Raw genomic sequence first — 72089 nt, 5'->3', positions numbered from 1 at the left:
TAGAATAAGTGAATTAGAAGACAAGTTAGAAAAAAACAGTCACTCAAAGCAGCAAAAAGAAAAATACTTAAAAGGCATGAGGACAGTTTAAGGGTACTTTGGGACAACATGAAATACAACAACAGCATTATGGGGTACTAGGGGGAAAGAAAAGTGAGCAAAGAATAGAGAACCCGTTTGAACAAATAATGACAGAAAACTTCCCTAAGATGGTGAAGGAAAAAGCCACACAAGTTTAGGAAGTATAGAAGGTACCAATCAAGATGAACCCAAACAGACCCACTCTAAGACACATCATAATTAAAATGGCAAATGTTAAAGACAAAGAGATAATATTAAGAGCAGCAAGAGAGAGACAGTAACCTACAGGGGAGCTCCCATAAGGATGTCAGCTGATTTCTCAATAGAAACACTACTGACCAGAAGGGAACAGCATAAAGTATTTAAAGTAATGAAAAGCAAGGATCTAAAACCGAGACTATTCTATCATTCAAAATTAAAGGTGAAATAAAGAGCTTCCCAGACAAAAAAGTGTTCCACAGTTTATTGCCACCAAACTTGCAATGCAAGAAATTTTAAAGGGACTGCTGTAAGAAGAAGAGGAAATATATATAGAGAGGAACATAAACATAAAGAGTAAAAATGGCAATGAATAAGTACCTATCAATAATAACCTTAAATGTAAATGATTAAATGCTCCAATCAAAAGATATAGGGTAGCAGAATGGATAAACAAATATGACCCATATATATATACTGTCTACAAGAGACCCACCTCAAAACAGAAGACTCACACAGGATGAAAGTGAAGGGATGCAAACATATTTTCCATGCAAATGAAAATTAAAAAAACAAACAAACCAGGGTAGCAATACTTATATTTGACAAAATAGACTTTAAAGAAAAGGTTATAATGAGAGACAACATAGGCCACTACATAATACTAAAAGGATGAATACAACAAGAGGATATAACCTTGTTATACATACATGCACCTAATATAGGAGCATCTCAACATATACAAAAGCTCTTGGAGGATGTTAAGGAGGAGATCAACAGCATTACTATCATAGTAGGAGATTTTAACACCCCACTGACCTCACTGGATAAATCTTCCAGACCAAAAAAACTCAAGGAAACAGCAACCTTAAATGACATATTATATCAGATAGATTTAATTGACATATACAGAATAGTTTACCACAAGGCTGCAGAAAATACATTCTGCTCAAGTGCACATGGGACATTCCTAAAGATAGACCACATATTGCAATACAAAATAAGTCTCTACTAGTTCAAGAAGACTGAAACCATATCAAGCATCTTCTCAGATCACAGTGGCATGAAACTGGAAATCAATTACAGTAAAAACACTAAAAAAATTCAACATATGAAACTTAAATAGCATGTTATTAAGCAATGAATGTATTATGACTAAAATCAAGGAATAAATTTTTTAAAACTTCCAGGAAACAAATGAAAATGAACACACAACAATACAAAATCTGTGGGACACAGCAAAAGCAGCACTAAAAGGGAAGTTCATAGCATTACAGGCCTACCTCAAGAAATAAGACAAAAGTCTAATAAATTATCTAACCCCACAACTAAAATAATTAGAAAGAGCAACAAGAAAATACCAAAGTAGAAGGAAAAACATAATGAAATCAGAGCAGAAATAAATGACACAGAGACTAAAAAGACAATACAAAAGATCAATGAAACCAAGACCTGATTCTCTGAAAAGATAAGCAAGATTGGTGAACCTTTAGCCAGACTCATCAATAAACAAAGAGAGAAGAATAAAATAAATACAATTAGAAATGAAATAGGTGGCCCAGCCAGTGAGACTTAGTGGTTGAGTGTTGACCCATGCACCAAGAGGTTGCTGATTTGATTCCTCATCATGGCACATGTCCCAATTGTGGGCTTGATCCTCAGTGGGGGGCATGCAGGAGGTGGCCAATTGGTGTTCTCTCTCATTGATGTTTCTATTTCTCTCTCTCTAAAAATTAATGAAGGAAAAAAAAAACACGAAAGCGGTGAATTAATAACTGATACCGTATAAATACCAAGTATTGTAAAACTACACTATGAACAACTATATGATAACAAATTTGACAACCTTGGAGAATTGGACAAATTATTACAAACATTCAATCTTTCAAAACTCAATCAGAAAGAATCAGAAAACCAGATTCCAAAATGGTGGCAGAGTGAATAGAAGTTACACAGACCATCTGCCAGGACCAGACTGGAATTACAACTAAAATAAAGACAAATTGTTGGGAAAAATCAACCGAAAAGCAGCTAGAGAGGACCTGTATAACCACAGTCAGAAAGAGGACACTAAATTGAGCCTGGTAGAAACTGTGGAGGCATGAGAGAGAGGGCTGGGTGCCCATGGACAGCAACTGTTTCAGCTGTGAGTAGCTCCCTCTGGGTTAAAATCCCAAGCCAGCTCCACAGCGCAGAGGGCCACCACAGGGCACCAAATTAGCTACAGCCACTTACCTTGGGCTCTGGCAGAGGGAGGGCAGACTGGACTGGAACTGTGTGGAGACTCTGGAGCTTGGAGAGCTGGGATGGCAATGGGAGTTTTGTGCTGAATCACTTCCTCACAGGACAGTAGCCATATTACTCAAAGAGCTCCTTTCCAGAGCCTCGAGAAGAAGCAACAGCCTTTCCCTCAGGAATTTAACACCACATGGCTGGCCAGAGAAATGCAAATTGAAGCTCATTAACAGCCAGCAAGCATCTGCCCCACCTGCTGGAAATCCTCTTACACTGAACACCTGAAGGATTTTTCTCCTTCAGTCAAGAGCTACAACCCAAGGCTTATCAAGTAACTGAGACTAATAGCCTCCAGGCAAAAAGCTAGAGGATAACTGCACCTTTCCTGGGCTTGCAAATCTGCCTAGGAAAGTAAGACTTGACAGTGGTGTCTAATGAGGGTCCTCCCAGTAGAGGAAGCCACAACCAGTGGGATACCAGCAACCACAAGAAAAATTTGGCAGGCTCCAAAACCCACTGAGACAGACAAAATGGTGAAACAAAGAAACAGATCCCAAATAAAAGAACAAGATAACTTGACAGAAGATGAAATACATGAAAGAGAATTGAGAAAGATATCAGAGGCAGAGTTCAGAGTAATAATCATGAGGAAGCTCAACAGCACGAGTAAAGATATAGAAGCATTAAAAACCAAACAATTGGAAATGAAGAATGACATAGCAGAAATAAAGAAAACATTGGAAGGAATAACCAGCAGAATAGAGGAGGCTGAGGATTGGATCAGTGAATTAGAAGACAGGGTAGAAAAAAATCTCGCAATCAGAGAACCAAAAAGAAAAAAACAAACAAAAACAACTTATAAAACAGGAAGACAGCTTAAGAGAACTGTGGGGTAATATGAAACGTAACAACATCTGCATCATAGGAGTTCCAGAAGAAGAAGAAAATGAGGAAGGGTTAGAAAATATATAGAACACTCATACAACCCAATAAAAGGAAGACAAAGAACCCAATTAAAAAATGAGCAGAGGACCTAAATAGACACCTCTCAAACAGGATATGCAAATGATCAAGAGACAAATGAAAAGATGCTCAATGTCACTAATCATCAGAGAGATGCAAATTAAAACAACTATGGCATATCACCTCGCACCTGTCAGAATGGCTGCTATTAACTAATCATAGAACAGCAAGTGCTGGTGAGGGTGTGGAGAAAAGGAGACTCTAGTACACTGCTGGTGGGAATGCAGACTGGTGCAGCCACTATGGAAAACAATATGGTGTCACCTCAAAAAATTAAAAATTGAACTTTCATTTGACCCAGTGATCCCACTTCTAGGAATATATCCTAAGAAGCCTGAAACACCAATCAGGAAGAATATATGTACCCCCATGTTCATACCAGCACTATTTACAATTGCTAAGATCTGGAAAAGTGTCCCAAGTGTCCATTATTAGAGGAGTGGATAAAAAAGCTGTGGTACATATACACAATGGAACACTATTCAGCTTTAAGAAAGAGAAATCTTATATCCTTTGTAACAACATGGAGGGACCTGGAGAGTGTTATGATAAGCAAAATTAGCCAATCAGAGAAAGACAAATACCACATGATCTCACTTATTTGTGAAATATAATGAACAAAAAAAGCTGATGAACAAAACAGACCCAGAGACATAGAAAGAAGTATGGTTCAGACTGTCAAACCTCAGAGGAGGGAAGCCAGGGGGAGGTATGAGATAAACCAAAGAACTTGTATGCATGCATGAAAAACCAATGGACATAGACAACAATGCTTGGGGGTAGGGCAGGATAGGGAGGAGGTTGCCTGCAAGGAAAAAGGAGAAACATCTGTAACAAAAAAATAAATTAATTAATAAAAAAAAGAATCAGAAAACCTGAATAGACCAATGACAACAAATAAAATTGAAGCAGTAATAAAAAATCTCCCAGCATGCAAAAGTCCTGGACCAGATGGCTTCACAAGGGAATTATACAAAACATTCAAATGTGATCTAACACCTATCTTCCTCAAACTATTCCAAAAATTTCAAGAAGGAAGACTTCCAAACTCTTTTTATGAGACCAGCATCATTCTAATTCCAAAACCAGATAAAGACACTACAAAGAAAGAAAGTTACAGGCCAATATCTCTGATGAACATAGTTGCTAAAATCCTCAACAAAATGTTAGCAAACAGGATCCAGGAATATGTTAAAAAATTGTAGACTGACCAAGTGGAATTTATTCCAAGGATGCAATGCTGGTAAAATATTTGCAAGTCAGTAAATGTAATACATCACAATAACAAAATGGAGGATAAAAATCACATGATCATATCAATAAATGCAGAAAAAACATTTGACAAAAAGCATCACTCGTTTTTGATTAAAAACTTTCAGCAAAGTGGGAATAGAGGGATCATACTTCAAAATAATAAAGGCCATATACAATAAACCTTAAGCCAACATCATATTTAATTGGCAAAACCGAAAAGTGTTTTCCTTAAGAACAGAAACAGGACAGAAATATTCACTTTCACCACTCTTATTCAACATACTCCTGGAATTTCTAGCCACAGTGATCAGACAAGAACAATAAATAAATAAAAGGCATCAAATTGGAAAGGAGGAAGTAGAACAGTCATTATTTCTAGATGACACTGAAAATCCTGCAGCATTCACTAAAAAAAAAAACTGCTGCATTTAATCAATAAATTTGGTAATGTAGGAGGATATAAAATTAACATCAAGAAATTGATGGCATTCTTTTACACCAATGATGAACTCACAGAAAGAGAAACTAAGAAAACAATCCCATTTACCATTGTGGGAAAAATATTAAGATACCTAGGAATAAACTTAACCAAAGAAATAAAGGACCTATTCGCAGAAAACTACAGGTCATTGAAAAAAGAAATAGAGCAAGATATAAGAAAGTGGAAGCACATACCCTGTTCATGAATTGGGAGAATTAACATCATTAAAATGTCCATATTACCCAAAGCAATATATAGATTCAACGCAATCCCCATCAAAATACCAACGGCATACTTCACAGAATTAGAACAATTACTTCAAAAGTTCATATGGAACCAAAAAAGGCCTTGAATAGCCACAGCAATCTTGAAAAGGAAGAACAAAGTTGGAAGGATCACAATACCAGATTTCAGGTTATACTACAAAGCCACTATAATCAAAACAGGCTGGCACTGGCACAAGAACAGGTATATAGACCAGTGGAACAGAACAGAGAACCCAGAAATGGACCCAAGGCAATATGCTCAATTAATATTTGACAAAGGTGGCAAGAGCATACAGTGGAGTAAGGACAGCCTCTTTAATAAATGGTGCTGGGAAAATTGGACAGCTACTTGCAAAAAAATGAAACTAGACCATCAACTTACACCCTACACCAGAATAAACTCAAAATGGATAAAAGACTTTAATGTAACTCATGAATCCATAAAAATCCTAGAAGAGACTGTGGGCAACAAAATTTCAGACATCATACGCAGCAGAATTTTTACTGACACATCACCTAAGGCAATAGAAACAAAGGAGAAAATGAACACATGGGACTACATCAAACTCAAAAGCTTCTGCACAGCGAAAGATACAATCATCAAAACGGAAAGGCTACCCACTGTATGGGAGAACATAATTGCCAATGATATATCAGATAAGGGTGAATTTCCAATGCATATAGAGTGCTCATACAACTCCACAAAAGGAAGACAAAGAATCCAATTAAAATTGGGCAGAGGAACTAAATAGACACCTCTCCAAACAGGACATACAAATGGCCAAGAGACATATGAAGAAATGCTCAACATCACTAATCATCAGAGAGATGCAAATTAAAACAACCATGAGGTATCACCTCACACCTGTCAGAATGGCCGCCATCAACAAATCATCAAACAACAAGTGTTGGCGAGGGTGTGGAGAAAAGGGGACTCTAGTGCACTGCTGGTGGGAATGCAGACTTGGGCAGCCACTATGGAAAACAATATGGTGTTACCTCAAAAAATTAAAAATTGATCTTCCATTTGACCCAGTGATCCCACTTCTAGGAATATACCCTAAGAAGCCTAAAACACCAATCAGAAAGAATATATGTACCCCCATGTTTGTAGCAGCACTATTTGCAATCATTAAGATCTGGAAATAGCCCAAGTGTCCATCAGTAGACGAATGGATCAAAAAGCTGTGGTACATATACACAATGGAGTACTACGCAGCGGTAAGAAAGAAAGATCTCTTATCCTTTGAGACTACATGGAGGGACCTTGAAAGTATCATCCTAAGTGAAACAAGCCAAACAGAGAAAGACAAGTTTCATATGATCTCACTTATTTGTGGAATATAATGAACATAACAGTTTGAGGAATGGGGTAGTCCCAGAGACACAGAAGCAGGGTAGAGACTGATGATCCCCTAAAGAGGGGGGAGATGGGGGAGGGATGAACCACAGAGCTTATATGCATGTATGCATGAACAGTGGACATCGACAACAAACTGGGGAAAGGGCAGGGAGGGAGAGGGAGGGGGGAATCAGTGGGAGAAAAAGGAGAAACATCTGTAACAAAAATTAATCAATAAAAAAATTGATGGCATTTTTATACACCAATAATGATCTCTCTGAAAGAGAAACTAATAAATCCCCTTTACCATTGTAACAACAACAATAAAAAATAAGATATCTGGGCATAACCTTAAGGAAATAAAGAGCTGCATCCGGAAAACTCAGTATATGTACCACAGCTTTTTTATCCACTCCTCGTGAAAAAAGAGATAAGGAAGATACAAACAGTTAAAAGAATATTCTGTGTCCAGGATTGGAATAATTAACATCATTAAAATTTAATACTTTCTAAAGCAACCTATAGATTTAATGCAATCCCTATTAAAATGCCAACACCATATTTCACAGATCTAGTATAAATAGTCTAAAAATGTATATGGAATAAAAATTATCCCAAATAGCTGCACCAGTCTTGAGAAAAGAACAAAATTAGAAGGTTCACAATACCAGATATCAGTTTATACTACAAAGCTACTGTAATCAAAACAACCTGGTACTGGCACAAGCACAGGCAGATAGTTCAACGGAATAGAACAGAGAACCCAGAAATGGACCCAAAACATTATGCTCAATTAATATTTCACAAAGGTGGCAAGAGCATACAATGGAGTAAAGACAGCCTCTTTAATTTATGGTGTTGGGAAAATTGGACAGCTACAGGCAAAAAATGAAACTAGACCATCAACTTACACCATACACAATAATAAACTCAAAATGGATAAAAGACTTAAATGTGACTCATATATCTATAACAATCCTAGAAGAAAATGTAGGCAACAAAATTACAGACATTATATGCAGCAGAATTTTCACTGATACATCACCTAAGGCAACAGAAACAACAGAGAAAATGAATACATAGGACTACATCAAACTCAAAAGCTTCTTTACAGCAAAAGAAACAACCACCAAAATGGAAAGGCAATCCACTGCATGGGAGAGCATCATTGCCAATGATATATCAGATAAGGGGTTAATTTCCAATATATATATAGAGTGGTCATACAACTCAACAAAAGGAAGACAAAGAACCCAATTAAAAAATGGGCAGAGGAATCTAAATAAACACTTCTCCAAACAGACATACGAATGGCCAAGAGATATATGAAGAAATGCTCAACATCACTAATCATCAGAGAGGTGCAAATTAAAACAACCATGAGGTATCACCTCACACCTGTCAGAATGGCCGCCATCAACAAATCATCAAACAACAAGTGTTGACGAGGGTGTGGAGAAAAGGGGATTCTAGTACACTGCTGGTGGGAATGCAGACTGGTGCAGCCACTATGGAAAACAATATGGTGTTACCTCAAAAAATTAAAAATTGAACTTCCATTTGACCCAGTGATCCCACTTCTAGGAATATACCCTAAGAAGCCTGAAACACCAATCAGAAAGAATATATGTACCCTCTATGTTCGTAGCAGCACTATTTATAACAGCTAAGATCTGGAAACAGCCCAAATGTCCATGGTAGATGAATGGATAAAGAAGAAGTGGTACATATACACAATGGAGTACTATGCAGCTGTAAGAAAGAAAGATCTCTTATTCTCTGAGACCACATGGAGGGACTTGGAAAGTATTATCCTAAGTGAAACAAGCCAAACAGAGAAACACAATTATCACATGATGTCACTTATTTGTAAAATATAATAAACATAACGGTCTGAGGAATGGGGTAGTCCCAGAGACGTGGAAGTGGGGTACAGACTGACAATCCCCAGAAGAGGAGGTGGTGGGGGAGAGATAAACCACAGTACTTATATGCATGTATGCATGAACAATGGACATGGAGAACAAACTGGGGACAGGGCGGGGGGAGGGGGGTGAGAGGAATCAGTGGGGGAAAAAGGAGAAACATCTGTAAGAAAAATAAATTAATTAATTAAAAAAAAGAATAATGAAAAAATTAAAAAAGAAACACAAAAAATTTAAAAAAGAAGATAAATGTAAGTTGTGAAACCGTAAAAATCCTAGAGGAAAACATAGGTAGCAAAATCTTAGACATCTCAGGTAGCGGAATTTTCACGAATACATAGCCTAAGGCAAGAGAAACAAAGGAAAAAATAAACAAATCTGACTACATCACACTAAAAAGTTTTGCACAGCAAAGGCAACCAGCATCAAAGCAAAAAGGCAACCCACTGCATGGGAGAACATCGTTGCCAATCATATATTCCATAAAGATTTAATTTTCCAAATAGATAAAGTACTCAAACAACTAAACAAAAGGAAGACAAAAAATCCAGTTAAAAAATGATCAGATATTCCTGCCCGTGTGGCTCAGTGGATTGAGCGTTGTCCCATGGACTAAGAAGTCCTGGCTCGATTCCCCATCTGGGCACATGCCTCAGCTGCAGGCTCAATCCCCAGTTGGAAATGTGTATGAGGCAGCCGATTGATGTTTCTCTCTACTTTGATGTTTCTCTCTGTCTTTCCCTTCCTCTCTCTCTAAAAAATTAATATAAAAATATTTAAATAAAATGGTTGGAAGATCTGAATAGGCCTCCCTTCTCCAAAGAGGACATACAAATGGTCAAGAGACATATGAAAAAAGTGCACAACTTCACTAATCTTCCCAGAGATGCAAGTTAAAATGACAATGAGGTACCACTTCAAACCTGCCAGAATTAATACCATCAATAAATCAACAAACAAGTGCTAGTGAGAATGTGGAGAAAAGGAACCCTAGTGCACTGCTGGTGGGAATGCAGACTGGTGCAGCCACTGTGGGAAAAAGTGTGGAGTTTCCTCTAATATTTAAAATGAAACTGCCACTTGAACCAGTGATTCCACTTCTAGGAATATATCTTGTGGTCTATTTATATATTAATATATATTTATAATATATCTTAATATATCCCAAAACACCAACCAGAAAGAATATATACACCCCTATGTTCATAGCAGTGTTATTTACTATAGCTAAGATCTGGAAACAGCCCAAATGCCCATCAGCTGATAAGCAGATAATAATGATGTGGTACATTTACACAACACAATATTATGCAGCTATTAAAAAGAAGGATCTACTACCATTTGAAACAGCATGGGAAGATCTGGATATTACTATGCTAAGCAAAATAAGCCAGTCCAGAAAAGACAAATATCACATGATCTCACTTATATGTGGAATCTAATGAACAAAATAAACTGATGAATAAAATTGAACCAGTGGCAGGGAAACATGAAAGAGACTAACAAATTTCAGAGGGAAGGGGGCAGTGGGGGCAGGAAGATATTAACCAAAAATCTTATATGCATATATGCATAATTCATAGACAAAAACAATAGGGTGGTGACAGACTGGAGCCACGTAGAGAGGGGCAATGGGGGAAAAATGAGGTGACATCTGAAATACTGTCAACAATAAAGATAATAAAACATAACAATGCATTATATAGCATGAATCTAAATATAAAATATTAGGAGGATATAAATATGAAGGTTACTACTAAGAAATTTTCTTCAATAATTAAGTATCCTGATGTGGTAATTACATCAATATCTATACATGTGATAGAAGATGATGGAAATGGAGAGACACAATCACAAAAACTTACACACAATTATGAGCAGAGTTACGACTGAGTGAATGAGAGTTCCTGTTTTTACACATCTTCATTAGCATTTGGTGTTGTCAGTGTTCTTCATTATTGCCATTTTAATAAGTGTGCAATAATATCTTGTTTTAATTTGCATTTTCCTGATGACATATGATGTGGAGCATCTTTTCATAAGCTTATTTACCACCTGAATATCTATTTGGTGAAATGTCTGTTAAGGTATTCAGCCCATTATTAAAATCAGTTCGTTTTCTTATTCTTAAGTTTTAAAAGTTATTTCTATATTTTGAATAATAGTCATTTCTCGGATATGTCTTTGCAAATATTTCTGTCTGTGGCTTGTCTTTTCTTTTTTTTTTTTTAAATATTTTTTATTGATTTTTTTTTTTTTAGAGAGAGGAAGGGAGAGAGAGATAAATACTAATGTGAGAAACATCAATCAGCTGCCTCCTGCATGCCCCCTACTGAAGATGGAGCCCGCAACCTGGGCATGTGCCCTGACCGGGAATCAAACCCGGACCTCTCAGTCCATGGAACAATGCTCAATCCACTGAGCTGCACCAGCTGATCTGTGGCTTGTCTTTTCATTCTGTTGTCAGTGTCATTTGCAGGTAACAAGAGTTTGGCTTATCAATTCTTGCTTTCATGGCCTGTGCCTTTGTTGTATCTAAAAGTCATTGCCAAACCCAAAGTTATCTAAATTTTCTCCTATGTTATCTTATAGTTTTGCAATTTACATATTGTACTGTAATACATTTTGGGTTTATTTTTGTGGAAAGTGTAAGGTGTGTGTACATTTATTTTTTGCATGTGGATGTTCAGTTTTCCAGCACCATTTGTTGAAAAGACTTTCTTTGCTCCATTTTATTGCCTTTGCTCCCTTGGCAAATACCAGTTGACTATATTTGAGTGGGTATATTTGTGAAATCTTTATTTTTCCGATAGATCATTTTGGCTATTCTTTCACCTATACCACACTGCCTTGATTGCTTTAGCTTCATGGTAAGTTTGGAAGTAAGGTACTATCAGTCCTTCAACTTCGTTCTTCTCCTTCAATATTGTGTTAGTTATTCTGTGTTTTTGCCTTCCTATATATACTTTAGAATCAGCTTAATATCCGCAACATATCTTTCTGAGATTTTGATTAAGATTGCATTGAATCTACAGATCAAACCGGAAAGAATTGACATCATGACAATAGAGAATTATCCTACCCATGCACATGAAGCATCTGTCCATTTATTGAGTTCTTTAATTTCTCTCATCAGAGTTTTGTGGCTTTCCTTATATAGATCTTCTATATATTGTGTTAGATTTATACACCTAAGCATTTCCTTTTGGGGTTTGCTAATGTAAGTGATATTGTGCTTTTAATTTTAAATTCTACTTGTTTATAGCCAGCATCTGGTTTTGTTTTTCATTTCATTTTTTTCTGCTGTTTTAGTTGGTTAGCTAATATTGCTGTACTTTCATGTTCACTAAGATTTTCTATTTTCTCTCTTACTTTTTTATTCTCAATCTTTTATCATTATTTTTTAATTAATAAATTTACTTTTGTTACAGATATTTCTCCTTTTTCCCCACAGACACCCTCCTCCCAATGCCTCCCCCCAAGCATTATTGTCTATGTTCACTGGTTATGAATACATGAATATAAGTTCTTTGGTTTATCTCATCCATCCCACTGGCCCCCTTCCTCTGAGGTTTGTCAGCATGAACCATACTCCTTTCTATGTCTCTGGGTCTCTTTTTTTCTGTTCATTATATTCCACAAATAAGTGAGATCATGTGGTATTTGTTTTCTTTATTGCGATCTTGAGTCCATTGAAATAATACAAATATTGTATTTTTAGTTCTACAAGTTTTATTTGGCCCTTTGATTTCTTTCTTGAGGCTTTGAATTTTTTTATTCTTTCAAGAAAGTTCATAGTTGCTCATTGAACCCTTTTTTATGATGGCTGCTTTAAAACCCTTGAGAGATAATGCCAACATCTGTGACATCTCTTAGACATCAGTTGTCTTTTGGCATTTAAGTTGAGAATTTCCTGGTTCTTGTTATGAATATTTTGTTGTATTGGGGCAATCTATGTGTTATATTATGAGACCCTGGATATTTTAAATATATTCTATTCATCAGGCTTCTGATATCACAGCAATGAGAGAAGTAGAGTTGCTCTTTCATTACTGATGGGTATGGAGTAGAAATTCTGGTCTTCTACTCAGCCTTCTTTGACACCTTAGTTAAGTGGTGTTTCCTTATTGTTGATCAGAGGTGGACTTTTCAGCTCTTCACTAGGCCTCTGATGACACCACCCCAGCTGGGAGTAGTGGCACCATTTCACTGATCCCCATGCAGCCTCCACTGGGAAGATGCCTTGTTACTCAAGGATGGTAGTGAATGTTCTGGTTTCTCATTCATCCTCTACTGATGGTAGTAGGGAAATGAAAGGAGTGCCTTGTTATCATTGGGTAAGGGTGGAATTCCAGCACCCCTTAACTAGGCCTCTACTTAAACCATGGAGTAATGATTATTATCACAAGGCAGTGATAAAAGTCCCCACCACCATTTGGTATTCTTTGATACCACCCTGGCCTAATTACAGCAGGTTGTAAAGGCATAAGTCTTGGATCCCCACACTGCCTTTACTGATAAGAATGGTATGGGACTACAGTGATTTCCATAATCAAGAAAGTTATTATGTAGAAGGTTTCTGTCTTGCTAGGCTGCCTCTTTCTTTATCATTTGGCTGGAGGTAACAGGTTCTTTTGGAGGGGCTTTGTTGGTCTGTGCTCATTGGTGTTTCTGTTTTTCTGGCTTTTCTCTCACCCAAGCTGAGATATATGCAGTAAGAAGAAAACCCAAAGAACTCACTGCTGTATTGTTCATCAGGTTATGTAATCCTTAGATGGTCTACATTCTTCTCTCCACAACTCAGGGCCTTCTCATTTTATATATGTATACTTCAGGGACAGAGAATGTGAGGGACAGAGAAATGCATCTATTCCTCTTTGATCTGGGACCTTAAGCCTTTATTTTTTCTAAGGATGTGGCTTGATTTCACAGCCTGCAGACTCTACCCAGGAAGCATATTTGAAGTATATAATTTTATACCTAAATCTGTAATTGGGATGACTAGTAGAAGATCATTTAATACAGATTAGGAAGAACACCAGTTTCAATCTCAAATGGCAAAGAGTTAAGTTTAAAAGAAGGAAAACCAGTAGTCCTATGGAGGCTCCTCTCTTGTCTTCTGCCTACAGATGGAGAAGGAAGAAACAGGCAGTTAGGGTTTTCAAAAGAGCCTTTTAGTAGAGTAAATAGATTACTCATGACTATAAGGAAAGTGATTAGTAGGATAATTTTTCTATATGGAAGAGGTTCTCAGTCCTGGCTACTCATTAGTATTACTTGGAGAGATTTTAAAAATCCTATGTCCAGCTGTACTCTAGAACAATTAAGTCAAATCTCTAAGGATGAGGTTTATGCATCAGTGTTTTTATAACACCTCAGGTGATTCAAGTATAAAGCCAAGGTTCAGAATTACTGCTATAGGAATTTTTTTTACTGAAGTAGGAAAGTTTAACTAATGTGAATAAGAAACACATATCTTATAAGACAATGTGGAAGTAGAATTAAAAAATAGATTAATCAGTGATTGTCAACAACTATGGCTTCACAGAAAAAAAGTTTTAATCAAGCCCACGTCTTTTAAATTTTTTTTAAAATTGATTTTAGAGAGAGAAGAAGGGAGAGGGAGAGAGAGAGAGAGAGAGAGAGAGAGAGAGAGAGAGAGAGAGAGAAACATCGATGAGAGACAACATCAATTGGCCACCTCCTGCATGTCCCCCCAGCTGGGAATTTGGCCCACAATGTGGGCATGTTGTCCTGACTGGGAATTGAACCAGTGACCTCTTGGTGCATAGGTTCATGCTCAACCACTGAGCCACACTGGCCAGGCAAGCTCAGGTCTCTCAATCTTTATCTATATCCATTGTTCAGTATAATGTAATATTATTTAATGTTGTTACTGATTTACTACTTTAACTAATAGATCTGGTTTTACAGACACCTTAAATGAGCAGAAAAGTACACTGTGACCTATGTTTCCTTTTTGTTCCTACTTATGAGCTTACTTTCTCAGATGCAGCTGAAAATAATTCCTATTGGCATATTTAGTAAAAATTTAGTTAAACTGACAGGGGATTAAAAACAGTTGATTCCGAAAGGGTGGAAAACTAGTAAAGTTCATAAGTTAAACAATTAATCAAGCCTTTGGTATTCACTCAATTGTGTTCTAGTCACCATTTCAGGTTATCTTAGTTGTCCTTTCTCTTCTTTGAGATTTCCTGCTATCAAAAGTGAGTCCACAATAAAGCCATATCTTGTATGGTTATTGCACATCAGTGTTGGAAGGCTCTTAGAGATCACTGAGTTCGATTTCCTTTGTGCACCAGGGGGAAAATGAGGTCAAGAAAAAGGTTTTACTCCAGCTAATGAATGATGGAGGTAAAATAAGAACTCAGATATTTAATGTGCTCTTTCAGTGATACCATTGTGGCCAAGGAGGTAGCTATCAATGTGGTTTTTCTGATTATATGGGAATGATTATAATATCATGAGATAATAGTAATTTTATACTACTATGTGATACTTAGAAACTGCTAGGGAGACTCTCAGATGTAGCCTTCCAAGTTGGTAACAAGAAGAATTTAGTGGGTCTGTCTTAGGGAGGCAACTGTGACATAGAGGGAAGAGCTTGTGCCTCGGAGTCAGACAAACCTGGGATAGAATTGTAGCACATTATTTACTGTTTTATAACCATGGGACAATCATTAAATCTATCCAAGCTTCATTTCCTTCTCTGGGAAAATGAAGGATTTAGTGAGCACTACCATGTAGGAACATCATATACCACCTAGATAGCACATCGTACCAAGGATAGAATGAGACAAAATATGAAAGTAAGATAGCACATAAAAGATAAGCACTAAATATTAATTGTGTTTTCCTCTTCTCTTTCACTGAACTATAACTTAGGTAAGAGATGTTAAAGAAGGGAATTTGCTGGTACTAGAACCCCCCCACACACAAAAGGCTTTAGGGATGATAGTCCTGTGACTGGGCAGCTGACCTCACTGGGGATCCATTTTGTCTAGGAAGGCAGTATCTGAACCACCAACACACAGGCACGCATAGGGTTTCTAAGGCCTTAAAAGGCTAACTACTTGGTGCACAGAACCTTGCCAGTCGGGTGAACATAAACTGAAAGAGCTTCATACCAGCCCAGAAATATGCAATAATTCTTAGTCCAAAAGAATCCCCTGTCTGAAAGTTTGATGACTTTTTACTTTAATTCATCTGTTCACAGAGCTCTGGTTTCTCCATGTGTTTCTTGGTACTGAGTTTATTGCCCTTTGACTGACATGAGGACTTCAAAACAGACAAGAACTACCCATGTGCTAACCCTTCCTGTGACTTTATCACCATCCATAAATTAGAGGGTTAAATCTCTCCCACTGTACCAAATTCAAAAAATTTTGAGGAAGAATGGAAAGCCTGGTTGGGCAAAAATTTTGTTTCGTTTTTCTGACAGAGGCATAATAGATTCACCACAAGCCCCAGCCTCTTACTGCTAGATAATTCCCAGTTACTTCTCCCCCATTCTGTGGTGGCCCTTCTTCAATGAACTCCTCCACAGCCTGTGATTGTATCTCCCAATATCTCTTTTTCTTACTTACCCTTGAAGATGTAGTGACTTTCTTTATTCTTCCTTCTTTGGTCTGAGTGACACCTTCTAAGTCTTCTTTCTCTAAGTTCCTTCTAGATACATCCTTTCTCTCTTTCTCTGAAGTTATATAGAGATCTCAAAATGAAGAAAACTGGATAGGAAACAAATTACATCTTTCTTTCATCCTGAATTAAGTAAACTGAGTGGTGTGGGGAGGGGAGAGAAGACTGAGATTGTTTCTGGCAAAGCAGGTGTTCAGAAAGTAATCAAATTGGTAAACCAGCACCAGTCTACCAGAGATCAGTAATCATAGTTTTTTATTTGTTTTAAACAGCTTTATTGGGGTATATTTTACATATTACAAAATGTATCCATTTAAAGTGTACATTTAAATTTTTATTTACTTTACAGAGTGCTGGAGCCATTGTTGTAACTCAATTTTTTAAACATTTTATTTTTACTTTATTTTTGTTACAGATGTTTCTCCTTTTTTACCCCATTGACACCATCCTCTCCAACCCCCTGTCCCATCCCTGGCTTTGTTGTCCATGCCCATTGGTTATGCATACATGCATATAAGTTCTGTGGTTTATCTCTTCCCACCCCCACCACCCCCTATTCTGAGGGTTGTCAGTCTGTACCCTACTTCCGTGTTTCTGGGTCTACCCTATTCATTTTCATCCCCAAATAAGATTCCTCATGCTTATTTACATTCAATCTATTTTCTCTCCTTCAGCCCCAGGCAATCACTAATCTATGTTCTGTATCTATTAGCTTGTCATTATGGACATTTTATATAAATGGAATCACATAACATGTGGGCTTATGTATCTGACTTTTTACTTAGCATTCTTTGAGGTTCATCTTTGACATACTTTGTGTGAGTTCAATCCTTTTTATTACTGAATAGTATTTCATTTTATGTATATAGAGCAATTTATTTATCTATTTATCAATTGATAGACATTTGTGTTTACACTTTATGTTTCTATTAATATTTGTATAAAAGTGTTGTATGGGCACATGTTTTTAATTATCTTGGGTATACACTTAGGAGTGGAATTACTAGATCATATAGTAACTCTAACTTTAACTTTAGAGGAACTGCAAGACTGTTTTTTAAAATTGGGTGAACTATTTTACAGTCCCACCAGCAAAGTAGGAGTGTTCCCATTACTCCACATCCTTGCAAACTGGTGTTGTTGTCAGTATCACATATTAGGAAACTTGATTTTACTAGCTTTTAAATGAGGCTATAGTAAAACACAACATTCAAAGTTAAATAGTATCTCTTTAGGTGGTTCCTTGAATCCAATGATATTGTAAACAGAAACACAGACTCTGAAATGGCAAGAGAGAACTCTTAATAATTATGTAGATGGTATAGATAAAATATGCTTATATTTTTAAGACTATTATGATCCAAATAAAAACACAGATGTGCACAAATTCCTAGAGATTTTAGAGACCTCAGTAGACATGTGTGCATTCCTCTTAGGGTCAGGAAACTATTTAAGAGGTAGTAGTTTAGAACACAAAAATTTCCACTATATCTATAGCCCAGATGAGAAAATAAATTTTATGAATAATTAAAAATATAGAAAGAGAGCTTGGATATAGCCCAGATCTCTTGGGTGACAAGTCACTGGATCCCACTACTTGTGTTTCATCCACTGACAAGAAACACGTTACCTTGTTGTACTCATTGAGCAAAGACACACCAGCCGAATGATGGGCCTTGGTTCTTTGAAAGTAGAGGATTAAACACAGTATTTTGATGTATTTATGTTTATTGGCTAATATAAAATATTTCCAGAGTATCAGAAACAACACACAAGTCTATTAGTAGCCACACATGCATATGGCTCAAGATTTAACAAAATTTTATGAATATTCAATTTACAAGGAAAAACGTAATTAAGATTTATGTATATTCAATGTAAAATACCAAAGACCTTGTTAGTGAGGCAGGCAGGAATTAAGAGGCACAAGAGATTATCTTCCCAGTATAGTAGTGTGGTATGTTGCAGAAAGAGTGCTGCAGTATTGACACTCTTACCTAGCCTGGGTCTGAGAACCTCAGAGGAGAAAGTTGCTCTCCCAGACTTATCCCTGTCAAAATTCAAATCAGAGTGTACAGAGGGAAAAAAATAGTGAACCAAAAAAAACCAAACTCATTCCCAAGAAACACTTCTACTCTCTTACAAACAAAAACAACTTTATTTTGCTGGTTCAAATATAGAGAACTTAACTATTATCTAGAATCAGGGGTATGTTGAAAACATTTCTATTAAGTATCTTTTGTGTTTCCACTGACCAATAACTCCCAAGTAGAAAAGACACATAAAAGCAAGATGCTGAAACAAAGATGCTCACACTTTGAAAGCAATGGAAAGGAAATCTTTTAAAGCATTCTCAAAGAGCAAACACTTGACTGTGACATTTGCCATGGACAAATAGCAATTTTATTTTATTTTTCTTTATTGATTTTAGAGAGGGAGGAAGGGAGAAGGAGAGAGAGAAAGAAACATTAATGAGAGAGAACATCAATCGGCCACCTCCTGCATGCCCCCCACTGGGGATTGGGCCTACAACCTGGGCATGTGCCCTGACTGGGAATCAAACCAGTGACCTCTTGGTGCATAGGTCAACACTCAACCACTGAGCCATACCACCCGGGCCCAAACAGCAATTTTAAAGAAGAAATACATACTTTACTTTACCTCTACTCAAAAAACTTTAAAAAGCAAAAAAACCCTTTATTTCCATATTCCAATTGCCAACTCCAATTTTTGAACTTCAAAAAGAAAGTTAGAAACATAGTGATTCTGTGCATAGCTTGGGATGGCCACACAATATTCATAACATAAAGACCTTGCTCGTAGCTGACATAACTGTGAACTGAGGTAGCCCCAACATACAAGACTGGTGTCTTCATTGCTGCAGCAAAAGTCAGTACTAGGAAGCTATTTAGGTCTGGGTATTCCAGCCAATAAATTTGCTGTCTTGGGTGGGATTCATACTGAACTCTGTAGTGATTATGCTTATGAACACTCTTTTGGGGGATTTTGCTACATGACTGCTGGTTTTTCTGCAATGGTGCCCCCAGTGCCACTAGGATAACTATACCACCCTTAATGTAGTTGTTAAGGGAAGCCTTGAGTAGTGGAGAAGGCCCTGGGCTAGGAATCAGGAGACCTGGGCCAGACTGCCCTCTGGCCTGATAAGCCATGTATCTAATGTGAGCTAGTTTCCTCTACTTTAAAAGGGATATAATAACCCCTTATTCAGGGGTTTATGAGGATGAAATGAGACTATGGGTTTAAAAGGGCTTTTAAATTATAAAGTCTAGAGCAGGTGGTGAAAAGGGAGGGCTGGCTGTGTCATTTTATCATTATATTATTGTTATTATTACTGTGTCACAATCACTATTTTTCCCATAGAGCAGCAGTGTTAGACTTGGACTTTAACTATTGCAAGGAACATTGTGACCTTTGAACATCTAAGGCCTGCTTAAGCTGAAGCATCTTCTGTTTGGATACCAGTTCTTACCCTACCAAAAAGTGTAGACATGACTAATTAAAGCCAGTGAGATCAGAATAAAGTGTCCCAGAAAGAAACAGAGAACTTAAAGGTCAAGGCCCAAACCCTTGGCTGACACATATTTGTTAATACATGTGTGAGGCCAGGCTGCTTGATGCACACTTATAATTTTAGTTGCTTTTAATCCCTAGTCAAGTGCAATGAGGCATTTTGATTTTCTCTCAGTGTTCTTTTAGCACCCTGATGAATGGGGTTGCCCAAAGGGTACTTAGTCAGCATTTATAGAGAGACTGTTCCCAAATAAGCATTTACTATGACCATGTAAACAGAGGTTTTGCTTAGAGAGCATTCCTTTTCCAGGGCTAGGACCTTGTGATGGTTCATGTACTTAATTAACCAACAGGTACTTGTGGGGCTGGAAGTAGCTATAGAAGCTTCAGAAAATCAACCAAATAATAAAAAGAATACAGCCTCCATGGAGCTTGTTCTTCCCTGATATTGGGATGCTAAAGCCAAAACACTTCAGAAAGAATCAAATGGAAAGGGGTGGTGAGAGAGCTGGGATTCAATTAACATGTCAAATAGAAAGAGGAAGTAGAGTTCCTTTCTTCACCCCACTCACTGCCCCTAAATGGATGAGGGAATATCTTTGGGGGACTGCTGAAAGGTAGTTTTCAGAAACTAGGGCCCAGTGGGAAGGTCACCTTGGCTCAGATTTGTTCTGTAAGGTTCCAAGAGAGCAAATCCCAGTCCTGCTCCCTGATGGGGGTAGAGAGTTACAGCACCTCAAATAAAAAGTAGAGGCCCAGGAGATGAACAAGGAAATTGCTTGTCCTGCCCTCTGCTGCAATGTGGGACCATTGTTATTTTAAACACGCATAAGAGCTTTCAGCTAAGCCGGGGACAGGGTGGGGGTGGGGTGGGGAGGGGGGTGCCAATGGGGTAAAAAAGGTAAAATATCTGTAACAAAAAAATAAATAAAAAATTAATAAAAAAAATTATAGTTTTGCATAAAGCCAAATATTTTCTCTTTCTATACGAACTGAATCCAATTTATAAACAATTGACATAAAATTTTCTTTATTAAAATATCCTATTATCTCTACAGAAATGATATAAGAATGCATTCCTACAATCTAAATTTTTGTTTAAATCTTAGTATTGAAATAATACCAAATAAAACAATGCAGAAATATTAAAAAAAAGAACTTTCAGCTGACCCAGGGAGTATAGTGAGTCTAGAGGGATCTAGAAGAAGGCAGAGGAAACGTTATAGGTTATAGGAGGTAAGAGCTTCAGAGAGAGAAGAGCAAGCACGCAAACAAAAACAAAAAACAAGCAAAGTCCTTTCCATTCTGGATGAAGATGACATAATGTGCTATGTTTCAGTGGAAGACTTCTTCATCAACATTTGACTATGGGGCTAGCTGCTTTTCTTGGTAGTGGGGATGAACTATCTTAATCAATCTCCTAAGTCTTTTTGCTATGTTTTTCTATGCTCCTCAGTGATCTTTTAAGGGCTATTTAGGCAGTAGAGAAAAATAACCAGTGCCCTTCAATACTGCTGCTTGTCCCTCTGCCATACCAAGAGCAGTTTCTGTTCTACATTCCCTTTCTTGGTCTCTACTATCAGCTTTGGGATCCACACTTGTCTATGGGGGTGGGTATGTGGGGCAAGCTGCCTTTCCCAAATAAGAACTGCTTTGGGTAAGTTACTACTCCTGTCTGGACTTCAGTTTCCTGTTATTTAAAACAGGCAAAATATATGAATATACTTTCCTAGACTGTAAAAGACTTAAGTATTATAACTATCAGATTTGCTCAAATAACAGCTGGAAGAGGTCTTTAGAGATGGGATAATTGCCCCCTGCCTACCTCCAAATAAAGTTAAAGTCTCAAGTCTTCATCAAACTAAGATTAGAGACTCTTAAATTGAACCAAGGAATATAGACGGGTAGGGGTCAAACGGGATGAGTGCTCCTACTGGTTCCAGCATTTATCTTTTCTCTTCACACCCCAGGGGCAAAAGGAGAAAGACAAGTAGAAAGAATCTTGTCTAACCTCGAAGCCCTTCTTTTTGATCCTTTGAGAGTCAGTGCTGAAAGGAAAGTCTCTTAGCTTCCCACTGGGGTCAGACCTCACAGAGAATGTACACCCAGGTTGACTACAAGGTGGGGTGGGAGAGCTGGTGGGAAAGGGAGAGGATAGGCTTGGTATGATGGGAAAGGACATTACCTCATTCACATCCAGGCATAATAACCTTATTTGTCTCCATCATTTTTCTTTCCAAAGAGAGTTGTTTTCTGGAACAGATATGCCAGAAAACCAAAAGTGCTCCTACTCCAAAATACTGTCTTTCAGAAAATGAAGATTTCAAGATTTTGGAGAGCCCCCTAGACTTGCTATTTACCCCTACATCACTAAGTAACGTAAGGCCAGTCATTTTTCATCTCTCACCTGTCAACTGTGGATTGTAACCCTTGCCTTGCCCACCTTAGGGTCTGTGTAAAGGTCCAATGAGATGATGGCACCTTGCAAACTGCAAAGTGCAACATCCATATATGTAGTAAATTGCAGTCTTCCCCTCCAGGGTAACAGTCTCCTATATCTAGATTTTTTTTTCTTTTTTACAAATTAAGTCACATCCAGCATTCTGGCCTATATAGGTTGCTCTCAAACAAAGGAGACAGTTGCTCCATTTAATTAAGCATGTTTTCCTTTCAAATATGACCTACTGTAGGAGTGAACATCAGCTCAATATTCCATTATAAGCATAAGGTAGACTTAAAAAAATCTATAATGCCTACATCTGAGCCCTGAGGTTCTCTGTGAAATCAGTCATGGAAAAAAATTTCCATTATTTCATTCTAAGAAGCATGTAAAACTGGGTGAAGGATTATAAATTGATTGTTTTTCTCTAAACCCAGAAAGCACAAATGGTCTTTGAGCTGCCCTAGGGTCAGGCCTCATTAAGAACCTTAGGCTCTCAGTGTCCCCACCTAGATCTTGAGAATTTCACTGTAACCCCAAAAACCAAAGTTCTCAGCTCTGAGTTTGGCCCTGGGAATTCAGATACTCAACCTTAGGCTTTAAAAGACCAGTAACCAGGAAGGGGCAAAAGAGGCAAGAGTTGAAGAGAAATAAAAATAAAAGGAACTACCATTGTAAAGACAAAAAAGACCAGTAAAGAAGGGTAGAGACCTGTATGTGGGAGGAAGGCCTTGGCAAATGGGCTAGCTCCAGAGCTGTCACTGTCACAGAAGTCTAGGAGATGAATGGGATATCAAGGTGTCAGGTCTCTCCCAAGGTGTGTGTGTGTGTATGTGTGTGTGTATGTGTGTGTGTGCATGCACGCGCGCACACATGTGCATTAGGGAGAGGAGTAGTGCAGAGAAACCAAAGGGGGAAGAGTTTGATTTTGTCCCTAAAGTGCTAGGTATAGATGTATCAATAGAGTACTGAAAGGCCAGTCCTTGAGGTCCACCTGATTGAAGGTGCACACAGTAAAACTTTGCCCCATCCCCTCCCATTTCCTACAATCAAGCTGAGCTAAGAACATATTTAGTAGTCCCATGGCTGTGAAATCCAGCTCTCCAGGCTAGCTAGAATAGCTAAGCAAGAAATGCTGCAGATCAGTCTTGGGAAAATGGTGAAGAATCAATTCTCTGGTGGCAGGTGATAGTATGTACCCCATCCGTAGAGTACTGGTTGTTGAGGACACCACATCCCAGGCCCCTGCTGCTGCTGTGGTATAGAAACAAGGCAGGAGAGTCCAGGGAGAATGACTGGGCAAGGCTGCCAGGAGCCCAAGAGACCTAGGGAGGGAGCAGAGCTAGTTAGAAAACTGTGGGTGCAATCTTGCTAGCTCCCTCCTCTCCTCACCCCTCAAAAATAAAAATAACTAACATGGTTTAGGCCAATGGTTTAGGATACAATAGAAGAAATGCATCACCTAGCTAAGAAGATGATAGTTCTACCCTATTCTACTGGTGAGACCATTCCTCATGAAACTCAGTTCAGTTCTAAGCTTCACATACTTTAGAGGAACCAAAAGTGGTATTTTCCAGAGAGGAGATGCTATCTTTAGATTTCTTCAGGGCTATCACAAGGCAGAGAAAGTGGATGAGGTCTGTATGGCCCCAGGAACAGATACTGCAAGTATGTGAGCAAGGATGACACAGGAATTTGGGGGAATATTATAAAAGAGACTCAAGCATGGATTGGAGGACTTGGAAGGTAGGTTGAACTTGACTGTTTTGATAGCAATCTTGGCATTCATCCACATGTTATTCACATTTTCTTAGATAGGATGTAGGGAGGAGCATGTCATTGAAGGACTTGGACAATATCTTAGCTAGAGAAATTTGGAAATGGGTGGTGAAAGGTAGCTGGTTAGTTGAAAAGTAAGAATCTACTCACCTTCCAGCCTCATGCTACTTAAGCCTTTGAGAAAGCAACATTGTCCATCAAATAGTTGCATTGATAGAGTTGGAAGAGCTCTGGATTAGAGCCACAAAACCTGTGTTTGAGCTTAGTTCTGCCGTGGATTTGCTCTGTGACTGACTTTGAGAAAATCACTTCGCTTCTGTCTCAGTTCCTGCTTCCATAAAATAAGCCTAATAAACCTTGACCTGCTTACCATAAAGGGATATTATAAATATGAATGTAGTTGTTATGAAGGAATGTGTAGATTGTGATGGGCAGTGGGGAAAGGAAAGAAAATTAACATAGTTTAAACATCTCTAATGCATCAGATTCTTTAAAAGGCACTCGCACATGCATTTTTCATTCAACACACTGAACATATGAGGTGAGTAGTGCTTCCTACATTTTACAGATTAAGGGCTTGAGGCTCAGAGAGGTAAAGGGATTTAAACAAGGTTCACATAGCTATTAATGAATGGAAATATATTTGAAATATAGGGCTCCCAGATGTCAAGGCTTGTATATTTTTCTGTGTCATGGTGCTTGTTTACATGAGAGGAGATCACTGAATAACTATTAGATAGTGGGACCCTGAGAGTCCTTGCAAAGGCCAGAATAGAGAGACTGGTGTCCCATCAACCTAGCCAGTTCCTTGAAGGCCCAGAAATGTGATATGTGACTGGCTCAAGAGATTAGTATTATCACTGTTGCTCTAACATCACTAGTGATCCTAGCTTGCTGTTCCTCTACTGCTAGCCCTACTGAACAGTATTCAAGAGGAGAATTCCTTTTGGGGTGGTGTCCGATTTCTGGTCTTTCTTCGTAGTCTTTCCAGCTCACCTCAGTAGAGTTAAGGGCTGGGAACTTCAAAGGGCACATTGAGTTCCAGCCTCTCTCCAGAGCTTTCAGCTGTGTTCCCCCCCAAGGTCTCAGCTCCAGTATAGGGGGCAGAGCTGGAAAACTTTTGCAGGTCCAGCTCTGTGCATTCGATGGGAGTGTGGACCCACTGGGAGTGGCTCTCTGAGGCGCAGGAGGCCATGGTAAAAGACTCCTGGGTGGGGAAGCCACGAGTTGAGCTGCTGTCGTCATCCAGGATGGGGTTAAGTGGCTGGGTCTCAAAGATGTTTTCACTCAGTGGGGACTCAGGACTGGTCTCCTGGCCAGGTGGCATGGGGAAGAGAGATTCCTCCTCCGCTGCCTCGTCAGCCTCAAACTGCAGCGAACCTCCTGCAACTCGAAGTAGAAAGCCACCGGGTCACCCAAAGGAAGGGGCTCCTTTCAGCAGGGCACCTGGTCCTGGGTACAAGATAAAAAAGGGTCTGGGAGCTAGCGCTCTCCTTCCTCTTCCTGGGTACCAAAGCACCTAGCACCAGGCTGGGGTGACACAGTTGAGAAACACATTAGGGTTGGGATATCATATTGAGGCTACCTGGTGGTGAAGCAGGGGAGATTATTATGCTAAGTGAAATAAGCCAGTCTGAGAAAGACAAATATCACATAATCTCACTCATTTGTGGAATCTAGTGAACAAAATAAATTGACAAACAAAATAAGTACAGAGGCATGGAGGCATGGAACAGACTGGCATATCTCAGAGGAGAGTGGGATCAGGAAGAGATAAACCAAATAATTTATATACATATATGCATAGCCCATGGACACAGACAATAGTGTGGTAAAGGTATGGGGAGGAGAGAGGGTCTGGGCAGAGAGGAAGGGCCAAAGCAGGAGGAAAATGGGGGACATAACAATAAAAAGTACATATTTAATAAAAAGAAGAGTCAATTTCTCCAGAGAAAGAGCAAACCTTTGTGGGAAGCAGGATTTTGACACCCAACCCCATGATCTTCACCCTCTGGTGTTATGCCTGTGTGTGTTATATGGCAAAGGTACTTTGCAGATAGTATTAAGAACATGGGACTTAAAATAGGGAGAGTGCCCTAGATTACCCAAATGACCCCAAAGTAATTACATGTGTCCTTAAAAGTAAAAGAGGGAGCAGAAGAATCAGAGAATATCATAAGGATGAATCATCAAAGAACTCAATTCATCATTGCTAGTTTTGACAATGGAATGGGGCATAAGCCAGAGAATGCGGGTGGCCTCTAGAAACTGGGAATGACCCTCAGTTGACAGGAAAAAAAATCAATGGGATCTCAGCCCTATACATGCAAGGAACTGAATTTTTCTATTTTCCTGAGTGGTCAAGAAAATGGAGTCTACTCTGGAACTTCCAGAAAGGAACACAGTCCTCCCTACACCTTGAATTCAGCTTTGTGAGACTCTAAGCAGAGGTTCAGCTGAGTCTGCAAAATGTCTGATTTATGTAAACAGAGAGTTAATGGTTGTCATTTTTAAGCCATTGAATTTGTGGTAATTTGTTATGTCAGTGATAGAAAAGTAATACATCCTTCATGCCTAAGTCTGATTCGACATCAGATTACAAACTGAGAGCCTATGTGTGTTTTCTTGACCTCCACATCGTGGTTGTGGTTTTATTTTTTATTAGAACTCATTGTAAGAGCTTAAAACTATTTCATAAACAAATCCAGATTTTTGGCTTCTCTTGAAAATCCAGGAGATCTTCAAACATTGAATATTCCCATATGGTAACAAATAACTGGAGATGAGTAGTAAATTTCCCTGCAGAAAGGAGATAAATTCTTCAGTTTGCCACAGTCCCTACAACTCCCTATTGCACCTTATGCTGGATCTAATTCACATGCTAATCTCACCTATACAACCACAGTATACATGTAAATCAGTGACTCCTGATAAACATCTTCCCCACTGGAAAACTATCTAACTATCTAACCCCCTTTCCCCTATGGAGACCATGAGGGAGCTGCCTGCCCTCATTTCTCCACAGAAGGGTACTACATTATTATGTTGAGTACGGAGAAAAAGCATAGAAAAGTTACCCATTTCTTCTTTCTGTGTCAAGAAAAGGGAGACAAGCAGCTCTTGACCTTGTGGCCCAAATATTTCATTGTCCATGTTTCATTCTCATGCCCAGGACTGGACAACAGCTCCTATCTGAGAAACTAACCTCCAAAGTCAAATACAGGATGGTTTACCCTGAACCATAATTTCCAAAGAGTAGTGGAGGTAGAAATAGGGTTTAATAAGGGTTATAAAGGGACAATAGCATTCCTCTTATGTCCCTGAACCCCATGACATGTTAGATTAATCTCCAGTTAAGCCAGGGGTACAGCCAAACACATCTGTTAAGCTTTTTAAAGATCATCTAGCAGATGCTAGAGCCAAACTTATCAATGTAGGTCTATATAAGAGGGATCTTCTCATACAAATATAGAGAGGAAAAGTTGTATTGCTTTGAGCCCTGTACCTAGTGGGTGAAGGAGGAGACTTAAGCACACCAGTATCCTGTAAACTTTATCCTCCCTCCACATTTTTGTTTTGTTTTGTTTTGTTTTACTAAATCAACACCATTCAGTAGCTTGTGTTCCTATTTTGGTATTTCTCCAAAGCTTTCAGTTCCTTTGATGACACTTCAGCTGTACTGAGCCTCAGTACCCTTGGCTGGAGTTTTAACACTCTGCCTCATCTTGGCTAGCAACCATTCCACCTTCCCATCTTTGCCCTTAGTGATCTGGACACTCTGTCCTCCATTCTTGGCTGATGGTTGAAGTTGTGCTGAAAACAGATCACAATGTTACTCCTGATTTAAATATGACCTTCCATCTGAAGTTTCACATGGCTATTTCCTATGGGCTGCCAGATCTTTCTAGATATCATTATTGTCTGGGGAAAAACGTCTAGATTTGCCAACTCCTCTGGACACCAGACTCTCAGTTACCCACATTTGGGTTATAACAATACCAATAACAGTTACCCAATACTTCACCCAATTTTATTACAGTCATATTTCAAATCCAGATAGCCCTCCTTCATTCCTGGTATGTTTCCAAATCTATACCTATTAAAAATAAAAAAAAAATTGAAAAAGAACTTAAAAAAACAACTAATCTAACTCTACCTGTCATTTTAAGATTAGGGAGAAAGTGGTCCAAAGAAGTTAGGTGATTTGTCTAACGTTATATGGTGGTTTAGAACCTAGGTCTGCAGATATTTAAAAAAATATATTTTTATTGATTTTTTTAGAGAGAGTGGAAGGGATAAGGAGAGATAGAAACATCAATGTGAGAGAGAAACATTGATTGGCTGCCCCTGCATGCCCACTACTAGAGATTGAGCTTGCAACCCAGGCAGGTGCCTTGACTGGTAATCGAACTAGTGACCTCTTGGTGCATGGGATGACATTCAGTCCGCTGAGCCACACTAGCTGGGCTAGATTTTATTTTAAGGGTTTTCCTATAATGTTTTTCCTTTATGAACCCTGTATCTTAGTGAAGCAGGTCTCATGAATGGTCAAGGTTTGCCTCAGTCAACTCTGAAGTCCTGTGCTTTCTATTGCCAGCCCCAGATAGTCTACCCCTGGGGTATTCTGGCACTGTATGGAAGGACTATTAGTTCTCAGGCCCATAAAATTCCTCTTTTCTGCTAATTATAGCCTTGTTCCTGATTTATGTAATACATGAAGCAGCTACACTTACCACGTTGGCAATGTCTATTGAAGAACTGCTTGCAGTAGAGGAAGAAGAGCCCCAGGAATGCCAGGGTAAACACCACGAGCAGACTGCTCACCAGTACAACAAGTGTGGCCTCCTGAGGGGGCACTGTGGGGACATCTGCCTTCACTAAGCTCAACTGGAAGGCACCTATGAGACAAGAAATTTGGGGAGGTCAATCAGTGTGGGCAGTTAACAGTCCCCCTGACACTGGGCCTGGACTTCCTCTCAGGCCAACACTCTCTCCCTAGGGTTTTTCCTAATTAAAGCTGCTAAGATGGTTTTACTCCTTTGTAGATCAGGCAAAAGTGTAAAGAAGAAAGCCAAGAAAGTGGCATATACTGCTAATATGGTATAAATTTATACAGATATTTGAAGATGCATATATCCTATGGTCTTTCTATGTTACCTCTAGTTACATAACCCAAAAAAATGGAAACAAATTAAAGTGTACATCAGTAGGGTACAGGATAAATAAATCATGATATAATCCTATGATGCAATATTATTATATAGCACTTAAAATAAAAGAGCTGTAGGATTAATATAAATAATCCAGAGCAGAAAGCAAATTCGAGAGTATGTAGCTTGATGTCATTTATATAAAACATTATAAAATATAAATAATAGCACATATTTCCTATAAATATATATGTATGTTACCAAAGAATACAAGTATTAAAACATGCATAGAGAGATGAGTGAGTCATAGTGCTCACAAATTATTCACATGATTCCCTGCACTTCCCATTCACTCTTGTACTAAGGCCATCAGAGTACTTCTGGCCAATGGACTTTAAGTAGAAGTAGTATGTGTCATTTGCAGACTAAAATAGTTGAAAGCGAGTATGCTTTCTCCATCTCTTTCCATGCCCCATTAACCTAGAAGCCTCATGACCTAGATAGTATAACCACAAGATGGAGGAAGGACTTTGCATAGTGAAAAACAAACTTTTATTGTATTAAGTCACTGAAATTGGGGGGTTTGTTACTTAGCATAGCCTACCAGCAAGATACATACAATTTCATGATAATGGTTGCCTCTGGGGAGGTAGGAAGAGAATGGAACTCAGAGAGGATGAAAAAGGAAAGTCTTGTAAACCTGTGTAGTCTTTGCTCTTAAAAATTCCTGAAGCAAATTGCAGAATGTTAAGATTTATAGATGTTGTGTTATTGAGCATTTTTAAATATTTATGCATTTTAAATATTTCTACATATTTGAAATATTTTATGATTAAAAAAGTTACCAACACTTTAAAAAGAATACATAAGTAGATATATAGGTGGTAGATAGATGAAAATGATAGACAAATGGACAGATAAATGGATAGTGATATAGGCATATAATAGATCCTAGCACTTCATTCAGCCTTTACTAGTCCTAAGCACTAGGAACTACTATAAACCTCATATCATAATCATCATCATCATCATCATCATCATCATTGTAGTTGTCATCATCCACAAGTATACACATGTTATAATTCATAAACTGCTTTCTAAACCTATTATTTCATTAGACCTAGATAGCCATCCTATAAGGTATGAAAAACAATGATTGTCATGACTTATTTGCAGAGGGTTACACAGATAACACATTGTGAAACCAGTATTCAAATCTAACTGGTTATTTTGCTAATCTACCCTACAAGAAGGGGTGTGAGGGGGTAGTAGAAGTTTTTACTGCCACCCAATGGTTTGGGAAAGAAAAAAGAGAAGAGAACTGGATACAAACATTGAACCTCAGAGGTTGGGGTCTGCTTCGTGCATGGGATGCACTCTTGGTCCTGTAGGCCTCCAATACGTGTCTTTTGGTAGAACCTGTGGTCAAAGCAATAAGGATTTGCAAGGTGATCAAACAATCAGTGCCCTTGGATTTGTCCTTCCTGAGACCATAGGTAGCTTTCAGGAGCCTTGCCCTCCTGGAAGCCAGTACCCACCAACACCCCTCATGAGTTTTCTATCTCTATGTCTGATTCTGACTCAGCGTCCCAGATACTTCACTTCTTCCCCCAGTCACCACACTCTATAGCCAAAAGGGGAACTAGTATCACAAGAGAGGGAAGCACTGCTTTGACACCAACTGCTTTCTAATTTGTTTTATGTCTACAGTGATATTTGCCTTGAATCTTGGCCCTGAGCTAAGCATGCCAGCATGATAATAAAGCTGTTAAATATTAATCTGTGGTTGACCATGTGCTAGGCACTGTATAAGGGACTCATGACAAGACAATGCTTCTCCTTAGTGGGAGCTTAAACTCATCATGATATGAACAGTAAGAATACTTGAACTAGGTTCTGAGAAACGAGGTTAAGAGAGACCTCCAAGGGCTAGAGAAGTCCTAGAATAGCTTCGTCTCATACAGCAAACTCACCTGGGAAGACAGTCTCCACAGACAGCATTAGAGGTAGCTGTGCAGTTGGCCTTCTGGACACGATTGATAACAGCACAGGTAATGCAAATCTGACATCTATGATGGCCCCAGCTGCTTTTGTATCTGCGGGGAGGGCAGGCTGTGCAGTATGCATCTCCACCCTCTCCATAACCACAATCCTGCAGAGAAATGGGAGTCACTAACATTGCTGTACAGGATCTTGGATAGAGGATCAGCTATGGGACAACTGGGCATTGTATAGAGTTTACAAACTGCAAGTTGCAACCCATTACCAAGTCATGAAATCAATTTACTAGGCTGCAACCAGCACTGAAAATTTAAATAAGGCTAAATAAAATAATGATATCAAATGCCACAGTGCATAGCTTACACTAAAGCTAGGTACTTATATCAGTCAGCATAGGCTAAATTATACTATGGCAAAAAACATACTCCAAATCTCAGTGTCTTAAAACAAGTTTCTTTCTCACTCACACCATTTGCCTACCTCTGGTTTCCTAGGGCCTATGCTTTACATTGTCCTCATTGGGTTACCCAGGATGACAGAGGCTTCATCTTTGTGCTGCCATGATTGGAGCATCAGGGAAAAGAGAACATTGAGAACTGTGCACTGGCTCTTCCCATTTCACTTTGCTCACATATCCTCGACCACCCATATCATGTGATCTTTAGTAACTATGAAAGTAAAAGAAAGTGCAATTCTGCAATGTTCTAAAAAGTGGGAGGGCTGGAGAGATTTGACAAATAGTTGCATTCACTATCAACCTCAGTATTGCTTTGTAAAATTTTACAGATAAAACATGTAAGTATGTGTTGGGTTGTGATAAAATTTTATTTCTTACTCTTGGCAATGGTAAAAAAATGTATGAATGCTAATGGTATAGAGGAGAGATGAGTATTCCAGCTGGTTCTTGGCTGAGGTCTGGTATTGAGTCAGTGTGACTCTGGCCAGACCCTCTCAATTTTGGGGAGTCATAGGAGATTGAAATAGATGGTCTATAAATATTCTTCTAGCTATGACATTTTAACCTAGGAACAAGGCTCCAGCCTCATACATCATAGCTCTTTTTCAAAGACACAATTCTAGTTATCAATGGATATAACCATTTGGTAGTTGTGGCAGAAACTGGCTTGTTCACCAAAATCACTCTCCTTTCCTCCAGGGAATATCAGAGCCAACCTTCTTTAATCCCACTGCAGTTAGGTGAGGCCATGTACCTAATTTCTAGCCAATAGATTAAAATGATGTTTGCCTCTCCCAGGCCTGCTCCCCGAATACTGGTTTATACTTAAAATATACTTAATTTTATTTATACTTTGATTGTATGATGTATAGAGATACCCAGGGAGATGTTGAAATTGATATATTAAAAATGACAGAGGATGTCAGGACAGTGGAAGAGGCAGAAGATCCAAGCTTTCCTTCCCTCACAGAAACATAGCAAAGTAAGAAGAATCTGTCAGTATCAATGTTGTCATAAATCTTGGAAACAGTCAAAGGTTTACACAATGAAGCAAATGCTGAAACAAGAAGAAGACAACTTGTAAATGATAGGAGAAAGTTCTGTGCCTTTTTTACTTGCCTTACCACAGCCCTCTCCCCAGAGCAATACCAGTCCTAAAGTAGAAGCAGTCTTTAAGTGTCATCAGCCCATGTTCCTAGTGTGAGATCCTTACCCTAGTTTCCAAGTGAGATCTGCAAAACTTATTCACAAACCATTGTGTATGTTTGCTCTAATGTGTCTGGGGACTCCATGAAGGACTGACACATGGTCATCACCTCTATTTCACTAAATTCAGAATGCAGACTGAAAAGGGGCTGGATATTTGTTTTTATAAAAATGTCACAAAGCAAACTAGGAAACCACAGATACTTAGGGCAACAAATAATGGGTGAGCACACACAATAGACTACCTAATCTTGGGAGCTAAAACTGGGGGAAATTCTTTAGGAAATTAAGACATTAAGAAACTACCCATATATATGGGATGATTTATAAAGGCACATGCATGCCTAGGGAAGACATGCTTAGAAAAGACCAGAGAAGACCCAAAGCTCACACATTGGCCTGATCCATAGGGAAAGTGCAAGTTTGGCTGTGTTGAAGGTGTGCTTCAGCAAAGAGCCAATCTGCAAAGACTGGGAGAAGTGTGTATGTGTGTGTGTCTAAGTTGTTGATGTTGTTTGATTTTTTAACTCTTGGCACTCAAAGAAATGTATGTCAAAATATTAGCTGAACATAATCTAAAGGAATGAAGACTTCAGTGACTACATATGGCAGTCTTTGCAAAAATAATTTGGAAAAACACCTCAATAAATATACTACTATAGTCTTTAAGAAATAAAGTTTTTAAAAAGACTATTATGCTAAGTAAAAGAAGCCAGTCACAGAAAGACAAATACCATATGATTTCACTGATATGTGGAATCTAATGACCAAAATAAACAAAGAAACAAAACAGAAACAGACTCGTAGATACAGAGAACAGACTGACAGCTGTCAGAGGGGAGGAAAGTTGCAGGGCTGGGTTAAAAAGATGAAGGGATTAAGCAAAAACAAACAAACAAACAAACAAACAAACAAAAAACCCAAAGAAACAAACAACCCCCCAAAACAAAAACAAAAAACCCTGCATAGACCCAGACAATGGAAAGAGCAATGGGGACAGGTAGAAGAGAGTGAAGGGTGGATAATTGGTAATGGAAGATGACTTGACTTTGGGTGATGAACACACAGCACAATATGCAGATGATGTGTTATAGAACTGTACACCTGAAACCTATGAAATTTTGTTAACCAATGTCACCCCAATAAATTCAATAAAAATGTAAAAATACAAAAAAATAAATAAAATACATGATATAGTAAAAAAGGAATATTAATTACCCCTTAAAAAAAGAAAACTATACAAATACACTAGAAATGAATCAAGATGGTGTTCTAAGAAAATGTTCATGTATACTGCAGGAAGTCAAGAAAAGACAAATGGAGGAACATGAAACAGAAAACAATAATAAATACTAATAAAACAGCAGGAATAACTCTAACATATCAATGATTGCCTCAAATCTAAATGGTCTATATGTAGCAATTTAAAGCAGATATTTTCCTATGGGACAAAGTTAAATTAAAGAAAAAAAACGTGTGATGCTTTGAGTTGTGGCAACCAAGAGTCCAAAAGCATGAGGACAAAACAGTAAGGTGCCCAAGGTGAAGGATAAAAAGAGTCTGGGTCCTTCACAAAGTTGTTGATGTATCAAACCAACCACAAAGCTCTCTGCCTCCAGATTTCATTACATAAATAAATGTGCTATGGCTCAAGCTGTTCAGTTTTATGTTACTTTTAAATTAGTACATCTTAATTGAGTCAGTGATGAACTAATTAGCCCACAGGAAAGCTGGGACTCAAATCCATGTGTATCTGGTTCATGTTTATTTTTACTGAACCATTCTGACTTTGAGCAAATCACTTATTCTGTCTTTGAATCTTGGTTTCCTCATAGAAAACCTATGAGGCTGATAATACCTTCTTGGTGGGATTGAGAGCCAAATGAGATAATGCAAATGAAAGCTCTGTATATGGTACAGACTGCTAAATAAGTATAAGCTGTTTATATATAAAGCTTTTGCAGGAGCACAATAGTGCAATTAATTCATTTTCTCTGAGTTTTCTAGTGGTCCAGGAAAAAAAAAAATAGTACCAGAAAGGTGCTTAGACAAATGTACATTTAATCATGGGCCACATTCTGAGTTTGATAACAGCAGTTTGACAGATAGAAAGACATATTTTTCTCCCTTGGAGAAGTTCAGAGAGCTTTATAGGTAATGGCCATGTACATAACAGAAACATTAGTAAGAGATTGTTCTTATGGGAGTGAGATAATTTTTATCAAAAGATCAGTGTGATATTTTAAATGGATTTTGTAGGAAATTCAAGATGGCTGAAGAATAGGTGGAAGTTACATTCAACTTCTCCCAAGACCAAACTAGAATTACAACTAAAATATAAAAAAGTTTACCTAAGCCTAGCCAGAGTGGTTCAGTTGGTTGAGCATCATCATATACACTGAAAGGTTGCCGGTTCAATTCCCAGTCAAGGCATATACCTGGGTTGCAGGTTTGATCCCCAGTTCAGGCATGTATGAAAGACAACCAATCAATGTTCCTCTCTCACAATGATGCCTTGATCTCTCTCTACATTAAAAAGAAAAAGGAAAAGAGAAATCCACCTGAGCAACCAACTGAAGACTAGCTGGACTAAAGTCTCATAACCAAAGATTTACAGAAGAAGCCACATCAAGACATGTAGGAATGGTGGGTTAATGAAAAGGGTTGACCCCACACCCACAGGGAACAGTTGAGATTCCAGAGAGATATCTCAGCTTCAAAGGTTCCCTTGGTCTTAGCCCCACACCAGGCTCCCCAGCCTAGACACCAGAGTAAGGAAGAGGAGCCCACATAAGATCTGACTGTGAAAATCAGCAATGATTCTGTCAGCCCGGGAGATAGGAGTCTGTAGAAACCCAGGAGTCCTCTTTAAGTGCCACAGCACAAAATCTCATTCACACGCACTCACCTTGGGCTTCAGTAGAAAGAGGGCAGCTTGGAGTAGAATAGATTTCTGTGAGAAAAGACTGAGTGGTGTGGCTCTGGGGAGAGAGCTGAAGGGACAGACACTAGGGTCCAGCCTGGGGGAATGCAATAGTCCCAGACTCCCTGTCAGCCGACCTTACAGTCAGCTGCCTGACTCCAAGATGTAGAGGTCTGGGAGGACTCAGTGGATGACAGAGACTGAGTTGTGTGGTACTTGGGTGGATGCCACTTGCTTCCCCTTCCTGCAAGCCTTACTGGAACAGTGCCCCCATGGGAGATTCACTAGCCCTACTCTCCTGACTCCAGCATCCCTGTCCTGCCAAGCTTGGGTTGTCAAGGAGGTCCAGGCAGAATCCAAGACAGACTGAATTGTGTGGCTCTAAAATGAGGGCTATTTTCCCCTCATGGTTCCGACCTTTGTAGATCCACCCCTTCACACAAATAATTGGTCTGTTTAGGCCTGATGAACATTGCTAGCCTCACCCTGAAAACTCCCTGAGATCCTAGCCCACCACAAAGGTCCACAGTCATCTGGTGGAAGGTAGCAGGCCTTGGTGTACCCTGAAATTTTTGTGGTGTGGCTTCAAACCCATCACTGGCACTGAGTTTGAATATGTATGAATCTGGTCAACATCAATCACCCTACCCTGCTGACTCATTGAGAACTTACCTCACACAACTTGTGTACTTAACAGTCAGTTGGCAGGCAGAGCCAAGTGGAGATGGAACTCGGGGTGCTTTGGGCCTTTTGCAGACCTACCACTAGGTTTGGTGATGATTAAATCCATCTTTGGTGTGCACCTTGGCCTCTCCCACATACACACAGGATTAATAGAGGCAGCCACAAACTGTGGATCACTTTGTAGCACCAAACATGTAGCCCTGGGCCAATCACAAACAGCATCTGACATTGACCTGCACGAGAATCCCTCCCAAGAGGCTCCATAAACAACACACCCAGTGATAGGCTTCAGATCACACCAGAGCAGGATCTGTTAGCTCCACAAGTGGCACATCCAAAGGGAGATCTCTGCAGGCATCAGACCCTGCTTGTGCAAATTCCACTTCATGTGGTCAGCACCTGCACAGCAGCTCATACACTGTGGTCAAGGATGATTCCCACAGTCTGGCAGCCTAAGGGTTGATCCCACTCACAGAGGGGCCAACAACAATCAAGACTCAATTACAAGAGTAGGGCTCACAGTACCTACACAAGAGGCATTTCTGGATCACCTTGCTCAGGTGATAAGGGACCCTGTACTGCTGAATCCCAGACAATACCTACTGCATCAAGTCACCAAACAAAGACTGAAAGACACAGCATATCTACCTAATACAAAGAAATAAATAGAAAAAGGCAGCCAAAGAAGGAAAAAAAATGCTCTGAATAAACAAAGAGGAGAAATCCCCAGAAAAAGAATTAAATGAAATGGAAGCAAGCAATCTACCAGATACAGAGTTCAAAGCAGTGGTTATAAGGATGCTCAAGGAATTTAGGGGAAGAATGGATACATTCAGTGAGAACTTAAACAAAGAGATATTAAACATAAAAGAAGACATGGAAACAAAGTAAAGAACCAAACATAAATGAATACAGCGTTTGAGATGAAGAATACACTAGAAGGAATCAACAATAGGTTAGATGAAGCAGAGGATCAAACCAGTAATTTGAAAGACAAGTTAGCAGAAAACACCCAATTAGAGCAGCAAAAATAAAATAATAATAATAATAATTTTAAAAAATAAGGATAGTTTAAGTGACTTCTGGGACAATATGAAGCATAACAACATCCATATTATAGGGGTACCTGAAGGAGAAGAGAGAGAGAGAGAAAGAGGTCAAGAACCTATTTGAAGAAATAATGACTAAAAACTTTCCTAACCTGGTGAAGGAAAACAACACAGAAATCCAGGAAAGACAGATAGTCCCAAACCAGAGAAACCCAAAGAGGCCCACACCCAGACACATCATAATGAAAATGGCAAAGGTTAAAGATAAAGACAGAATCTTTTTTTTTTTTTTAAATCCTCACCCGTGGACATTTTTGCTCTTGTCTTCAGATAGAGCAGCAGGGAGAGAAGGAGAAAGAGAGAGAGAGAAACATCGATGTGAGAGAGACACATTGACTGGTTGCCACCCATAAAACCCCAACTGGGGCTGGGGACAAACTGCAGCCGGTTACATGCCCTTAGCGGGAACTGAACCCGGGACTCTCTGGTCTGTGGGTCGATGCTCTAACTGCTGAGCCAAACTGGCCAGGGCAAGATAAAGAGAGAATCTTAAAGGCAGTGAAAGACAGTTAGTTACCCACAGTGGGGTTCCCATACGACTGTCAGCTGATTTCTCAACAGAGGCATACTTGCCAGAAAGGGTTGGCACAAAGTTTTGAAAGTGATGAAAAGCAAGGATCTACAACCAAAACTACTCTACCCAACAAGGCTATCATTTAAAAGTGAAAATGAGATGAAGAGCTTCCCAGACAAGTAAAAGCTATAGGAGTTCATACCAACAAATCAGTATTACAAAAAACATTAAAAGGTCTGCTTTCAGAAGAAGAAAGAAAAAAAAAGAAAGAAAAACGTAGTTATAAAAATGGCAATAAATACATACCTATCAATAATTACTTTCAATGTGAATGGCTTAAATGTTCCAATTAAAAGACATAAGTTAGCTGAATTGATAAGAAAACAAGGCCCATATATATGCTGTCTATAAGATTCCTTCCTCAGAATAAAAGACAGACATGAACTGAAAGTAAAGGGATAAAAAAATAAAAAAATATTTCATACAAGTGGAAATTAAAAAAAAGACACGTGGGGTAGCAGTACTAATATAAGACAAAATAGTCTTAAACCAAAAACTATCATAAGAGACAAAAAAAGACACTGCATAATGATAAAGGGATCAATCCAACAAGAGAATATATCATTTGTAAACATTTATGCATCCAACAAAGAAGAAACTAGGCATATAAAGCAAAGCTTCATGGACATAAAGAGAGAGATTGACAGTAATACAGTCATAGTAGAAAATTGCAACACATCATTGACATCAATGGATAGATCTTCCAGACAGAAAATCAGTAAGAAAACAACAGCTTTAAATGACACAATAGATCATATGGATTTAACTGATATTTTTAGAGCATTTTCCTGCAAAGTAACAGAATAGACCTTCCTTTCAAGTGCACATGGAATATTTTCTAGGGTAGACTATATGTTAGAACACAAAACAAATCTCAATACATTTAAGGAGACTGAAATCATATCAAGCACCTTCTCTTATCTCAATGATATTAAACTAAAAGTCAATTAGAAAATAAACTGAGAAACACACAAATACAAGGAGGCTAAATAACATGTTACTAAGCAATGAATGGGTTAAGAATGAGATCAAAGAAGAAACCAAATGATATCTTGAAATAAATTAAAATGAGAACACAACAGCCCAAAATTCATGGGACACTGCAAAAAGCAGTTCTAAGAGGGAAATTCATAGCATTACAGGCCTACATCAAGAAACAAACAAACAAAAAATTAAGTAACAATCTAACTTTACACCTAAGGGAACTAGAAAAATAACAACAACCAAAACACAAAGTGAGTAAAAGAAAGGAAATAATAAAGATCCGAGTGGACATAAACAAAATAGTCTAAAATAATAATACAAAAGATCAATGAAACCAAGAGCTGGTTCTTCAAAATGATAAACGAGACTGATAAAACTTCATTCAGACTAATCAAGAAAAAAAGAGAAATAAATAAAAGTAGAAATGAAAGAGAAGTAACAACTGACATCACAGAAATACAAGGGATTATGAGAAAATATTACAAACTATTACATGCCAACAAATTGGACAATCTAGAAGAAATGAATCAATTCCTAGAAACATACAATCTTTCAAAACTAAATCAGGAAAAAAATAGAAACTCTAAAGAGACTGATTACAACTAATGAAATCAAAGCAGTAATCAAAAAATTCCCAGCCAACAAATGTCCTGGACCAGATGGCTTCACAGGTGAATTTTAGCAAAAATTCAAAGAAATTCACCTATTCTTTTAAAAAAATTTAAACTATTTATTTATTTATTTATTTATTTATTTATTTATTTATTTATTTATTTATTTATTTTTGTACATGCCCCTAGCGGGGACTGAACCCAGGACTCTCTGGTCTGTAGGCCGACGCTCCAACCACTGAGCCAAACCAACCGGGGCAACACCTATCCTTTTAAAACTATTCCAAAAAATTCAAGAGGAGGAAAGATTGCCAAGCTCATTTTACCAGGTCAGCATTTTCTGAATTCCATAAGGTAAAAACAATACAAAGAAAGAAAGTTATCAACCAACATCCCTGATGAACAAAAATGTTAGAATCCTCAACAAAATATTAGCAAACCAAATCAAGAAATACATTAAAAAGATCATACAACATGACAAAGAGATTTATTCCTAGGATGCAAGGTGGGTACCATATCCACAAATAAAAAAAAACACGATACATCACATAACATGAAAGATAAAAATCATAGATCATATCAATAGATGCAGTATAACCATTTGACAAAATTTAACACCCATTTATGATAAAAAAAACAAACAAAACTCTCAGCAAAGTGGCAATGCAGGAAACATATCTCAACATAATAAAGCCCATATATGACAAACCCAGAGCTAACATCACACTCAATAGAGAAAAAAACAACAAACCAAAAGTGTTTCTCTTAAGATCAGACACAAGACAGGCATGTTCATTTTCACCACTCTTATTCAACAGAATACTAGAAGTCCTAGCCACAGAAGTCAGACAAGAAGAAATAAAAGGCATCCAAATTAGGAAGAAAGAAGTAAAACTGTCATTCTTTGCAGATGACATGATGTTCTGTATAGAGAACCCTAAAGATTCCACTAAAAAGTACTAAAATTGATCAATTCAGTAAAGTAGCAGTATACACAATAAATATATAGAAATTGGTTGCCTTTTTATACTCCAATAGTGGACTATCAGAAAAATAAACTAAGAAGTCAATCTCATTTACAATTGCATAAAAAAATAAATTTAACCAAGGAGGTAAAAGACCTGCAGTAGAAAAATTATAACACACTAAAGAAAGAAATTAAAGAAGATACAAATAAGTAGAAGCATAGACCGTGTTCATGAATAGGAAGAATTAACATCAAGATGATCATACTACCCAAAGCAATCTCCAGATTCAACACAACTCCTATCAAAGTACCAATGGCATATTTAGCATAACTAAAACAAATATTCCAAAAATTAATTTATATGGAACGACCAAAAACCTCAAATAGTCTCAGCAATCGAGAAGAACAAAGTTTAAGGTATCAACTACCTGATATCAAGCTATATTATAAGACTACAGTAATTGAAACAGTATACTACTGGCATAAAAACAGATATACAATTTAATTGTACAGAAAATACAGCCCAGAAATCAACCCACGCTTATATGGTCATTTAATATTCGACAGAAGAGGCAAGAATATACAATGCGGTAAAGACAGTCTATTAATTAAATGGTGTTGGGAAATTAGAACAGATACATAAAAAAAATGAAACAAGACCATTTTATTACAGTGGATAAAAGAATAAACTCAACATGGATTAAAGACAATGTAGGACTCGAAAACATAAAACACATGGAAGAAAACATAGGCAGCACAATCTCCGACATTTCTCATAGAAATATTTTTCTGATATATCTCCTTTGGCAAAGGAAACAAAAGAAAAAATAAACAAATGGGACTACATCAAACTAAAAAGTTTTTGTACAGTAAAGGAAACCATCAACAAAATGAAAAGACAACCCGCTAAATGAAAGAACATATTTGCTAATGATACATCTGATAAGGGGTTAATATCTAAAAGTTATAAAGAACTTATACATCTCAACACCAAAAACACCCACCACAGACAATCCAATTAAAAGTTTGAAAAGGATTGTTAGATTCCACATATGAATGAAATTATATGGTACTTGTCTTTCTCTGACTAACAAGGAAAATAAACACAGACTCATAGATAGAGAACAGGCTGACAGTTGTCAGGGGAGTGGCTGGGTGAAGAGGGGTGGATGGATAGAGCAAAAAAGAGAAAAAAACTCATAAACATGAATAACAGTCTGGTGATTGCCAGGGGGATGAGTATGGGGGAAGTTGGAGAACAGTATAGAAGGGACAAATGGTGAAGGAGAGAGACTTGACTTGGAGTGATGAACACACAATAAAGTGTATAAATGATGTGTTGTAGAATTATGCACCTAAAACTTGTATAAATTTGTTAATCAGTATCACCCCAATAAATTCTATAAAAAGAAAAAATAGAATAAAAAATATACCGACTAAAAAAAAAATCGCAAAGAACCTGAATAGACACTTCTCCAAGAAGACATACAGATGGCCAATAGACATATAAAAAGAAGCTCAACATCACTAATCATCAGAGGAACGCAAATTGAAGCTGAAATGAAATATCACCTCACATCTGCCAGAATGGCTATCATCAATAAATCAACAAATTACAAGTGTTGGCAAGGATGTGGAGAAAAGGGAACCCTAGTGCACTGTTGCTTGGAATACAGATTGGTGCAGCCACTATAGAAAACTGTATGGAGGTTGCTCAAAAAATTAAAAATGGAATTGTCTTATGATCCAGCAATTTCATTTCTAGATATATATCTGAAAACCCCAAACCACTAATTTGAAAGAATATATGCACCCCTATATTCACTGCAACTTTATTTACAATAGCCAGAATATAGAAGCAACCTAAGTGTACATTAATAAGCAAGCAGATAAAAAATTGGTGGTACATATACACAATGGAATATTACTTGGTCGTTATTTATAATAGCCAAGATCTAGAAACAGCCCTAGTTCCCATCAGTAGATGAGTGGATAAAAAAGCTATGGTACATTCACACAATGCAATACTTCTCTGCCGTACACATGAAAGACATCTTACCTTTTGTGTCAGCATGGATGGATCTGGAGATTATTATGCTAAGTGAAATATGCCAGTTAGAGAAAGATAAATACCATATTATCTCACTTATATGTGGAGTCTAGTGAACAAAATAAAGTGATGAACAAAATAGAAACAGAGGCATGGATACATGGAACAGACTGACAGCTGTCAGAGGGGAGTAGGGAGGGGGTCTTAGAAGAAAGAAGGTGATGGGATTAGCCATAGAACATATGTGCATAACCCATAGACATAGACAACAGTGTGGTGATGGCCAGAGGGAAGGGTGGTAGGGGCTGGGTTAAGGTGGGCAAAGAGGGTAAATGGAAACATCTGTAATAGTGTTAACAATAAAAGTAATGTTAAAAATAGAATAAAATTTTACCATTTGCGGCAGCATGAATGGATCTAGAAAGTATTAAGGTACATGAAATAAATCAGTAAAAGACAAATACTATATGATTTCACTTATATATATGGAATCTAAAGAACAATATAAACAAACAAAATAGAATAAGTCTCACAGATGCAGAGAACAGACTAATGGTTACCAGAGGGGAGGAGATTGGGGGGGACTAAGTGAAAAAGATGAAAGGATTGAGAAGTACAGATTGGTAGTTACAAAATAGTCACAGGAATGTAAAATATATTTCTTAGCATAAGAAATATATTCAATAATATTGTAATAACTGTGTATGGTGCCAACTGGGTACTGGAAATGTTGGGGTAAATATTTTGTAAAGTATGTGATTGGCTACTATGCTGTACACCTGAAACTAATACCAGATAATATTGAATGTAAAATATAAATGAAAAAAAATAAATTAAAAAATTATAAAGTTAAAGCAATAAAATTTTCATCAGGTTCATCCTAATGTCCAGCATGATCTAACCGCTGATGACCTTTCCTTGGTCCTAGAATGCTCATCAATCATGTAGGCACCCCACTATGGTACAGATGTTTTGTGTAAAGAGGTAAAATTAGAGTTAAATGCTTGTATCTCTTGGCATCCCTATGCTTCAGTCTCTTCATATAGGGATGTAGAAAGGGGTGGGTTAAATAATTGTTTTATTTTCCTTCAGCTAGCAGGTTATGTCACTCTCCAACCCCAAACTCTTCAAAGCATTCCCTGCATCTTAGAAAAGAAATTAAAAATTCTCCTCATAGACTTGAACTCTATACATAGTGTTGCTCAGGCCTCCCTCTGATCTCATTGTGTACCACTCTCTCACTCACCCTTCACTCATCAGCTGCACTAATCTTCCTCTTCCTTGAACATGCCTAGTTTATTTCCACCTTGGGACTCTGCATTCGCTGTATCCTTTTCCTAGAAGGCACTTCCTTAGAAAGTTCTTCCCTTGCTACCACATCTAAAGTAGCCATCCAGTCACCCTGTATTCGATCACTCTAATTTAATCCTCATCATGCATCCAGATCTAAATCCTTCATTTATTTATATATGTATCTAGCTCATTGTTTGTTTCATTAATTAAAGAGTAAGTTCTATGAGGGCAAAGGTTTTTATCTTTACCATATGTATTGTGCCTACAACCATGTGTGTCACTTTGAAGGTGTTCAATAAGTGATGGCTGAATTAATGAATGACTGCAGAAAATAAGATGTGAGTGTGAAAGACATTAGTATGGTGATTACCAGAGGGAAAGGGGCTGGAGTCAGGTAGAAGAGAGTAAAAGGGGGATAAATGGTGATGGAAGGAGATGTGACTTGGGGTGGTGAACACACAATACAATATACAGATGATGTATTATAGAATTATATGCCTGAAACTTATATAATTTTATTAACCAATGTCACCTCAATAAATTAAATATATATATATATATATATATATATATATATATATATATATATATGACTGTGAAGAAAACATCTGTTGGCTGTCTGCTCCCAAACTTTTTGTTCCCAACTGCAGCCTAAATTTAAAATCACCCCCAGGTTCTGGGACCAACAGGAACCTGAAGCAAAAAAAAAAAAAAATTTGCAGCTCCATCTTTGCAAGCTAGGGGTGAACAAAAGGTGCCTGCTTTGCTGGTTGTTTTGTTCTGACACTAGACCCTCCCTAGCTCCCCATCCCTTAATCCTCCCTTGAACATCTTCCTCAACCTTCTTAGTTCTCTCTTTCCCACTCCTGAGACCTGATACCTGGCTCCCGAACCCCAAGTGGATGGGATCTGCTTTAGCTAACAGATTTTCCTAATGCCAAACAGCCTCCCTATGACTCTGCATTCCACATCTCCTTTTGAGATACCCCATTATCTCATGGAACCCTCCTCTGACCCTCACCTTGCCAGGCTGACTCTTGATTGGAGCTATGACTGCTATTGTCATAATCTTTGGATTCCATATTTTGCCCATTGAACTGTATTAGACACAGTTGGGGCTCTCCTAATCTTGGACCCTCTCAGTTGCCAGATGATTCCTAAATGTAACAGAAAAAATATTCTGATCACCAGGTCTTACCTTGGAGAGCTCTTGTCCAGGCCCACACAGTTGGCAAGTGACACACCGTCCCCATTGGTCCCAGTATTCATTTTCTTGGCAATCCATGATGGGAGGGCTGTGGATACAGAATATGGAAAACAAGGGAGCTAGTGGAAAGAGATTGCAAGATAAAAAGTAGCTTCCATGTTTCTTGGTTCATGTCTCCTCTTAATCCTTTTATTTATTTATTTTTACAATTTATTTTATTTTACTTTGTGTCCTCTTAATCTTGTCTCTGACTTTGAGATAGAGGGGTTGGGGAAGCCTATATAGTCTCGACCATGTGTCAGCAACTCTTTTAAATTCTTTACGTGTAATAATTAATTAAATCCTTAAAACAACAATAGCAGGGATGATTATTAGCCCCAGTTCAAAAATGAGGAAACTGAGGCACAGGGGCCAAAGAATTGGTTAAAGTTCACACAGTTGTTGGCTATATCACTTGCTTATCTAGAAAGGGAATAATAAAACAATAAGCTGGCTTCTACCCGGGGGATAGAGAATAACCACAATCTCTCACATGTGACCAGCTACTAACAGTTTAAAAAGCATTTTTACATCCAATATTATTTGTTTCACACAACATCCACGTGAAGTGAGCAATATAGGGATATCATCTTTCGTTTGTGGCTGAGAAACCTGAAGCTCAGTTCTCTTTTGTTAAAATTGTGTAAAGTACCTTTGAGGACACCTAACTGCTATTGCTTCTGTCCTAGGCAGAGTAGAAGGGGAAAATGACCCAGTATGAATAAATTTCCTGGTGCACTATGGTATAGAGAAGGAAAAACATTATTCAGATAATAGTTCTTGGAATAAAGAAGGCCTACGGCAGTAGCACTATCAATGGTCTGAGAGTTGGGAGATATGGGTTCTAATCCTGACTCGGTGTAACAAATTATCCAGGTTTGCTCAGGAATAAAAGGCTTCCCCAGGACACAGGAATTTCAGTGCTAAAACTGGAACAGTATCTTGACAACATAGGATATTTGGACAACTTACTTGGCTCTTCTTTCAAGCTATAAGCTTGGATGATTCACTTAATATTTTCTGGCCTCAGTTAATTAATCCGAAAAAGGGGGATACCATGTTTCTCACCCAACTTATATAGCTCTTGGGAGAATTAAATGAGTTAAGGTCCATCAAACCATTCTGAAGGCTTTGAAAAGTTATGCAAAATGAGAATGGGTTAAGTATGCAGGGAGATGGTGTTCTACAAAGATGAATTTTAATAAGGGAGACTCAAGTAATTGATACAAAGAGTTTTCACTGCTCAAAGAGAAAGGTGGGGTGAGAGTTGGTTTGCTCACTTCTTAACCTCATACCAAGGTGAACCTCAGGTGGCTTCTCAAAGTACTGAATGTCCTAAGTGTGTACTTCCAGTCAGAAGAGAGGATAGCGTGCATGTAAATCTTGAGAGGCCATCAATTTTCCCCTCAAAAGTCCCTCAATGGCAATGGAGTAAGTAATCCTGTCTGGCAAGCTTGCACTTTTCCCCACAATCAACTGGGCCATTCTTTCTCATTCCTTTATTTGGAAGAAAGTGGATTACATGATCCATTTTGCACAAGCTGAAGGTGCCCCCTCCTGTGTTATTCTGTTTACTGGCCTACACTGTTAGCCTCAGTAGGCATGCTCCCCTCCCTAAACACCCTTCGCATTAAGGACCAAAACCATCAGTGGTCTCACAGTCTTCAATGACAAGGGAATTAAGTGTCATGGATACAGGTCCAGCATACTGGTCTAAACAACTCCCCTGTAGTTTTTTCTTGCCCACAAAAACCAGAAAAACATGGCCAAAAGCTCCCAACATAGGCATCTGACATCTCCATAGTAGCTGCCTCTGGCTTTTGGGTGTCTGAGATACTCTATTTTATTTGGTTCACAGAGCACAATCCATCTAATATATCATGTGGCATGAATCGTAACACATTCCCTCTACCCCCAGCTTCGAGACCTATGTATAGACAAAGTAGACTTATTGCCAAATCCTCACATCATAACGCAAGGAATAAACAGAGGGCTTTTCCTCCCTCTTTTTTTTTTTTTTGTCAAAATGTTTATCTAAAGCAAACAAATTAAATTATGTAATTAAAAGATTAACAAATTACCTTTATCAAAGACAACAAAATGCTGGTTGTTCTGAAGAAATCTGGGCATATGGGTAGAACTGCCTAATAATGATTAAATGTAATTATCCAGGGACACTCTCAGACCTTATGTCAAATCATTCCCTGTGGTCAGCAGTGTGCTTTGGCAGATGTACTGCTTTTTATTTTAAGAGAATAATTATGTTTTGAGACAATCAGAGCTACCCTGGGCTGTCCTATAAATGTAGCTAGGTAATCTATAGTATCACAGAGGATGTGACTGAATCCTCCAAACTGCTGGATAAGCCAGCAATATAGACAGGCCTATACAAATTTACATATGTCTACACTCATATAAACACTGTCCAGATAAAGATACAGAACCTTTCCATTATCTCAGTAGGACCTCCCATGACTTTTCCCAGTCAATACCATCACATTCTCCCAAGAAATTTATATTCTGGCTTTTATTGCCATCATTAGTTTTACCTGTCCTTAAACTTTATATAGATTGGATTAATGCAACAGCACTCTTTTTTTTTTTTTTTTTTTTTGGTTTTCTTTGCTCAATGTAAGATCTGCCAGATATGTCTATTGTGTATGTAGCAACATTTCCTCCTTACCAATGCTGTGTAGTAACCTATTATATGAATATTCTATAATATACTTATACATTTTTTTGGTTGATGAACATTAGGCTGTTTCTAATTTGTGGCCATTATAAGTAAAGTTACTATGTTATGTTCAATTGATTTTTAAAAAGTGTGCCAAGACAATACAATGGGAGAAGAATAGGCTTTCAAAAGAAAGAGAGAGCAGAGAGAGAGAGAGAGAGAGAGAGAGAGAAGAGAGAAAGAAAAAAAGAAAGAAATTGAGACAACAGGCTATTCAAATTTTAAAAAACATCAAATTGGACCCTTATGGCACACCATATACAAAATTAACTAAAAATGGAACACATCCCTAAATGTAAAAGATGAAACTATAGAATTCCCATAAGAGTTTTCTTATAAGAAACCAAAAATATTTATGCTTTTTAGATTTTTTTCTTATAGAAAAATATAGGTGTAAATCTTTGTGATCTTGGATTAGGCAATGCTTTTTATTTATATTATTTTAGGTACAACACCGAAAGCACAAACAACAAAAGAATAAAGTAGATAAATTATACTTAATCAAAATTTAAAACTTTTACACTTCCAAGGTCACTCTCAAGAAAATAAAGACAACCCACAAAACAGGAGAGAAAAACTGTAAATCATAGACATTTGATAACAGACTTATATGTAGAATATATAGAGAAATTTTATAACTCAACAATGAAACGGACACATAACCCAATTAAAAATGGCCAACGTATTTGAATATACATTACTCTAAGTAGATATATAATTGGCCAATATACATGAAAGGATGCTCAACATCCTTAGCAAGGAACATGGAAATAAAAATTACAATAAAATCCCATTTTACACCTTCTAGAGTGGCTATAATAAAAAAGGGGGTGATTAAGTGTTAACAAGAATGTGGAGAAGTTGTGATCCTCATATATTTCTGGTGAGAATGTAAAGTGATTTACAGTTTGGAAAATGGTTTTGCTATTCCTCAAAATGTTAAACAGAGTTACCATGTGACCTAGAAATTCTACTTTTAGGTGTATATTCAAAAGAATTGAAAATATACATCCACACAAAAAATGTACATTAATATTCCTAGCAAAATTACTCATAATAGCCAAAAAGTAGAAACAACCCATGTCCATCAAATAATAAATAAATAAACAAAATATGATCTTTCCATATAATGAAATATTAATCAACCAGAAAAAGAAATGAAATATTTGATACATGCTACAACATGGATGATAGTAAGTGCTACTTGGGTATTCTGATTGGTTTTAACTAAAGGGACTGACAAACGGCAAAATTATTAGAGTGTCTCCTTGTTTCATCTATCTCTGTCATGTGGCAGCTCTCCCTACCCATCCACCTGTCCTGATTGACCCAAAAAATAACTTAGAAGAGTAAGAATGCAAGTAGACAGGGAAGAGGAGAAGCAATGAGGCTGACATTAATAATAATCCCCACATTAGCTCACTGTGCCCTGAATAATCAACGTTGGCCAAGTTTCTGCTGGATGTAGGGTACTCAGGCTGCTGCTGGTGCAGCTGCCTCTGGCCACAGCCTGCGGCTGCTGCTCTTCTCAACTTGCACATGCCTGTGAGGTGAAACATGCTCTCTCTATCTAGGATGGGTGGGCAGGACAGGACGACAGGGCTAAATTAAGAATTCAGGCCTTCAGGGAAGATATTTGTTTTGCCTGGGTAGTGAAGTAGGTGTGAGATTAATGAGGGTGAGGAAGACAGGGGCTGGTCCATGCTCTGCCCATTCTTCTCCTGTGAGCCTTCTCAGTTCCCCACATGCACAGGACTGGCAAAAATCAAAGTAATTTCCGAGTTTGGCCTTGAAAATAAAGCTTCTCATCTGTGCAGCATCGTCATCATTTATAGCTGTTTGGCCTGTAATCCAAATGTTGCTTTATTATTTGGTGCTTGTTCTCAGCCTTCCCTATGCTGGCCAGGCCCAAGGCCACTCCTATCCCAGATTTCTCTTGCTCATAACCTGCTTCTGATCTAGTGAACAGTTCCCCTTCTTCCTGCCTCAGTATTTGTAAAGTTTGTATTCCTCAGTATGGTGAGTGGTCCCAGGTCCAGTTCTGCCATCAGAAACATGTTCCTCCCCAGTGGTGGACTCAAGGACCCCATTCATACTGTGAGGATTTGGTCAATCTCCTTGACAAGTGGTTCTCAGTATAGGCTTCACATTAAGGGTTTCAAAAATAGTGATACTTGGGTCCTATCCCCAAGATTCTGAGGTAATTAGTCAGAGGTGTAACCTGAATCTTTGGAATTTCAAATTTTAGGTTATTCTCATGTGCAGTGAACTTTGAAAATCACTGTTTTAGGGGTTCTTTTTCTGGCTCTTGTCTATTTTGCCTGAATATGAGGTACAGTCAAAAAAAGTTTTTTTCTGTTCCCTGCATTCAGAGGGAACTTGGTAAAGAAGTAACGTGGGCCTATCCATTCTTCTTTTTCTAGAAAGAATGGGCGATAAAGATAAAGGGACTGAGGGCAGAGTGGTTCTTCTAAAACATGTTAGATCATGTCATTTCCAGCCTCAAAATTTGTCACTGGCTCTCCGCCTCACACAATATAACAAAAGATCTTATAATTACCAATGAGGCCTTATATGATCTGCCTACCTCCCCTTAACCCATTACCTCTTTGACCCCATGAACTATACTACTCTTCCTTTTATTCTCTTAACTTCAGCCACTCTGGCCTTGTTGCTATTCCTCAGATTGACCAGGAATGCTCTCACCTCAAGGCTTTCACAGCTGCTGTTTTCTCAGCTAGGCATGTTTTCCCCCAGATATCCACATGACTACCTCCCTCATCTTCCTCAGTTCTTTGTTTTTATACCATTGTCTTAGTGAGGCTTCTCTAACCACTCTTTCAAAATTGCAGCTCCCCTCCATATTCCCTATCCCCTTTTCCTGTTTCATTCTTCTCAACAGCAATTATAACCATGTGTCATGATATATATCATATTTACTTCTTTATTGCCTGTTCCTCCCCCAACTAGAATGTATTGTTCACTAGTTGAACCCTCGTGCTTAAAACAGTGCCTGGCACATAATAGGCACTAAATAAATATTTGTTGGATGAGTAGATGGTAAAAATGTACAAAATACAGGTAACAGTCTTCTGCCTCAATAAATGGTTTCGCAGTTTTTAAAGAGTTTCACATCAGTTAGCTCAATGGATACTTAAAATAATCCTAAGAATAAGCCAGGGATTATTAGCACCAATTAGCAGATTTTGAAAACAAAAAACAAAAACAAAAAACAAGTTCAAAGAGAAAATATTCCCCTAAATTTATTTATTTTTGCAATTTTTATTGACTTATTTTTGTTACATATGTTTCTTTCCCCCCCAGATACCTTCCTCCACATCACCCCCCCCAGCATTGTTGTCTATGTCCATTGGTGATGCACACATGCATAAAATTTATTTAATTAGTAAGAAACAAAACCAGAACTCACAGGTAATTTAAGATTCATTCATTTTATTGTGATTTCCAAGGTATTAGTGAACCCTAAAATACAGAATAGAGGTGCTCATAACCTGTCACTTAGTTTTAATTTTTTCATCAGTAACATTTTAGGTTGGAAAAAAAGTATTTTCTGAACATTAACCTGCCTATGCTTTAACTAATGCCCATACAGAGTTATTGCACAAGCCTTAAGAATTAAAGGACAGCAGCCTGGTACTGGCACAAGAACAGGCAGATAGATCAATGGAATAGAATAGAGAACCCAGAAATTGACCCAAGAAAATATGCTCAATTAATATTTGACAAAGGTGGCAAGAGCATACAATGGAGTCAAGACAGTTTCTTCAATAAATGGTGTTGTGAAAATTGGACAGCTACTTGCAAAAAAATGAAGCTAGAACACCAACTTACACCATACACAAGAATAAACTCAAAATGGATAAAAGACTTAAATGTAATTCGTGAATCCATAAAAATTTTAGAAGAAAATATAGGCAACAAAATCTCAGACATCATATGCAGCAGAATTTTCACTGATAGATCACTTACGGCAACAGAAACAAAGGAAAAAATGAACACATGGGACTACATCAAACTCAAAAGCTTCTGCACAGCAAAAGAAATAACCATCAAAACAGAAAGGAATCCTACTATATGGGAGACCATAATTGCCAATGATGCCTCAGACAAGGGGTTAATTTCCAAAATATATAGAGTGCTCATACTGCTCAACAAAAGGAAGACAAAGAACCCAATAAAAAATGGGCAGAGGACCTAAATAGACACCTCTCCAAAAAGGGCCAAGAGACATATGAAGAAATGCTCAACATCAGTAATCATCAGAGAGATACAAATTAAAACAACTATAAGGTATCACCTCACACTTGTCAGAATGGTCGCCATCAACAAATCATCAAACAACAAGTATTGGTGACGGTGTGGAAAAAAAGGGACTCTAGTAACTGCTGGTGGGAATGCAGCCTGGTGCAGCCACTGTGGAAAACACTATGGTATTACTTCAAAAAGTTAAAAATTGAACTTTCATTTGACCCAGTGATCCCACTTCTAGGAATATACCTTAAGAAACCTGAAACACCAATCAGAAAGAATATATGTACCCTCTATGTTCACAGCAGCACCATTTACAATAGCTAAGATCTGGAAACAACCCAAATGTCCATCAATAGATGAGTAGATTAAAAAGCTGTGGTACATGTACACAATGGAATACTATGCAGCTGTGAAAAAGAAAGATCTCTTATCCTTTGAGATGGCATGGAGGGACCTGGAGAATATTATGCTAAGCAAAACAAGCCAAGAAGAAAAAGACAAATACCACATGATCTCACTTATTTGTGGAATATAATGAACAAACTGCTGAACAAAATGAACCCAGAGACATAGAGGTGGGGTACAGGCTGACAAGCCTCAGAGGAGGGAGGGTTGAGGGGGGAAGAGATAAGCCACAGAACTTACATGCATGTATGCATGACCAATGCACATAGACAACAAAGCTGGGGATAGGGGTGGTGGGGGAAGGGGAGGAGGGTGTCAATGGGGAAAAAATGAGAAACATCTATAACAAAAACAAATTTAAAAAAATTAAAGGCTGGGAAAAAGGTGGTAGCAATAGATATAGAAAGGATGGGATGATGGGAGATCAGTCCTTTCAAAGAAAGTCAGTAGGACCTTTCCAAGGGAAAGACATCAGTCAGAGAAGATTCTAAGGGTTTTTGCCTGGAAAACCTCAGTGCCATGAAAAGTGTGAAAGAGAAGTTGCTTGTTAAAAGAAAAGACAACATGCTCAGTTTTTCAAATTACTTTAAATATGTAGAGTTGGAGGGGACAGGAAGCTGTTAGTGATGGTACCTAGCAGGTAATTAAAATACATAGAACATATGTTAGGGCTAGAGATAAGTCAAATGCATTAAAAGACCAGGTCATGGATGTACATCAGAATCATCTGGGGGACTTTAAAATAATACCTTTATCCTAGATCAATTAAATTAAAACCTCTAGGAGGTTGAGAACCACTGGCCTAAAGCAGTGATTTTTAACCTTTTTTACCTCATGGCACACATAAACTAATTAATAAAATTTTGTGGCACACCAAAAAATATATCATATTTTTTGCTGAGCTGACATAAAAAACAAGTATAATTTTGATTCATTCACATTGGATGACTATTGTTGTGTTGGATGTTGTCATTTTTTAAAAAATTGACAATCTAAGGGAAAAGAGGTCAGTGCTCCTGACTAAATAGTCAGGTACTGCATGTTTAAAAAATTCTTGTGGTACACTGCCTGAAAATCACTTGCCTAGAGCAAAGAAAAATGTCAAGAACAAAAATGGAGAGACATCCATATTTGAAGCTAGAAGAAGGATAGCCAGTAGCAACCTAGAAGAGGAACCCAGGAAAGAAAGAATAGAACTTGAATAGGGTAATATAGGACAATGTTTTAAGAATTAAAAGGTGAGGCCCATCTGAGTCTCCCAAGGCGAGTGTTACCTCACACTTATGTTAGAGTGGGAGGCCGACACTGGAAGCACATTTCTTCACTTCTTGGCTTCTGGTTCAAGATGGCAGCATATGAAGACCTTAAACTCACCTCTTCCCAGGAAAACATTAAATTTACACTTACACACAGAGAGAGACAGAGACAGGTCTCCCTGCAGCCTGTTCCAGCTCTAGTTTCCAGTTGAGTGACTTGTCCCCAACACGCCCCTCAATTTGCACTGCTCTAGTTAAGCTGCCACCCAGGTGTGGCTTGTTTTTGGGACTTCCTGCAAACCAAACCCATTTCAGTTACAGCCCCAGCAGCTTACTTATGGGAATTCCTACAGCTCGCACCTGCTTCAGCTTTGGCTCCAGGTCCCAGTGTGACTTGTCCCTGGGACTACCCAAGGTCTGAGCCCACTCCAGCTCCAGGTCCTGGTAAGCCTTGGCTCCCTCTGCTTCCAGGACTCCCTGTGGCCCATGCACACTCCAGATGGCCTGCCAAAGACACCTGGCACACACAGTCTGCAAAGGGGTAGCTTCTATACAAGATGATTCCTCCAAGACCAGGAGAGACTGCTGTTTTACTTACTTTATAGAAACAAACACAAAGAGACAGCCCAAATGAGCAGACAGAAAAATATATTCCAAATGAAAGACCAGGACAAATCCCCCAGAAAAAGAACTAAATTAAACTGACAAAAGCAATCTATCAGATAAAGAGATCAAAATACTGGTTATAAGGAGGCTCAATGATCTCAATGAGAACTTCAACGAAGAGATAGGAAACATATAAGAGGCCATAGGAAACATAAAAAAGAACCAGTCAATGCCCTGGCCAGTTTGGCTCAGCAGTTAGAGCGTCAGCCTGCGGTCCAGAGAGATCTGGGTTTGGTTCCCACTAAGGGCACATATCTTGGTTGCAGCTTGTCCCTGGCCCTGGTTGTGTCGTGCGGGTGGCAACCACTTGATGTGTCCCTTTCACGCCTATGTCTCTCTCTCTCTTTCTCTCCCTCCCACTCTATCTGACCAAAAAATAGAAAAATGTCCTCGGGTGAGGATAAAAAAAAAGAACCAGTCAGAAATGGGGAATACAATAACTGAAATGAAGAATATATTAGATGGAATCAACAGCAGATTAGATGAAGCTATTTCGAAGACAAGGTAGCAGAAAACACCCAATTGGAACATCAAAAAGAAAAAAAGGATTTAAAAATGAGGATAGTTTAAGGAACCTCTGGAACAATATCAAGAGTAACAATGTTAGAATCTTAGGGGTCCCAGAGGGAGAAAAGAGAGAGGGAAAGAGATAGAAAACTTATTTAAAGAAATAATGGCTGAAAACTTCCCCAACCTGGTGAAGGAAACAGACATCCAGGTCCAGGAAGTGCAGACAGTCCCAAACAAGATGAACCTAAAGAAGACCACACCAAGATATATCATAATTAAACTGCCAAAAGTCAAATCAACAAGGATTTTTTTTTTTTACTTCCAAGTTGGAAACAAACAGAAACAAATAAACTTAACTATATACCAAAGGGATAACAACCATATTAAAAGTAGGAATCCGAGTAACATTTTTAGCTACAGTACTTTCACTCCTCTCAGTCTGAAGATAAAAGGACCAAAAGAACTGCAAAGAAAACTTAAATGACTTAATAGGTTAGTAGGTTTATTGTTAATAGTGGTGTGGGCATAGCAATTCTAAAACAAGTTTACATGTATTGTAGAATTGAGCAAAGGAGTAAATATATTGATTTTGTTAGGAGCCAGATTTCTTGCAGTGAGAGGAAGGAGCTACAAATATAAAATGGTAAAAGGCAAGAATTATATGAAATGGCTATTTTCCCCAGTATTTCCAGTGGGAGAACATGAGCAATGACACCTCAGTGGCAATAAGCACACCTAGCTTCCAGATCTCAGGTTCTAATATTGGTCCCCACTAAAAAAAAATCAGGGGTCCTTAGCAAAATGGTTGAGTCCAGGGCTTGGGCTAGGAGAGTGAACCCTGAGAATGACAAGCAAGGAAGAAAGCCTGAAGGAACTCCCACTGCCCAAATCTGGGACAATCTGAGCATCAAAATAAGTAGTGAGCCCTGGCCGGTTTGGCTCAGCAGTTAGAGCATCAGCCTGAGGTCCCGAGAGACCCGGATTCGGTTCCTGCTAAGGGCATGTACCTCGGTTGCAGTTTGTCCCCGGCCCTGGTCGGTCGTGTGGGTGGCAGCCACTCGATGTGTCCCTTTCACATCGATGTTTCTCTCTCTCTCTCTCTGTTCCTCTCTCTCCCTCCCACTCTACCTGAACAAAAAATGGAAAAATGTCCTCGGGTGAGGATAAAAAAAAATAATAAAAAATAAGTAGTGATAGTAATGGTTTATAACCCATTGAATAAAATCAGAATTTATGGATTCATATCGACAGAAATAAATAAATAAAAGAGAAAGAAAGGTCCTTACAGTAAAATGTTAAATAATTAATTCAGAAAGAATGATATAGTTTAAAAAATCACTACCTGGCAATTATTACACTAATTTGACTCAAACAAGAGCCATCAATTACTATAATAAACAGGATATTCACATAATTTCAAGTAATATCCCCAAAAGTTATTTATTTATTACAAAGGGGAAAATAGTAACTTTATAGCAGAAAAATTTGGAGGACATGTCCAGGACTTGGCGATTGAAGTTAACACCGGTATGGGAACAGATCACAATTTCCTGCCACCTGATAGGATCAATGAGAAGAACATAGCATCACTTCTGGGGTATTTCTGCCATCTTTGCATAACCTGAATCTAATATAATCAGACAAATCCAACATGAAAGACATTCTAAAAAATAACTGAGCCCATCTCTTCAAAATGTCAAAGTTGAGAGGACAAAGAAAGACTAAGACTGGTCTAGATGAAGGAAGGCTAAAGAGACATGACAGCTGAAATGCAACATGTGATCCTGGATTAGACCCTGAACCTGAAAAATTCTTACTACAGAGGACAAGAAGGACAATGGGTAAAATCTGAATAATGTCTGTGCGTTGGATAGCAGTGTTTTATCAATGTGAATTTCCTGATTTTGGCATATTTGCATTGTGGTTATATAGAGAACTTCCTTGATTGAAAAAAGAATTAAGGGGTGAGCAACACTCTCAGTTGTGGGTACAGGGAGGTGGAGGAGCATCAGGACTGGGGATTCATTATTTTGATTTTATTTTTGTAGGCATGTGATGTTCAAGTATATTATATGTAGATGGAATAGAAACAATTCAGAAACTACAGATAGTTATTACAGTTTATAACAAGCTTTTTTTCCCATTTCCAAAGTAGCTGAAAAATTTCAATTGATAGTGATAGCAACATCTGCTCCAGTAATGCCAGGCTTAATATATCAACAGAGGAGAATGAAGGGAGTTGTGCAAAATTAAAGAAGCTTCACCTATTTACTCTGTCCTTTATTTGAGTGTACAGAGCAACAAATAATGATAAAAATGTTGGGATAGAAAAAGAAAAAAAATCTTATTAAAAACTCTTGTCACTGTATAGATGCAATTAATAACCAATTGAACTGGGCCATTTCCATTCAGCCAAAAGCAAATGCTAACCATATGAGCTAAATTCTTTCTTCTTCAAAACATGTGTGAGCACACACATTCCCAACAAATTAAGTACAAACCTAAAAAGACAAACATAACTTAAAAGACTCTAAATTGAGGAGGACAAAGAGCTAAAAAGTGTATAAATATTTGGTTAGTGTCTGGCAATGAGTGAGGAATAATTGTGAAAGGGAGGAGAAAAAACACTGTGTAGCCAAGACTATTGCAATATAATTAATGAAAGCAAACTTTGGGCTGAATATGATGGGAAAATATCCTTTTAATGATTGCTGAAACAGTCTTCCCAAGTGGGAGCAAAGGCATAGAAACTCCCCTGGATGATGTTCAAGGGAAAAATGAGATAATGTATGTGAGAGTGCTCTGGAAACTCTGGGTTGTGCTACACATGTAAGGGGTTGCTATGCTTGTGGTTAGTATCCCACCCAGAGCTGGGGAATAAAGGACGTTGGAGACAAGCCACAAGCCAGATGAGCACCCAGCTAATATCTGGAGCCCTTGCTTTGCTTTTCTGTGGAGCTAGCCAAAGTGATTCACTTATTCATGTGCCAACCATGGCAAGATACCATGAAATTGTGGTATCATCAAAAATTAGTTATCCCACCAGCAGCACTAGTGGTGGACATCAATTGACATCCCAAGATGGTGATGTTTTTGGCTAACTTGTCCCATCTGAAAATTGAATGCATGGTATGATTGTTCTTTTGCAGGGCTGGGGACTGGATAAAACTCAGTCATGTGCACTAATTTCTGACTTCTATTAAAGTTTTTTTGGTCTTGCCCCACATTCTCTCCATCCTATCCAATTTACTAAGCAATCTGGAATAGCTGCATCTCTTTGAAGATGTCAATTAGAACAGTGCCTTTCCTCCCTTAGCAATCTAAATTCTATCAAGTACATTTTCCCTTCTTCATAGGCCAAGAAATAGAATATGCTAAAGAAGCAGACATATAAATGGATGGGCATTTGCAGGCTTAGCTCAGGACCATTTATTCTTTTGTAATTGGAGAATCAGTCCATAGAATGAAGCCTGACTATATATGATGGGATACTGATACTAAAATATTCCTTGCGTTTTTTTTTGTTTTGTTTTGTTTTTTGTTTTTTTTTAGGATGCCTAAGAATAAAAATAAAAAGGTATAAGACCTGGCAGGGTAGTGAGGGAAAGATGAAACTGATGTAATAAGAAGCTTATGATCTCATATGTAAATGCACATTCTGTAAGACAATTGACAGAATCCTACAATCTTGGAGTTAGAAGGGAGTTTAAAACACATCTTAGTCCCAGCTTTCTGTTGTCCAATAAAAAATACCACCCAGCTCTACTTGATCTCTTTCAGTAACAGCCACATCAGAACTCACAAGACAGCACATTTCATTATGGTTTATTTTTTCTTTCTCTTCGGGAACTGGTTAAAACTTTAAACCATCAGATAATTCGAAACATATTGTCATGGAATCACAAAAAGATTCTTCAAGATAACCTAATCATATTCCCTGATAATCCCAATGAGAAAACTGAGGCGCAGAGAAGGGCTAGAATTTTCCCAAAGTAACATAGTTGGTCAGTGGCAAAGTCAGGACTAGAGTACAAGTCTCCACAATCACAGCCCAGAGGCTTGTCTATTTCTCATAATTAAAGAGAGGGGTAGGCCCAAGTTCAGGACTGATTGGTTACTCAGTGAGTATATTACTAAGGCTCTAGCTTCTCTCTCTCCTTTGTCTGTACATCCAAAGCCTAGTCTTGGCTTATTTCACCCTCAACAGGAACAATTCCAAAGGGTGAGCTGGGTCAGGAGAGGTGGCCCATGGAAGGAAATGGCTTATCCACTCCCTTTGGCTTATCCACATGGTGACTAACTACATCCTAAAAGTGAAAACATCTTACTCTTTGATTCCACCATATATGTTACTTGACAATTCCTTTATTTTTGAGAATACTGTGATGTATTTGGGGGTACTTGAGAGATATTATAATTGTAGTCACCCTGAGATAGGAAGAATGGCTATCTTACAGGCAAAAAGAAAACAAAAAAATAAACACTTGGCAAGAACCTTTTATTCTAGTCACTGCATTAGGACTTTGTGACAAGAGGAAAAACCAGAGATGAATAAAGGATCTTCTTTACCTTTAGGAAATCACAGTCTTGTCAGAAAACATGTACAGTCAATTCTAATCCAAGACAAACTTTAGCCATCCTTATATCTCACATGAGCACATAATAATATTCCTTCCATTTTACAGACATGGTAAAACTGACTTACACCCCTTTTGTTAAGAACATAATTGGAGAACTGATGAATGGGGCCAGTTTCCAGAATGAAAGCGGAGAAAAATTGCTTCCCTCTTAATATGAAGCTTCAGCTCTGAAGAATGACTACAAACTACATCTCCCTCTCTGCAAGAGCCATTCAGGTGGAGCAGCGGAAGAACACATCTAAAGTAGGCAAAGTAATGTTTTTTGGCTTGGTTTGTGTTCCCAAATAGAGAGTTATTGCTTGACTCCTCTGGGAATACAGACTTTTGTCCCTGTTAAATAGCTTCTCTAAATGAGTTCCTTCAAAGAAGAAAAATTTAGTTTAAGATAATTAGAGGATCCCTTCTCTACTGCAAAAGTTAGCCCAATTGCCCAGCTTGTACCTTAAACTCAAAGAGACATAAAAAATGAAATAAATAAATAAACAAACACTGATCTGGGAGTAAGAAAAATATGGTTTCCAGTTTTGGCTCAGGCACTGACTAAACAATCTCTAGCAAGTTTTATTTTTCTCCAGGCCTGTTTGGCCACTGGTAAAATTAAGACAAAAACACTCGCACCTTCCTGAGCTGGGTGAAGAGTCAGTTGGATGATGGATTTGAAATAAACTGGCACATAGTAGGAACTTAAGAAATAGTATATTACGCACACACACACAAAAAAAGAAATACTATATTACAAAGCAACTTGTCATACTCACCCATCCTGTTCCTTTTGCAATGTTTCCCATCATTTTGAAATCATGACCATTGCCCCAATTTATATAGCTCAAAACTTCAGAGTCTTACTTGATTTGACAACAAGCCATATATGAGAAATGGTGGGAGAGCTGGGCTATTTGACCTGGGAATAGAGGATGCAGGAAGATCTGGTCTCTGGTCTTCAGATCTCTAAAGAACTGTCATGAGTGGTCCCAGCGAGAATGATAAGGGTATCTGAGTAAAAGCCACAGGAAGACTGTGTTCCACTTAACAGAAGGAAGAATTTGTGAAGAGTCAAGGCTTTCCATGAAGGGAATGGATTACTTTAGAGATCATTAAGTACACTCCCTCTGGAAGTGTCCAAAGCAGAAACTATCAAGGATGTTTTAAAATGAAGTCAACTAGGGTGAAAAAATATTATGATTATTGCAAGCCTATGTGTAAGATATTGTGCCAGATACTTTACAGAGATTATCTCTTTTAATCCTCTCACCAAAACTATAACATGGGTATTACTATCCATGTATTTCAGCATAGGAAACTGAGGATCAGAGAAGTTCAGTATTTTTCACTGGGCTTACTACTGGTGTTATAAGTGGGAAGAAGGAACAGTTCTTTTGTGCATCAACCTGGTTGGCACTAAATACAGTAGTACTTCAGTATTTGTACAAAATAATCACACTCCCCACACATATTTCTAAATGCACAACGGAAATGCAAAGCTGGTTGGGAATGACAGATAAATAATATGTTTAGGATCGTAAAGAGCAGGTAAGCAGCAGACCCAGGACATAGCTGTGTGTAATTCAGAAAGTGTGTACCCTTTCTATTGCACTATCCACAGAAGTGGATGAAAGTGAGATTGCAATGCACAATCTTTCAAAGTCTAAGCCAATTCCAAAAGATTTTGATTCTCTCATTCCTTCTTTTTCAATCTCATATAATTTATCATCTTCTAAATTTGCTAGATTCAAGTTTTGTAATGTCCTGCTAAATTCATTGCCTTTCTATTCTCACTGCCACCACTTCAGTTCCAGATACTGATCCCCTTTCTGCATCTGGTTTATTCACCTCTCATGTTTCCCTGTTTCAATCCAGTTGACTCACATTTACCAGACTATTCTTCCTGAAACACAGATTTGACATTTTTCTTTAACTCAGATACTTATAATGCCTTTCCACTCTGTGCTGCATCAAACAGAAAGTATATCATCGAAAATCTTCCACAGTTTGCCCCAATCTAGCCATGGCAACTTTAACTTCCATCTTTTCTCTAATTGTATTTTAAAATCCAGTTCAGACAGTGTTCTTTTCACATGCCCCGAGCTTCCCTGCCTCCAAACAGTTGTTCCTGTTGTTTTCTCTGTTTAGACTATTTTCTGTCCTATCTCCACCTGTTGAAATCCTATCTGTGCTTCATGCTCCATCTTAAATAATAATAATAGTTAACATTTATTGAGTGCTTATTTTGGTCCAGCCACTGTGCTAAGTGTGTAAAAGTATTTTACATGGATTACCTAATTTAATCCTCACAAAAAACGTGATGAAGTAAGCTCTATTATTATCTCCATTTTAGCCTACAGTAAACCAGAGTTCAGAGAAGGGGAAGTAATTCTACTTATCCGATGTCACACAAGTTTATAAATGGTGGAAATGGGATTTGAGCTCAAATAGTCGTGCCCTGGAGCCCCGAAAGGTGTTACAATTCAAAAAAAAAAAAATTTAAAAAACCCTTTCTGATTTTCTCTGGCTCAACTTGATATTACCCTAACTTGACAACCTCAAAACATTTTGACTGTACCTTTAAAGCCTATCTTGTGTTATATATTATTTTCTTATATCCATGTTGAAACTGTCAGGTGTCAGTGAGCACAGCCTATGTATCAAGCATTTCCCTGTCTCACACAGTGGTGACACAGAGTAGTGCTCAGTGCGTCTGTTGAGCTGAATTAAAGGTATGTTGGGGTGAAGGAGGAAACAAGAGAGTTATGTAGGAGAAGATACCCTCACTTTCCTGCTTTAGCTACCCTGCTTGACATGCCAACACCTGTCCAAATCAGACCCTGATGTCTTTGCTTTCTCAGACTGGTTTCTGGCGGGTCTCTTCTTGTCCCCTAGTTCTCACAGCTGCCTCAGCCTTGGCCAGTGTTTGGGGTAAGGCAGGATCAAAATATCACTGCCCTGGGTTTAGATTCCAGGAGTGAGGGATCAAGTGAAACCCAGCCGGTTGCATGAGGGGGCAGACTGAAAACCCCCAAATAGAGCCTGTGTAACTCTTTACACAAGCCCTGACTTGCTCAAGGGCCACATGGGGTGGGCTGGCAGCTCAATTTCCCTCTGGATGCTTCACATGTCTGATCCAACCCCTCCCTTCCTCCCTCCCTCCCCTAAGCTCTCAGCCTCCTTCTCTTCCTTATCTCCCAACTTCAAATGCTCAGGGTGATTGGGCACATCCAGGCATGTTCCCAGAGGCCATAGGAATCCAGTAAAAGCCTGCACAGGAAGGAACTTGCTGCCAAGGCCATCAGAGCACTATCCCAGGTCCTTGTCACCTGAAACACCACTCTCTGGATACAGATGGATGGACTGACAGATGGCCACGGGATGCTTTCCCAGCCATTCTGATTTTGTGGTGCTCAAACAGGGTAATCCTAACCTAATCCTGAATTTCCACCCCTATTTCCCACAGGTCTGAGCTGCTTTGTCATGCCAGGGGGTGTTCCCATATTTACCTTGTAAATGGATGGATTAATGAATTTTGCTCTAGCAACAGAATTCCTGGGCAAATTGTACCTTTTTTGCAGGCCAGACATCCCACCAAGACCCCAACCCTCAGCCCCCAGCCTGCATACCACACTCACAGTAGATGAAATCCGTTGCAATCAAAGCTCTTCTCTGACTCAGTTCAAGTCCACGTGTAACAACAACAGCCCAAACTCATTCTCTTTTCCTTTCATGTAACACCCACTTCTCCACCTCTGTGAGGCTCCTGAGGCAGCTATTGGACTACCCGAGTGTGTAGGCGTGGCTATGCAAAGAAGTACCGCCCCTGAGAGGGAAACTGTGGGGAGGGCGAAACTGCGGGAGGGGGGCGGCTGTAAACAGTGGCCAAGCCACTCCTATGGCAGGAACTGAAAAGCTCCAAGACTGAAGCAGAGGTGAGAAGGAAGATGGGCGTAAAGTCAGGTCCTGCCTAGTCTGTGAGAACAGAGGGAAGGTCAAGTGCTTGGAGGCACCTTGCAGATTACATTTCTTCTTACTATTGCACAGTAGGATGCAGTTCAGCTCCTCAAATTTCTGTACATGAGTGTTTGCAGGCCTGGAGTTTGACAGGGAAAATTAGTGTTGGAAAAATAACAGTTTTCAGACCAGTGGAAAATCCACTTTCCAGCTCTGGTTATTAAAAACGAACAAACAACAAACAAACAAACAAACACTCTTTCTTTTAGAAGGGTAGGTAGGATTTGAACAGGAGGAGAGAAGACATAAAGCAGGGGAAAGACCACTAAAAATCAAGGAGAACTGGATTGGAATCACCTTTCTTGTGCCCCATAGTCCCTGTGCAAAGGAATTTGACTAGATAGCCTCTAAGTATTCTTCCATCAGTGACACTATGTGAGTTGAGGAGTCTATGATCTCAGAGGCAGCAGTGACGAAGTTAGAATATTACTAGGCCCTGATCTTGAAGAACTTTCAGAGGAGTTAGGGACCTAAGACAGACTGTATAGTCCAAGAACATCACACACTATAGAATGAAGGGCCACACTATGAGGTTCAGGTTAGAAGAGCAGAGAGGACACAGGGGGAGAGAGAGAGAGAGAGAGAGAGAGAGAGAGAGAGAGAGAGAGAGAGAGAGAGAGAGAGAATCCAGGCAAGGCAAATGCTGTTCAATAAATGGGGGTAGAGTAAAAAACGTGGAGAAGCAAATAGCATTATGGGTAGAAAGGAAGAAAAGTTTCATCCAAGGCATGGGGGAGGGGACCAAGAAATATGTCATGATCAGACTCCCCACCTGGCATGGGCAAAGGCTATATGCTAGGAGTGTAGGGTGCAGTCTCTATACAGCGGCAGCAATGACTTTGGTAGGAAAACAGGCTGAAAGGCCCTGAGGTGACTTTGAGTAGGTCATAAGTGAACTAGACATAAGTCCTCTGGTTAGATGTGGGGCCAGATTGTGGCCTCTTACACTGCTACTGTGAGTTGAGGCTTAGAAGGAGGGAAAACTGCCTGAGCTGGAATCCCGAATCTCTGCTGCTAGCTGTGTGATCTTGGGCAATTTACTTAACTGCTCTGTGATTCAGTAACCTCATCTGGAAAATGGGAACAATAATAATCCTTTTCTTATAAGGTTGTTCTGAGGACTACATGAGTTAGTATATAAAACAGTGTTAATATGTATAAGGAGCTTAAAACAGTGTCTGACATATATTAACATAAGTGTTTATTGAGTTTAAATGAATTCTAAGTACACAGGAGTCAGAAAGCCTTATTTCAAATCCTGGTTGTGCCACTCCACTAAACCCCTTGTGGAACCTTAGGCAATTTTTTTTAACTTCTTTGTACTTCAACTTCCTCGTGTCTAAAATGGAGATTACAGTAGTACCTATTTCAAAGAGTTGTTTTGAGGATTAAATGAATCAATGGATCTAACAGTGCCTGGTATATAGCAAATGTTATATAAGTATCTGCTATCATTATTCTCTTGGGTACATAGTAATCACATAATAAATAAAATAAATGTTTAGGGAGACAGCTAGAAGGAATATAGACTCTAGAATCCAGAGACCTCTATTTCCATTTTGGCTGTAACATCTACTAGCTGTTGGCTCTTCAGCATAAGAGTTACCGTTTCTGAGACTCAGTTGTCCAATGTGCAGAAGCTAATAATATTTTCTCCATGATGTTGTGAATGTGAAATGAGCTCATGTTCATAAAGCAAGTAGAATGCAGTAGGTGTCCAAAGGATACTCTGTGTCCTAGAGTTCTGGAAGATGGATGTGGCTGCAGAGTAGGCTATGGATTATTGGAGTAAAGGCTGTTGCTAGATACTGCTTAGTAGATTACCACTATGATCAAGGCAAGAGGTAATAAAGGGCTGATTCTGATGATGAAAAGGGGGAATGGAAACAAGAAAGATTGTGCATTTAAAAGTGTGAAGTTATGGTATATGATGTCAAGGAAGGGTTTGAGTCTTCGTGGCAGAGTCACTTTCTCATATAAGCCTCACTGACCCAGTCCTCTCACTTTCCCTTGTACTCTATTTCCTTACTGGCATTCAATTACAATCTGTAATCATTTAATTAATTAATTTTCTTACTTGTTTAATGTTTGTTCTTTCTCTTCCACTAACTGGCAAACATGATGAGCTAGTGCTTAATAGTTAACCCTTATAAAGCACTAGCTGTCAGCCAGACACTCTTCCCAATATTTTCCATATATTAACTTATTTAATCCTTGTAACTATCCTAGTACTAATCACAATTTAGGGATGAGAAAACTGAGGCCCAGACTGATTTGCTCAATGTTAAACAGTTAGGAAGAGGCATGGCTGGGAAAGTGTCTCTGGTATACAGCTGAGGAATAAACATTAATGAGTATGCCAGGGTGCAAAAAACAAAATGGGGACTATCAGGAAGACTTTGAATATGTTGAACTTGAGCTGCCAAGAAAGCCCCTATGCTGAAATGTTTTATAAGGGAAGAAATGTAAGGTGGGAGCAAGAAGGATCCTTTAGTCTGGGGACACCCTTCCACCTAGAATAACCACACCACCTTTTATTTATTTATTTTTTAAATTTAATTAATTAATTTATTTTTGTTACAAATGTTTCTCCTTTTCCCCCCACTGATTCGCCCTTCTCCCTCCCTGCCCTGTCCCCAGCTTTGTTGTCCATGTCCATTGTTCATGCACACATGCATATAAGTTCTGTGGTTTATCTCTCCCCCACCATTCCCTCTTCTGGGGATTGTCAGTCTGTGCCCCACTTCCACGTCTCTGGGACTACCCCATTCCTCAGACTGTTATGTTCATTATATTCCACAAATAAGTGAGATCTGAACACATGGGACTACATCAAACTCAAAAGCTTCTGCACAGCAAAAGATACAATCATCAAAATGGAAAGGCAACCCACTGTATGGGAGAGCATAACTGCCAATGATATGTCAGATAAGGGGTTAATTTCCAATATATATAGAGTGCTCATACAACTCAACAAAAGGAAGACAAAGAACCCAATTAAAAAATGGGCAGAGGAATCTAAATAAACACTTCTCCAAACAGGACATACGAATGGCTAAGAGATATATGAAGAAATGCTCAACATCCTTTTATTTTTTAAACACAATTTCTTCCCCGCTGAGATGGGAACATCCTTAAAGGTCAGGATTAAGTGCCTTTCAATAACCCCAGCCTCAAGGGCTCATCCAACCTTTGTGCTCTCAGATATACCGTCTTACCTCTTTTGATCCTACTCAGCAAACTGAGTGCAAGAACACAGAGCCATGCTATGCCACTGGCAATACTTCTCTAAATAAGCTAATGCATTGGCTAGGGGACAGCACCATCAGAATTCTTCTTTTAAGAGAAAGTAGGAAGGACAATATTTACTGAGCATTTATAAATCATTCAAATGTTCCCCTTCATAGCTTTCAACAGTCCTATGAGATAGGAATTACTATCTGCATCTTACAGATGAAAGAGCTCCGTGAACTCCATGATGCTTTCTGGAGGACAGGAAGAGTCCTGAGGTAAAGGTACCAGGGAAGCTTCAGGGTCCAAAAGCTATAGCTTTATTTAGAAAATGACCTCAAGCAGCAACTATGAAATATCTACCCTCTACCATAACTTGTCTAATAACACTATACTAGTGGTTAACATTCACCAAGCACTTGGTAGGCACTGTTCCAAGTGTTTTACATGGATTAATTTATCTCATTTTTACAGAAATTTTATGAAGCCAAAACATTGGAATCATCCTTTCCTCTTCTTTTTCTCACATCTTGCAAATAATCCATCAGCAAAACTAATCAGCTCTGCCTTCAAAACGTACTATGAATCCCAGAACTTATCAGCACCTTCACTGAAACCACTCCATTGCAAACCACCACCACTTTTCACCTAGATTATTGTCATAACTTCCCATGGGTCTCCTTGTTCTTGTCCTTACACCATTTTAGTCAATTGTCAATTGTCAGCACAGTGGCCAAAGTGATTCTTTGAAAATGTAAACCATTTCAAAGTCTGTCTAAACCATTCCAATGGCTGGCTTCTTATTCAGATTAAAAGCCAAAATCTTTAACAACAGTCTATATTAATCTATACTCTGGTCTACTTCATTGCACCCCTACCATTCTACCCCTATATCTCTAATCTCATCTCCTGCTACTGCTCCTTGATCCCCACACTCAATCAAACTGGCATCCTTGATGTTTCTTTGAACAGTCAAAACATGTTCTAAACTCAGTTTTTACACTTGTTGTCCCTTCAACCTGGGCAACTCTTTCCCGAGATACCTATGTGTCTCCTTCCTTCACTTCCTTCATGTCTGTGCTCAAATTTCACCTCTTCAGAGAGGACTTTCCTAAACATTCTATCTAATAATAAATGGGATTCCCAGGGCCTCTTGGACTTTTCCTCAGAACTGATCCCAAGGACCTGAGGTACAACGTGGAAGTCAGCAGAGTTAAAGCTCTCAGCACTACCCTTTATGGGAGAGCCACTCTGGCCTCATGTGCCAGGGTAGTAGAAGTGAGGTCATATTAGCTTACTAAATGGGAGCTCTTCCCATCTCCTCCTTATATAGGCAAGGGTCACTTTGTGAACTCAAACCAACTACTCCCAAGTAAATTATTTCTCTGATTATACTTCACTGCTGGAATCAGCCTGACCTGACAGCTTGATAAACAGGGGCCAGCCTCCCTGTATCTATCTCTGGAGGTAGAGCTGTTCTTCAGGGACCAGTGAAAAACGTAGTGCTCTCTGGTCACCTCCAGGTCTCTCTCAGAGGTGACCTAGGGTCACTCAGGAGAATATTGGCCTTGGATATATCTTACAGAAGCCTGAACAACCTCTAATTCTAGGCAGAAGGACCCCTCATGGGAGAACCTCTAGATTATCCAGGTAGACTGGAGCCCTTACGATCTATCTGGAGGCTGAGAACAAAGAGCACAAGCAGAGAATGAAAGCACCAGGGTTTATTGAGGTTTGTGTATCAGTCCCTATGAAATCCAGCATCTCTGGGATTTCTCCAGCTTGTTCAATGTGTGTAGGTAACCTTTGACATATATTTCTGGGGCAATGGCCTGTACAGGCTTGAATCTTCTGCATTAGAAAGCTGGGATACAAGAAAGAGTTATTCCCAGCCCTGGGATTTTTCAAACTTCACTTGTGTCCTAGGTTAGTTCAACAGTATGTTCTCTCATCCCTAATCATCATCCTTTCCACCTTCCCAAGATGGCTGTTGCAAATGCACTCATTTTCAATCACCCAACATGAATATATCCTACCTCGAACTCCTAATAGACAACTTCACCTTCAGTTTCTGTGAGACCATAAAAGAGCACCAGGCTAGTGTCCGCTAAACAACTTCTGATTCCTCCACCTTTAAGCTTATTCTTGTCTCCTTTTTTCCTTTTCATTGAATTTACTGGGGTGACATTGGTTAATAAAATTATATAAGTTTCAGGTATACAATTCTATAATTTCATTTGTACACTGTATTGTGTGTTCACCACTGCAAGTTAAGTCTCCTTCCATCACCACTGATCCCCCCTATACCCTCCTCCACCTCTCCTCTCCTGCAATCACCTCACTATTGTCTGTGTCCATGAATTTTTTTCTTTCTTTCTTTTTTTTTTATTGTGCTCAATCCCTCCAGCTTGTCTCTTATCTCAGAGCTTCTTACTGCCCCGCATGAATCTCTCTACATCTGTCCACTCCTCCTGTGTGCTCTGCTTTGCTTTATCTTATATCTTCTCAGTCTCTTTTTCTCTGGCTGTTTCCCCTGTACCTTGCCTTTCCATTCAGGGATAAGGTTACGGAAGGGTGTTTTTTACAATCATTGATTTTTAATCTTAACCTCCGTGTCTCCATTTATAAACTCACTACATTCTGTTCTCCTAGGGTCACCTATATATTTCTTGCTCCCAAACCCATGTATTCTTCCTATATTCTTATTTGAATTCTCTGAGACATATAAAACTGTTTGGTTCCTTTCTTTACTGACTCTCCTTTCTTGACTTTCATAGAACCCAGGGTTTCACACTTTCCTTTATATTCCTCCCAGATTCTCCTTCTCCACATGCCCCTCTAATGCTATTTTTTCAGACGCCCCTTAGCCCTCTTTATTGATTCTAATTTCTCTCGTTGAGATGTGAACATATGTGGCAGGAATCGCATGTCATTTCGCGGATTAATTCCTACACACAGCAGTACTAGAACATACTAAATGTTCAATATATGTGTCTTGAGTAAATGAGTGAATAACTAACTAAATTAGTAGATCCAAGGAGAAGAATGCTCACCTCTGAATTCATCCTTCTTTAAGGAGCTCCCTGTCCCTGGATGGGCCATAATACAAAGAAGATGGGCAAAAAGAACATTGATGCCTACAGTCAAAATAATAACAACCAACACTTGATCAGTACTTGATCAACTCTACATGTCAAAACCTATTCTAAATGTTCTACATGCAATATTTCATTTAATATTTACAATAAACCAGTGAGATAAGTACCATATAATTAATATTTTATAGATGAAGAAACTGAAGCACAGATATAGGAGGTAATTTGCTGTGATGCCACAACCAGTAAATAATTGACCCAAGACTCAAAAACAGTTGATTTCTGAATTATTTAATGCCATATTCAAAAGCACAATCTTTTCTTTCTTTCCCAGCCAGAGGCTCTTCCCATACTCCCTGGACAGCTCTTCTAAACCTATACTTTTTCCCTAAAGTCCCTACTCTGGCACTTAATTCTCAGTCCAGAAAATGTACTCTTGTCTTTTTCATCAAGAAAACAGATGTTGTTAGGCATAAAGTCCCTCTAACTCCGTCCCTTATGTCTATAATGTTCTCTCTTTTTTCACCCATTTCTGACTTTTCCTCTGGGAGAACAAGAGGAGAGCATGAACCTCTTCCCCATTTCCTACCCCTTATGGACCACTTAATTTTAACTCCTCTCTCACTAATATATTTAATATTCACCTTCCTCTTATGTCCACTTTCTTTACCCTTGAATACATTAAAATTCCTCCCAATTGAACATAAAATCAAACCTTCTTCCTCACCACCTCCTTTTCAAATAATAGCTTCGTCTCTCTTCCTTTCTCAGTCAAACTTCTGGCCAGAGTAGTCTCAACTCAATATTTCCATGTCTTCACTTTCCATTGACTTCCCAATCTATTGTAATATGGCTTTTAGCCTTGTGTTCTCTCGTTGACCTCACACATGATCCCTTTACTGGCAAATTTTAGGGAATATTTTCACTCATTTTTTAATTTATTTACAGTTTTTTTCCCAGTGCTGGCCACTCTTTTCTTTGGGAAATATTCTTTCTTGTGTAGGAAACACCACTGTCTCCTGGTTTTCCTATATTTCTCAAATCCTTCTTTCTCACATTGTGCCATTAGATATTCTTCCTTATCACACTCATGACATTAGTAAGGCTGAGGCCCTCACAATACTTTATATACACAATCTCATTTATCTCATAGAATGACCCTTTGAAGTAGGTATTATTGTTCTTATTGTGCACATGTAGAAACTCAGGATCAGAAAAGTTAACTGAATTGCTTAAGGAAATACAGCAAGTAAAAGCTTAATCCAAAACTACAGCGGTAGAGTGGCTCTGAATTGTGAATGGGGATACTAGATTTGTCATTTACTAACTTGCATGCTGTGTGATCTTGGGCAGATACTTTAACCTGTCAGACTCTCAGTTTCTTCATCTATAAAATATGAAAAGAAACAAGGTTGCTGGGAATATTTATAGACTTGCTAACCTGGGTCCAGATACAGGAACTCAATAAAATCTGTTAGGGTGATGGTGATAATGATAGCTATAGTTATTAACTTTTGCCCCAATTAATTTCCCTACACTTTGCCTAACTTTATTAATTTACTTTCTTGTCAGTTCTTTCTGTTTTTGTTAGACTCAAATCTCCTGTGAGAAAATGTAATTTCAACCAAGGCAAGTAGTCAAACCCCTGTGTCTTCTCTACATACTATCCATGCAAACCTAGGCTTGGAAACTCAGCATGCACTGACCAGAAGACTATGCAACTCTGATTCTTCTACATGTGTATTTGTTTATAACATTACTTTAAACTAATTTGTAGCATAGCCCTTTAGAGTTCTGTATCTCATTCAATCT

At 38.5% G+C, this 72089-nt stretch overlaps 1 protein-coding gene across 2 annotated transcripts; it reads right to left on the bottom strand.

Moving 5' to 3' along the window:
- Positions 1 to 25220: 25220 nt before the first annotated feature.
- Positions 25221 to 63639, bottom strand: EDA2R (ectodysplasin A2 receptor). Of its 2 annotated transcripts, none has more exons than XM_036271363.1 (6): positions 63573 to 63639; positions 45422 to 45518; positions 31338 to 31516; positions 30698 to 30783; positions 28948 to 29112; positions 25221 to 25597 (listed from the first exon to the last, which is right to left on the bottom strand). In XM_036271363.1, exons 2-6 carry the CDS (start codon positions 45506 to 45508, stop codon positions 25221 to 25223), a joined length of 894 nt encoding a protein of 297 aa, XP_036127256.1. In that variant the 5' UTR covers positions 45509 to 45518; positions 63573 to 63639. The 2 variants fall into 2 exon arrangements, with proteins under 2 accessions (XP_036127256.1, XP_036127255.1); XM_036271362.1 differs by having other exon boundaries at positions 25221 to 25603; positions 63573 to 63615.
- Positions 63640 to 72089: the final 8450 nt, after the last annotated feature.

Source organism: Molossus molossus, unplaced genomic scaffold (genome assembly GCF_014108415.1).
Source record: "Molossus molossus isolate mMolMol1 unplaced genomic scaffold, mMolMol1.p scaffold_m16_p_2, whole genome shotgun sequence".
Taxonomy (NCBI): Eukaryota; Metazoa; Chordata; class Mammalia; order Chiroptera; family Molossidae; genus Molossus; species Molossus molossus.
This window is presented reverse-complemented; position numbering and strand designations above follow the sequence as displayed.

Bases quoted from the DNA above. Each gene is read 5' to 3' on its own strand.
- EDA2R (XM_036271362.1), bottom strand. From the start codon at position 45,508: ATGGATTGCCAAGAAAATGAATACTGGGACCAATGGGGACGGTGTGTC. The intron at 30,784-31,337 runs GTGAGTTTGCTG...CTTTGACCACAG, and splicing joins TGTGGAGACTGTCTTCCCAG to GTTCTACCAAAAGACACGTA. The intron at 29,113-30,697 runs GTTTGTATCCAG...CTTGTCTCATAG, and splicing joins CCCAACCTCTGAGGTTCAAT to GTGCCTTCCAGTTGAGCTTA.